Source organism: Oncorhynchus gorbuscha, linkage group LG14, assembly GCF_021184085.1.
Source record: "Oncorhynchus gorbuscha isolate QuinsamMale2020 ecotype Even-year linkage group LG14, OgorEven_v1.0, whole genome shotgun sequence".
Lineage (NCBI taxonomy): Eukaryota > Metazoa > Chordata > Actinopteri > Salmoniformes > Salmonidae > Oncorhynchus > Oncorhynchus gorbuscha.
Window position 1 is genome coordinate 50762515 of NC_060186.1, and position 66548 is coordinate 50829062.

The following is a 66548-nucleotide window of genomic DNA, read 5'->3' on the forward strand; positions in this document are numbered from 1 at the left end:
TAAAATGTGTTGATCTACCGGGATTTGTTTTTTAAACGTTTTGTTCTGTCTGCTTGGATTCAAGAGATTAGTAGCCTATGGTTGCCTTAATCTTTCACAGGCTGTTATGTTCTTTTGTTAAAGTATTTGCAATTTTGATGGTATAATATAGTTTGCCCCCAGTAAGAAGTGAAATGAGAGCACCCGAGCTCTCTCTCTAGAGTATGTGTGGGGTTGAACACAATCTCACACTTGGGAGCGCCTCAGTGGGCTGCCCGGAGTAGCAAGGTGGGTTATTAACCCTAGGTTCTGGAGGCTGATAAATATAAACTCAGCAAAAAAAGAAACGTCCTGTCATGTTTGTCATTTATTATCATGTCTTGTCCCTGTGCTCCCCATTCTGTTCGTTTCCCTCTACTGGTCTTGTTAGGTTCTTTCCCTCTTTCTATCCCTCTCTCTCCCCCTCCCTCTCTCACTCTCTCGCTCTCTCTTCTCTCTGTCGTTCCGTTCCTGCTCCCAGCTGTTCCTATTCCCCTAATCATCATTTAGTCTTCCAGAGACACCTGTTCCCGATCTTTTCCCCTGATTAGAGTCCCTATTTCTTCCTTTGTGTTCCGTTCCTGTCCATGATAATAAATGACAAACGGTTCCTTGTTTAGAATTGTTTTCACCGTGCTGTGATTGTGTTATCGCCCTGTCCTGTACAAACAGTGTTTTTGCCTTCATCAGATGCTGCGTGTGAGCAGGTGTCTCTGTCAATATTTTTGCTACGGCCTCCACAAGGTCGCCTACTGTATAGTTCCCCTAAGGAAAAACACCTTTAGTAAACCTGCAGTCTGTGAGCTTCCCATGCTTCTCCTGTTATTCACAAAATGCTTGAAGACATGGCTAAGGTCCCTCTACAGACTAGAGGATTTCTGTTGTAAAAATAAAAATAAACTCAAACTCAAACTGTCCCTGGGATAAAAAGTTTCCCTGTTTGGACATTTCCTGTTAAGGATTCAGGATTTGTCGTTTTCTGTTTGGACTTGAATAAACTCTGTTTCTGTTAAGTCGCTTTTGGGTCCTCTTTCACCTGCATGACACGTCCTCTCACTGTCAACTTCGTTTATTAAAGGCAAACTTAACATGTATAAATATTTGTACACTTTAAAAAATGACCCACAGGCTTAGTAAATATTGCAAAAGAAAATCAATGATTTTTACTTAAAATAATAGGTTTCTGGTTTTACTTACATTTCTGAATATAGTACTTAATTTACCCCGAAACCAACCACTCCACTCTCTGGACTCTTTTGATCACTCGACTAAGGATGCCTCTCCTTAATGTCAATATGTCTTGTCCATTGCTGTTCTGGTTAGTGTTTATTGGCTTATTTCACTGTAGAGCCTCTAGTCCTGCTCACTATACATTATCCAATTTATTAGTTCCACCACCCACGCATGCAATGACATCTCCTGGTTTCAATGATGTTTCTAGAGACAATATCTCTCTCTTCATCACTCAATACCTAGGTTTACCTCCACTGTATTCACATCCTACCATACCTTTGTCTGTACATTATACCTTGATGCTATTTTATCGCCCCCAGAAACCTCCTTTTACTCTCTGTTCCAGACGTTATAGACGACCAATTCTTATTGCTTTTAGCCGTACCCTTATTCTTCTCCTCCTATGTTCCTCTGGCGATGTAGAGGTGAATCCAGGCCCTGCAATGCCTAGCTCCACTCCTATTCCCCAGGCGCTCTCTTTTGATGACTTCTGTAATCGTAATAGCCTTGGTTTCATGCATGTTAACATTAGAAGCCTCCTCCCTAAGTTTGTTTTATTCACTGCTTTAGCACACTCTGCCAACCCGGATGTTCTAGCTGTGTCTGAATCCTGGCTTAGGAAGACCACCAAAAATTCTGACATTTTAATTCCAAATTACAACATTTTCAGACAAGATAGAACGGCCAAAGGGGGCGGTGTTGCAATCTACTGCAAAGATAGCCTGCAGAGTTCTGTCCTACTATCCAGGTCTGTACCCAAACAATTTGAACTTCTACTTCTAAAAATCCACCTCTCTAAAAACAAGTCTCTCACCGTTGCCGCCTGCTATAGACCACCCTCTGCCCCCAGCTGTGCTCTGGACACCATATGTGAACTGATTGCCCCCCATCTATCTTCAGAGCTCGTGCTGCTAGGCGACCTAAACTGGAACATGCTTAACACCCCAGCCATCCTACAATCTAAACTTGATGCCCTCAATCCCACTCAAATTATCAATGAACCTACCAGGTACCCCCCCAAAGCCTTAAACACGGGCACCCTCATAGATATCATCCTAACCAACTTCCCCTCTAAATACACCTCTGCTGTCTTCAACCAAGATCTCAGCGATCACTGCCTCATTGCCTGCATCCGTAATGGGTCAGCGGTCAAACGACCTCCACTCATCACTGTAAAACGCTCCCTGAAACACTTCAGCGAGCAGGCCTTTCTAATCGACCTGGCCGGAGTATCCTGGAAGGATATTGATCTCATCCCGTCAGTAGAGGATGCCTGGATATTTTTTTTAAATGCCTTCCTAACCATCTTAAATAAACATGCCCCATTCAAGAAATTTAGAACCAGGAACAGATATAGCCCTTGGTTCTCCCCAGACCTGACTGCCCTTAACCAACACAAAAACATCCTATGGCGTTCTGCATTAGCATCGAACAGCCCCGTGATATGCAGCTATTCAGGGAAGCTAGAAACCGTTATACACAGGCAGTTAGAAAAGCCAAGGCTAGCTTTTTCAAGCAGAAATTTGCTTCCTGCAACACTAACTCAAAAAAGTTCTGGGACACTGTAAAGTCCATGGAGAATAAGAACACCTCCTCCCAGCTGCCCACTGCACTGAAGATAGGAAACACTGTCACCACTGATAAATCCACCATAATTGGGAATTTCAATAAGCATTTTTCTACGGCTGGCCATGCTATCCACCTGGCTACTCCTACCCCGGTCAACAGCACTGCACCCCCAACAGCAACTCGCCCAAGCCTTCCCCATTTCTCCTTCTCCCAAATCCATTCTGCTGATGTTCTGAAAGAGCTGAAAAATCTGGACCCCTACAAATCAGCCGGGCTAGACAATCTGGACCCTTTCTTTCTCAAATTATCTGCCGAAATTGTTGCCACCCCTATTACTAGCCTGTTCAACCTCTCTTTCGTGTCATCTGAGATTCCCAAAGATTGGAAAGCAGCTGCGGTCATCCCCCTCTTCAAAGGGGGGGACACTCTTGACCCAAACTGCTACAGACCTATATCTATCCTACCATGCCTTTCTAAGGTCTTCGAAAGCCAAGTCAACAAACAGATTACCGACCATTTCGAATCTAACCATACCTTCTCTGCTATGCAATCTGGTTTCAGAGCTGGTCATGGGTGCACCTCAGCCACGCTCAAGGTCCTAAACGATATCTTAACCGCCATCGATAAGAAACATTACTGTGCAGCCGTATTCATTGATCTGGCCAAGGCTTTCGATTCTGTCAACCACCACATCCTCATCGGCAGACTCGACAGCCTTGGTTTCTCAAATGATTGCCTCGCCTGGTTCACCAACTACTTCTCTGATAGAGTTCAGTGTGTCAAATCGGAGGGTCTGCTGTCCGGACCTCTGGCAGTCTCTATGGGGGTGCCACAGGGTTCAATTCTTGGACCGACTCTCTTCTCTGTATACATCAATGAGGTCGCTCTTGCTGCTGGTGAGTCCCTGATCCACCTCTACGCAGACGACACCATTCTGTATACTTCCGGCCCTTCTTTGGACACTGTGTTAACAACCCTCCAGGCAAGCTTCAATGCCATACAACTCTCCTTCCGTGGCCTCCAATTGCTCTTAAATACAAGTAAAACTAAATCCATGCTCTTCAACCGATCGCTACCTGCACCTACCCGCCTGTCCAACATCACTACTCTGGATGGCTCTGACTTAGAATACGTGGACAACTACAAATACTTAGGTGTCTGGTTAGACTGTAAACTCTCCTTCCAGACCCATATCAAACATCTCCAATCCAAAGTTAAATCTAGAATTGGCTTCCTATTTCGCAACAAAGCATCCTTCACTCATGCTGCCAAACATACCCTTGTAAAACTGACCATCCTACCAATCCTCGACTTTGGCGATGTCATTTACAAAATAGCCTCCAATACCCTACTCAACAAATTGGATGCAGTCTATCACAGTGCAATCCGTTTTGTCACCAAAGCCCCATATACTACCCACCATTGCGACCTGTACGCTCTCGTTGGCTGGCCCTCGCTTCATACTCGTCGCCAAACCCACTGGCTCCATGTCATCTACAAGACCCTGCTAGGTAAAGTCCCCCCTTATCTCAGCTCGCTGGTCACCATAGCATCTCCCACCTGTAGCACACGCTCCAGCAGGTATATCTCTCTGGTCACCCCCAAAACCAATTCTTTCTTTGGCCGCCTCTCCTTCCAGTTCTCTGCTGCCAGTGACTGGAACGAACTGCAAAAATCTCTGAAACTGGAAACACTTATCTCCCTCACTAGCTTTAAGCACCAACTGTCAGAGTATCTTACAGATTACTGCACCTGTACATAGCCCACCTATAATTTAGCCCAAACAACTACCTCTTTCCCAACTGTATTTTATTTATTTATTTATTTTGCTCCTTTGCACCCCATTATTTTTATGTCTACTTTGCACATTCTTCCATTGCAAAACTACCATTCCAGTGTTTTACTTGCTATATTGTATTTACTTTGCCACCATGGCCTTTTTTGCCTTTACCTCCCTTCTCACCTCATTTGCTCACATTGTATATAGACTTGTTTATACTGTATTATTGACTGTATGTTTGTTTTACTCCATGTGTAACTCTGTGTCGTTGTATCTGTCGAACTGCTTTGCTTTATCTTGGCCAGGTCGCAATTGTAAATGAGAACTTGTTCTCAACTTGCCTACCTGGTTAAATAAAGGTGAAATAAAATAAAATAAAATATGTGTTGTAAAAGACTGGCATTTGCAAATAAAAATCCAAGGTAATATGCTCCTGAATTTGAACGAATATTTCTAAGTAACAACCATCAACTTAAAAATATGATATTCAAAATATCATTATTATGTTGGACTAACTAACATGCTAGATCAAGTTCTGAACTTATATTGTGCTTGGACCAGCTCAATGGACCTCCTCTTGATCTTTCTCCTCTGGAAAGGCCATGCAGCAGGTAAGGACCAAATTATAACTTGGAATGTAGTTTGGATCTCTCTACACATATTTTCGACCAAATGTCGAAAATATTTGTGAAAAACTTTAACTAATATTCTTCAAATACGAAAAGCTTCTAGCTGGCTATATTGGCAGGGTACGTTATATATTTGCAAGTTGATAAGCTAGCTAGTTAACGGCCGTGATGTCTGTATAGTTAGCTAGTGGTGGTCATGCTACTAGCTAGATAACGGCCGTGATGTCTGTATAGTTAGCTAGTGGTGGTCATGCTACTAGCTAGTTAACGGCTGTGATGTCTGTATAGTTAGCTAGTGGTGGTCATGCTACTAGCTAGTTAACGGCCGTAATGTCTGCATAGTTAGCTAGTGGTGGTCATGCTACTAGCTAGTTAACGGCCGTGATGTCTGCATAGTTAGCTAGTGGTGGTCATGCTACTAGCTAGTTAACGGCCGTGATGTCTGCATAGTTAGCTAGTGGTGGTCATGCTACTAGCTAGTTAACGGCCGTGATGTCTGTATAGTTAGCTAGTGGTGGTCATGCTACTAGCTAGATAACGGCCGTGATGTCTGTATAGTTAGCTAGTGGTGGTCATGCTACTAGCTAGTTAACGGCCGTGATGTCTGTATAGTTAGCTAGTGGTGGGCATGCTACTAGCTAGTAAGTTAGCAGGGCATTTACTCGCCTCGGCGCTGTTTCTAACCTTTGTCATTGTTGTGTACGTTATATATTGACCGAAATCGCTATGTAACATATTAGCTACCTAGCGTACCAAAAAGTGCATCGTTAGCAAACATTACAGTAGAACTGAACACATGGTTCCCCTGCAATGTAATATTTGCCTGCTAGTCAAGTTAGCCAGGCAGAGACAGGAACGAACCATACGTAGCTAGCTAACTACACTATCTAGCTACACCTGTCCTTGCGGAAACCGTGTTGTTCATATTTTCACAACATGGTCAAGGCAGCACTGCAAACGTTGACCATGTGCAGTAGTTATCTAGCTAAATGAAATAACTGGGCTGGCTAGTAAGATGGATAACAAGCAGCTCTTCCAAGTCAGCTAGGATTGCGATGTTTTTGCTAGCTATCTAAAGCTGAAGTCATTCGAGTTTTATTTTCCTGACATTGTCATAGATTTTAATACAACTCCTCTTCTTTAGAGTATAGGTATTCAGACGTTCCTGGATACTGGACAGACCATCTTTTCCAGAATACATTGACAAGGTATGTAAATATTGTAATGAAACAGCAGGAAGCATGTCTCGAATCCTCAACCGGGCCCGCTATCGACTGTGCCGCAAAAGCATGCTAGTGCGGCCGGGTCGATTTCCGCGCTTATAAACCCAGGTTCGTTACAATATATTTGTGTTGTCATTGTAGCTCATATATGGGCTTGTAAGGGCTCTGATTTCCGCAATGCCGAGAACTCCGACGGAATCCAGAAATCTAAACAGAATACACGGTACCCCTCGGACAGGATACACAGGATATTTTTATTACAGTAACCCAACATTAGTGTGAAGAATAGGTATTAGATATATACTGTATTTGTTTATCACCCAAATGGATTGAACACATTAGGCAACAAAAAGTTAACATGGAATTCCGGAAAATAAAACGTTATTTGGGAAACAAAAATAATTTTATAGGGCCCTATTAGTGTTTTACACAATGCGATGTCACCCATGCAGGTATTGACAATGTGTGTCTTCCTTATTTTAAAAGGAGATAGCATATGGGATGTATAAGTAATAATGTTTTAATCTTATGTATACACAAAAAAAAACATTTTATTTTATTTTAATTCCGTAGGAATCCGGCGGCACATGCAATGTAAGATCTGCAGTTTTGCTGCATTCAAGTACAAATACGTGACAACCACAACATTGTGAGTGTTAAAATGGCAAAGACCTTCTCATATCGAAGACAAAATGTTGTTCCGGCCGGTCCTTTCTGTGAAGGACTTCAATGAAAGATGGCCAACCCTGTTTGAACCCACTCAGGTACAAAATACAGCCGAAGGAATATAGTCAATGTAGGTATAATTTTTATTTATTTAAATATTTTGTTGTCTTGACCTACTATTATAATCTACAATTCAATATGCATTAAAGATTAGTCTGAACATTCTCACTCTACACAAGCTTTGGGAGGGGTTTCCCAATAGCATTCTGGCTCTAGGATAATCTTTTGTACTTATCAGTTCAAAAGATGTTTTCTCTCTCTCAGATTAAGGAAGAGTTCAGAAGAATTACAACTGTTTCTCTTGAGTCCACCTTTATGCAGAAGCTGGACGAATATACACCAACATGTTTTGACTTGTTTAAGTCAAAACGAGGTGCTATAAAGGTGGTTTGTAACAGTATAGACTTTACGCCCGTCCCCTCGCCCCGACCTGGGCGCCTACCAGGGACGCTCTGCACACGTCAACAGTCACCCTCGAAGCATCATTACCCATCGCTCCCACAAAAGCCTGTCAAAATAATATGTGCATATGGAGTCAGGTTTAAGGGAGAATTTGGCATATATTTTGCAACAAATGTGCAATGTATGTTTTGAAACCCTATGTTTTGATTAATCTAAAACAGTTTGAATGAGGTTGTATTTGAGCTAAGGTTCATATTGTGCTTTGTGTAAAGTCTATTTAGACAAATCGTTAATTTATGTTTCTGTTAAAGTGTTGCTTTGTTGTTAAGGGGCACACAGACCACCAGAAAATCTTTGCCAATCTGTACATGATGTGCGGTCAAAGTGCTAATCCCAAACTATCACATACAATTTTATGCAGTTGTGAAGATCTATAATTATTTGTAGTCAGGTGCAAGCTATCTGGATGTAACTTTACCTAAGGAGGCAAGGTGTAATTATACCCAGAATGCTTACAGATGACAAAATATGAATGCCTAAGGAGTAAGGTTTAAAGGGCAATTTGAGATTGAAGTTTGAAGAAATTATAAAATGATAACATTTTTTTTATTAAAATAAAGATGTGGAAGTTTGAAGTTGAACACTGTTGTTTATGTTTGCATATTCCCTTGTATAGAAATAATCATTTGTAGTAAATTATCCCAAGTATATTGAAGTAACTATTTGCATCAGCTTTTTAAGTATAGTTGTGAATACAGTTGAAGTCAGAAGTTTACTTACATCTTAGCCAAATACATTTAAACTCAGTTTTTCACAATTCCTGACATTTAATCCTAGTAAAAATGGTGATACAGTGAATTATACGTGAAATAATCTGTCTGTAAACAATTGTTGGACAAATTACTTGTGTCATGCACAAAGTAGATGTCCTAACCGACTTGCCAAAACTGTAGTTTGTTAACAAGACATTTGTGGAGTGGTTGAAACACTAAGGTTGGAGTCATTAAAACTTGTTTATGTAAACGTCCTACTTCAACTGTACATATTTGAGTAGTAGGAACCCAATTAAAATACATTTTACTAGCCTGAGTACCATAAGTAACTCAGCAAAAAACATTTGTAGATAAAACAGAATATAAATTACTATACTGAGTAAATTCAGCAAATGAAACGTACAATATTAGCTCTGTAACGGATTACATTAAGTATATCAAACTTATAACATTAGTTCTGGGATTTAAGCAGGTCAAACAAACAAAAACTGTTCTGAACCTGATAAAATGAAGTTGAATGAAAGGAATTTTTGAGATCCAGTTGTTTGCACTTCACATATTTGAGTTCGTAATACACTAAAAGTAAAGTATATTATACTTTAAAGATCCTCCTTGTTGGATTTACTTAAAAAGCTGATGCAAATAGTTACCTACATTTTTTAAAGTAAAAGGGTCAAAATATTTTGTACAGTGTGTGAATATAAGATTCAACAACTGAGATAAAAACTGAAATTCCACAGACGTGTGACTAACAGAAATGGAATAATGTGTCCCTGAACAAAGGGGGGTTCAAAAGTAACAGTCACTATGTGGTATGGCCACCAGCTGCATTAAGTACTGCAGGGCATCTTCTCCTCATGGTCTGCACCAGATTTGCCAGTTCTTGCTGTGAGATGTTATCCCACTCTTCCACCAAGGCACCTGCAATTTCCCGGACATTTCTGGGGGGGAATGGCCCTAGCCCTCACCCTGAGATCCAGGCTGAGATCCAGGCTCTTCGCTGGCCATGACAGAACACTGACATTCCTGTCTTGCAGGAAATCACGCACAGAACAAGCAGTATGGCTGGTGGCATTGTCATGCTGGAGGGTCATGTCAGGATGAGCCTACAGGAAGGGTACCACGTGAGGGAGGAGGATGTCTTCCCTGTGACGCACAGTGTTGAGATTGCCTGCAATGACAACAAGCTCAGTCCGATGATGCTGTGACACACCGCCCCAGACCATGACGGACCCTCCACCTCCAAATCGATCCCTCCCCAGAGTACAGGCCTCGGTGTAATGCTCATTCCTTCAACGATAAACGTGAATCCGACCATCACCCCTGGTGAGACAAAACCGTGACTCGTCAGTGAAGAGCACTTTTTGCCAGTCCTGTCTGGTCCAGCGCCGGTGGGTTTGTGTCCATAGTTTACGTTGTTGCCAGTGATGTCTGGTGTAACTCTGGCAGTTGTTGTTGCCATCCTGTACCTGTCACGCAGCTGTGATGTTCAGATGTACCGATCCTGTGCAGGTGTTGTTACACGTGGTCTGCCACTGTGAGGATGATCAGCTGTCTGTCCTGTCTCCCTGTAGCGCTGTCTTAGGCGTCTCACAGTACAGACATTGGAATTTATTGCCCTGGCCACATCTGCAGTCCTCATGTTTTCTTGCAGAATGCCTCCTCTGCACATTCACGGAGATGAGCAGGGACATATTTCTTTTGGTGTTTTTCAGAGTCAGTAAAAAGGCCTCTTTAGTGTCCTAAGTTTTCATAACTGTGACTTTAATTGCCTACCATCTGTAAGCTGGTAGTGTCTTAACGACCGTTCCACAGGTGAATGTTCATTAATTGTTTATGGATCATTGAACAAGCATGGGAAACAGTGTTTAAACCCTTTACAATGAAGATCTGTGAAGTTATTTGGATTTTTAAGAATTATCTTTGAATGAAAGGGTCCTGAAAAAGAGACGTTTCTTGTTTTGCTGAGTTTATTTATGTTTTGAGAAGGCAACCACATTTTGAAAACGCATTTACTGTTTTTCAAAAGGTCACAGGGTTGTGAGCATTGACAAAATTGTAAAATAATTAATTGTTTAAAAGGCTGTACATGATTCAGAAAAACTGTACAAACAAAGTAGAATATAAAGGCAAACATCAGCATGCGCTTTCATTTTACATGCAAAAATGGTTGACAGCTCAACAATCAGGTTAAAATATTAATTGGTGCAATCAATAATAATAAACAATCTACCTATGCTTGGCAGGTAAATGCTATTTACAGGTGCAAGAGGCGCCGCGTAAATCAGCAGCCCATCCAGAAGGGACACGACGCCCATACTCTCACATGAAGCTCATAAAATGTGAGCGAAAATGCGTCCGTTTAAGTTATCTCATCAAACACCAACAGGAAGTATGGCGGTCATGTGACTCCTTTAACCGCTCCCTGGTTGTGAAAACTTTGCGGTCACGGGAGCACTTTAGTTTAGTTTAGATTTCAGAGAGAGTCGAGAGAGCAGTTCTACTAACATTATATTTGACTTTGGCTCAGGCATACACACGCCAAAGCCCTTTTTGCAACATTGTTTCAACATGGACTTCCAAGGGATGTGAGCTTGATTTCTGCTGATACATTGTATCGAATGGTCATAAAATGAATACATTGGGACAGACACGACATGGGATCTTACCTACGAGAACAACATCTTGCAATGCAGGAAGATCCTACATATTAAGGCTACGCACTGTTTCAATCTCAATGCAAGTTTGGAACACCATTATAATGGATTGATTAGGTCATATTTTGTTACATAACAGTTAATAACACTACATGTGTGAACTAATATATAACCTATTATTGTTTTGTAGGACTACAGATAGGTAGCCTACAAAAGCCTCAAAATGACAAATAGTGGTTTGAGGGTTTTACTCTCTGTGAGATATATACCAAACCAGCCTACACACGTGATAATTTGACAGTCTCCCAGAAAGACTTGCTCAATCCATGAGTGAGTGAATATGTTGACTGAGTGAATATGCTGAGTTTGAGGAGATTGATACCCATTGACTGCACAAACAGTCATTTAAATAACAGAGTAAAAAATATATACTTTTTGAGTTAATTTTTTTATTTCAGCATGTTTCACACATGTTTACAAAGGATGATCTATCATGAAAGAAATGTATATAAAAATGTCTTTAAAAAAAAGATTTCCAGCCCATGTCATAAAACATTTGGAAGGATGAAGTGCAACGGTCAGCATACAGTAAAACAAAAGAAGTAAACATTGGCTGTCTCCCAGTAAAATGGACTCAAATGATTTAAATAGTTATGTCTCCCAGCTCATGCCTTCTCATAGGTACGCACTGCCACAATGTCTTCAAATGTGAGAGTCTGTGGATCAGATAAAATAACAAATAAATCACTGTGAAATGAGCAAATCAAACATGAAATAGTGTAAATAAACATGCATCATTATTAAAAGTAAGATATTGTTTTTATTTTATGGCGATACAAATAAGACTCCAGTTTCTATTAGCTAAATACATCCCACCAGGTCACACCAGAAATGACCATTTAATATGATAATTGTATAATATGATAAATGCATAATATGGACAATTAGAGGTAAGCCTGCAAACTTGCATTAAAAAAAATAGATATATAACTGCAGTCATCATGCTGAACTGATGAGGACAATGAACATTTTCTATACTAATTTTCACATCTCTACATTGACAACTATACTACTATACTTCAGAATAAAGACTTTCAAGCATAGAAATACCCTCTCCACCAGTAGTATTACTAGTGGGCTTGCTGCCCCACCGCCTTGTTTCAGCATCCATATTACCCAGGAATTCACATTTCATAATTAACTCAGTAAGGCTCTTACCATGACCAATTTTCCATCCTTGATTTCTCTCACAAACTTGGTCTCCTTGCCGTCCCACTTCTGAACGTGCGCAAGCTTATCGCCATCCAAGTTCACAGTGGACTACAAACAGACGGGCAAAATAGGTCAGAATATTGCTCTCACCAACTAGTTTCATATAACCACAATGTTATTGTAACTTCTATCAAGCAAGGGATACAACATCCAAAACATAATTCAGATCATATTACAAATTTGGACTGGGCACAGTAAACAGGCTTCTCAAACCCAGTGAAAATTATGAGCGGTTCCAACTGCCCAAAGCCTATAGCTGAGTAGTGTCCAGTGCATATATCCCCAATTTTGACCATAAATCCCACATTGTAGCACTTACTTTACAGTTTCTGTCATCGGCAGTCGCTTCGTCAAACTCCTCCCCCAGGTTGAATGATATTTCAGTGTTCTTGAAAGTACTCTGGGTTTTTACGACCACTTTGTCCCCCTCTTTTGAGATGATAACCGTTGGTTTGGTCACATTTCCGACCTGCCTTGTTGCAAAACCAACACCTGCGAAATTAAGGAAAAAATGTAATAAGAGGTGTGATCATGCGAACGACCATACATCATGTAATGTATCAAATATAGGTCATAAATAAACGTATTATTAGGTTATACTTTTAAAGTTATAAAAACTCACCAAGTGCTTTCATGTACTCATCGAAGTTTTCACTGTCGACCAGTTTCCAGGTGGCACAGAAGGCATCAACCATGATGAAGAGTTAGAGGACCGTGCAATAAGAGAACTGAGGTAAAGTTAATACTGATGAGTCTGTGAGCGTTTTCCCGTACACCTACGTTATTTGTTTGGGGCTTATTAATATGCATCCTATAAGGGGCGGAGAGTTACTTCCCATTGGCTTAGGAGATACTCTCTATCTTCTGATTGGCGTTGAGCGCTTCTAAAGCTATATTTCGCTTTTTACTTTACAAAGATTTGACTCAGCGTACTCATTACAATTACAACTATTATTTATCAACTGCTCGTGCATCGATTGCAGTTGCAGATACGTCTTGTGACTTACTAGAGGAATGTTCTGCACAACACTAAATACTCTCATTGTCCTCTGCAAGACAGACTGTAAAAGGAATATGTCATATCTAGGTGTGTGAAAATACTCAACCGGAATCAGAGCTTGTTTGATAATTCTTTGTCGTTAATGGATTAATCCGCTCAAACAGTCGCATGGGCATTCTGCATTGAGGACAGCCATTATGCTCTCTGTGTGCATTCGACTAGGTCATATGTTTCAGGCAGAGAAAGCTATTCATTTTCAGTATCATATATCTGAAGGAAAGTAAAAATGGAACATTCGTGTATTTCATTATTGAGTAGGCTATGGTTACAGTAATTATTTCATAGCATGACATCGGGTTCTGACTATACTGATGAAAGTGTTTTCATGTGCATGTATGAATACTATTAGGAGACAATCGTATTTTTTACTTGGCCTCTTAAAGATGTTCAGTGCTTTGTTTCCAAGCGCTTTGACATTTGATACAGAGTGAGTTATGGGTAGCCTAATTCATAGCATGGAGATTGGTTGCTACAGTAACATGTGTAACAGTATAATTTTAAACCGTCCCCTCGTCCCCCCATACCCGGGCGCGAACCAGGGACCTTCTGCACACATCAACAACAGTCACCCTCGAAGCGTCGTTACCCATCGCTCCACAAAAGCCACGGCCCTTGCAGAGCAAGGGGAAACACTACTTCAAGGTCTCAGAGCAAGGACGTAACCGATTGAAACGCTATTTAGCGCACACCGCTAACTAAGCTAGCCGTTTCACATCCGTTACACATGCATAATCCATATTTGAACAAATATTTATCCTTCATTTAATTGTTTCGATATCTATATTCAGTTAACAATTTGCTGTATATTTAATGTCAATAAAGGTCGTATAAAGAGAATGTACTGTGTATTTGCCAGTTTATTCCGAACGATCCATTAATGTCGGAGTGAAAGACATGTTTGGTGCCCTCCTCTGGCCAGATACAGTATAAGACACAAATAAATAAAAAAAAAAATTTTTTCAATGGTGACAAACACAACAATATTCTGGTTTCATGGCTAAGAAAAGCTCTACTGACATACTGTATCATTGCAGCTGACTAAGGAAAAGTAGGATAGACAATGTAATCACCATTTTACTGCCAATTACAAATATTGTAATTGGCAGCAACATTGGTATCAATTTCACTGTAATGAGATGCCTCCCCTGTACAAAGACAACAAAAAAAACATGTATTTTTTAATTATAGCATCTGAAGAATATTCACAACATTGCCGTACGTAGAGGATAATGTTTATTAGCTGCAGTGGACATTGAAATGCATCTTTACAAGGAAGCAAATATAAATTACAGACCGAAAATACATATATTTTTTTACTTCTAATAACTCAGTTGATAATAATGTTGATTTTAACAGTAAAAAACACACAGTAGAGGTTTGTACTGTAGCACACTAATAAATCACAATTATAAGGTATAAATTGTACTTACATCACCAAATGGAATGTTTATACTTTTGTTGTGCAAAGAGACATTCCTGCAACTACATGTTAACATTCTGAGAAAATGCTTTCATTGGAACACCTCTGTATGCAATGTATGTACAAGTCCCTCTCACTCAAATATGAAATGACGTTTTTTCAGAGTCATGCCCAACTGTCAGCCACTTCACCAGTTCACTGCATATGCTAAAATGAACAAGACATAAATGCAGGCTCATTCACCGTACATGTAATGAATTATGGGTAATCTTGAATGAATACCCCCTTAAAGCTACAAAGAAACAACCACGTCATTCCTAGCGACAGAGCTCTCCCTTCCCTTCATCATCCAACAGCTCTTTAAGTTTTCATCATAGGTGCCCTGATGTTGCATAGCACGGTGCATGGCGATTACAGTTGTCTGGTCAATGGGGTTTGTTTGAGGAGAAGTGGTCCATGTTAGAGACAGTCTCTCTCTTGTTCTCCATCTTCTCTCGTAGTCAGTTAGCCAGAGACCAAGGCCCAATTACGTCCCCTCTGCCTTCTCCTCACCCTCTGTAGGACTCTTCGGTGGGTTTCCAGAGGACGAGCCCTCTCCTCCTTCATCATCTGAAAAACACACAGCATTCATTATTTTCGTCAGAAAGATATCATTGAAAATGCCTAAAGGTCCATGTAGTGGAAAATGGCTGCATTCCAATTATAATCCAAGCTGTGTACTCTCCCCTCTTTTGTGTTGCTTTGTAAGATATGGGTGATATGTTGCATTCGCAAGATAAAAGGAATATGAGATTACCAACCTCAGCACATAACGTATAGCTAGCTAGCTGACACCTTGAATATCAACAGAGACTAATCATAGCATAGACCCTCAACTCAACCGCTTTGTTCATATCCAGCATTTTAAAACTGTTTCGAACACTGACAAAGTGCAATACGCCACGCCACATAGAGATGAGAATCTTCTGAGGAAATGGGCCAATACCGACTGCTTCCAGCCAGACACTTACAGTATTTAATTCTACCGATCAAACACTACTCTGCTTTGATCCTCATAGGACAAGGCCTAGGGGATTTATACTGCAAATTGCAGGCAACTATGTTCTATCTGGTTCATGCCCTCTATAACATGAGGACCTATGGAACCCGACATTGCACTGTAGCCACTAAGTGAAAAGAAGCAGCGCTGAGTAATACAGTTATATACTGTATCTACAGAGGCCTCCAACTAACAATTACTTCCCCACCCCTATGAACCAATGCATTGATTGGCTTCCCCTCACTGATAGATAGCCCTTTCCAAATGACCCTCACAGCCATTGAGCTATTAGTAAAAAGAGAGAGATGGCTGTTCCCTTCTTTAGTTTCCATTTAAACGGTTGAAGCTGTGGTACATTTTCCATACTGTTAACTTCCAGATGCCCTTTCCACTAAACCCGGCTTGATTAATGGAAAGCTGGATATCCAGACAGACACTTGCTAATGGTGATGGGTACTGGGCTGGTCGGTCCTAACAAAAGCACTCAACCATCTATTAATGACAGAGTGCTTTGTTCTCTGTTCAGTGATGCTCTGCCATGCTTTTCCCTTATATTTAGGTTTGGATTGTATCATTTATGGAAAGGTGCAATACTACATCTAAAGTAAACAGGTAAAATTGTTAATCTAAATGTTGAGATGAAAACAGAGTGAAAGCATGCAGGCCTATGTATATTATTGTAAATATTGCTGAAAGTAATATTGCTGAAAGTATGCAGTCAAGTACTGTATGTAATTTAAAAAATACATTTCACTACCCACCTACAACTGAAAGCTCTGCTAGTTTGTCTGATAGGTCAGCAGGCCCCGCCTCAACGATATCAGGTACAGCGTTCCTCCGGCCAGTCCTCCCCGTGGCTGCAAAGTCGGTGACAACAGGCTCCACATCAGTCATCGCTGGGCCCTGTCCTCATAGCATAGTCTGGTGGGAAAGGAACACAACACCATAGTGTATTTTATGTCTAAACATATTGTGACTGGTTGATAAACACTGCGTTATAAATCATTGCACAAGCTCTCAGTCACACATCCCAGTACAACAGAATATCTGTAGTGCATATTACAGAGGTAATCACTCACAGGAGGCTGGTGGCACCTTAATTGGGGAGGGCGGACTCGTGGTAACGGCTGGAGCGGAATAGGTGGAATGGTATCAAATACATCAAACGGATGGTTTCCATGTGTTTGATGCCATTCCATTGACTCAGTTCCAGCCATTATTATGAGTCGTCCTCCCCTCAGCAGCTTCCACTGTAATCAATGTATTGGGCACGCTGCACTTTTAACAATAAGCAGTAACAGGCCTAACATTTTCTGGAAAAAAATGATGTTCAGAATGAATCAGTCTGTATTTCTTCGTCTGGTAAAGTGTCATGCTTTTAACTCCAACTATCTGGTAAGGTATTGTACAGTGTAGTAAAGCTCTACAGACAGAAACCTGATATGAGCAATATTACAGATCATAGTGCTTTCACTAAGAGCACTGCTTCAATACCCTGCTCTAATGCCAGTTGGTCCTTTAGCTCTAGTCTAAATATCCAGGACCTTTGTTAACTTGACCTAAAGGCCATTGATTGGTATTACTACAGGGACATATACATTTGATCAATATTGTGATCAATACTTAACTATGTGTTACGCAACCTTTCCTGCAGCTCCATTTCCCCTTTGAATAAACAACCCTACGTTTTACATTATGAGACCAAATGTTGTAAGACGAAATAATATGCAATGCAGTGTACAATTTGACCAGCAGAGGGCGCATTTCACATCAATACAGTATTGTAGGTCTAATAATAATCTGCTGTGCATGTTAAACAGGGAATAAACCATTCCCTCTTGTTTTGTTTTGTTAACGCTAAGTAAAGATACTCAGACATTGGATTACAGTCTCTCCTGGACTATTCACTATTTTATATTTTTAACACCAGCGATCACATTTAGACAGCCTATACATTTCCAAAGGCAATATGTCCTACCTCCAAGAACACAGCACACACACAGATAGTGCCTAAAAAACCCATCTAGCCATCCTTCAACAGATGGTGCATCGCCTCCAGTGGGTGTAGATCAAGGCCGTAGGTGATAAGCACCCACTGGATGTCACAAGATTTAGAATTTAATCAAAACCCCCTAAATCAACACAGGCTATTCTTGGATTAGCTTTGTCGCTATTTTAAATAGGGCTCCAGTTTAACACCTGGGGCACCGGTGAGGCAGGTCAGACAGAAGCAGGGAGACGTTAGCCAGAGTCAGGGCCCAGCAGGGAGACGTTAGTCAGAATCAGGGCCCAGCAGGGAGATGTTAATCAGAATCAAGGCCCAGCAGGGAGACATTAGTCAGAATCAGGGCCCAGCAGGGAGACATTAGTCAGAATCAGGGCCCAGCAGGGAGACATTAGTCAGAATCAGGGCCCAGCAGGGAGATGTTAATCAGAATCAAGGCCAAGCAGGGAGACATTAGTCAGAATCAGGGCCCAGCAGGGAGACGTTAGTCAGAATCAGGGCCCAGCAGGGAGACATTAGTCAGAATCAGGGCCCAGCAGGGAGATGTTAATCAGAATCAAGGCCCAGCAGGGAGACATTAGTCAGAATCAGGGCCCAGCAGGGAGATGTTAATCAGAATCAAGGCCAAGCAGGGAGACATTAGTCAGAATCAGGGCCCAGCAGGGAGACATTAGTCAGAATCAGGCCCAGCAGGGAGACATTAGTCAGAATCAGGGCCCAGCAGGGAGACATTAGTCAGAATCAGGGCCCAGCAGGGAGACATTAGTCAGAATCAGGGCCCAGCAGGGAGATGTTAATCAGAATCAGGGCTCAGCAGGGAGACATTAGTCAGAATCAGGGCCCAGCAGGGAGATGTTAATCAGAATCAAGGCCCAGCAGGGAGACATTAGTCAGAATCAGGGCCCAGCAGGGAGACATTAGTCAGAATCAGGGCCCAGCAGGGAGACATTAGTCAGAGTCAGGGCCCAGCAGGGAGACATTAGTCAGAATCAGGGCCCAGCAGGGAGATGTTAATCAGAATCAAGGCCCAGCAGGGAGACATTAGTCAGAATCAGGGCCCAGCAGGGAGATGTTAATCAGAATCAAGGCCAAACAGGGAGACATTAGTCAGAATCAGGGCCCAGCAGGGAGATGTTAATCAGAGTCTGGTCCAAGCAGAGAGATGTTAATCAGAGTCTGGTCCAAGCAGAGAGATGTTAATCAGAGTCTGGTCCAAGCAGAGAGATGTTAATCAGAGTCTGGTCCAAGCAGAGAGATGTTAATCAGAGTCTGGTCCAAGCAGAGAGATGTTAATCAGAGTCTGGTCCAAGCAGAGAGATGTTAATCAGAGTCTGGTCCAAGCAGAGAGATGTTAATCAGAGTCTGGTCCAAGCAGAGAGATGTTAATCAGAGTCTGGTCCAAGCAGAGAGATGTTAATCAGAGTCTGGTCCAAGCAGAGAGATGTTAATCAGAGTCTGGTCCAAGCAGAGAGATGTTAATCAGAGTCTGGTCCAAGCAGAGAGATGTTAATCAGAGTCTGGTCCAAGCAGAGAGATGTTAATCAGAGTCTGGTCCAAGCAGATGTTAATCAGAGTCAGGGCCACGCAGAGAGATGTTAATCAGAGTCTGGTCCACGCAGAGAGATGTTAATCAGAGTCTGGTCCAAGCAGAGAGATGTTAATCAGAGTCTGGTCCAAGCAGAGAGATGTTAATCAGAGTCTGGTCCAAGCAGAGAGATGTTAATCAGAGTCTGGTCCAAGCAGAGAGATGTTAATCAGAGTCTGGTCCAAGCAGAGAGATGTTAATCAGAGTCTGGTCCAAGCAGAGAGATGTTAATTAGAGTCTGGTCCAAGCAGAGAGATGTTAATCAGAGTCTGGTCCAAGCAGAGAGATGTTAATCAGAGTCTGGTCCAAACAGAGAGATGTTAATCAGAGTCTGGTCCAAGCAGAGAGATGTTAATCAGAGTCAGGGCCACGCAGAGAGATGTTAATCAGAGTCTGGTCCAAGCAGAGAGATGTTAATCAGAGTCTGGTCCAAGCAGAGAGATGTTAATCAGAGTCTGGTCCAAGCAGAGAGATGTTAATCAGAGTCTGGTCCAAGCAGAGAGATGTTAATCAGAGTCAGGGCCACGCAGAGAGATGTTAATCAGAGTCTGGTCCACGCAGAGAGATGTTAATCAGAGTCTGGTCCAAGCAGAGAGATGTTAATCAGAGTCTGGTCCAAGCAGAGAGATGTTAATCAGAGTCTGGTCCAAGCAGAGAGATGTTAATCAGAGTCTGGTCCAAGCAGAGAGATGTTAATCAGAGTCTGGTCCAAGCAGAGAGATGTTAATCAGAGTCTGTTCCAAGCAGAGAGATGTTAATCAGAGTCAGGGCCACGCAAGGCCATTTGGACTAGAAATGTAATTGTTTTGACTTGGGGCGGTGAGTGACTAACGGTGTTTTGCAGTGGTGTAAATTACTTAAGTACAATCACTTTAACATACTACTTAAGTATTTTTTGGGGTACTGTACTTTACTATTTATATTTTTGACAACTTTTACTTCACTACATTCCTAAAGAAAATATTGTTACATTTTGGATGCTTAGCAGGACAGGAAAATGATCCAATTCACACATTTATCAAGAGAACATCCCTGGTCATCCCTAATGCCTTTGATCTGGCAGACTCACTAAACACACATGCTTTGTTTATAAATTATGTCTGAATGTTAGGATGTGACCCTGGCTATTCGTAAATAAATAGAAAAACAAGAAAATTGTGCCCTCTGATTTGCTTAAAATATATAAGGATTTTGAAATGATTTATACTTTTACTTTTGATACCAAAGTCTATTTAAAACCAAATACTTTTACTCAAGTAGTATTTTACTGGGTGACTTTTCTATTAAAGTGTTTTTACTTTTACTTAAGTATGACAATTGGGTACTTTTTTTCACCACCGGTGTTATGTATGGCCAGCTTCATGTGGCCAGCTTCATCTGTGGCCAGCTTTAGAAGACAGAATGCTGGTTAAGCAGCATGGCCCATATAAAGGCCCTGTGTGCGCTGAGAGTGAGACCCTCGGAGGGAGTGATCCTGCATGTTTAAAGGCCCACTGCTAAACACATGCATCCATAACTGTCTGAGCCTACAGAGAGACTGCTGTATTTGGACTTGGGTCCCATCCAATAGAGGGCTCTGGGAAGCAGTGGAACCAACAGTGCCCTCACAGAGTGGGAGCAGCAGGAACTGGTGTTGGCATTCTCCTCAGTGCAGCCATTCAATCATCCACGTCCACTGGAATAAAAGGAGCTGGCTGCGTTGCCAGCAGGCCCCTGTGCCAAGCAGCCAACGAGAGCCCAGTGCCAGGAGACAGGAGGGAGGCAGCAGCTTGTGTATGTTTGACTGAGAACATCACTGCCCACTGTTGTTAGAAACACAAGCTTGTCTCCGTATGGTTGAGCTCACTCACACACTGCAGCAAGGAGGGCGTCGTAAAGCATCCTATGCATATGTGGGATGAACGGTGTCGGTGTGTAAAGGCCTATTGTTGTCAGAATCAGAAAGGATAGAATCTGACTACAGGCTAGACCACTAAAGACTGACTATAAGAGCCTTGCCAATCAGCAAACATGTTTCCCTTGAAAGGTCTCCCGAGTGGCGGAGTGGTCTAAGGCACTGCTTTGCAGTGCTAGCTGTACCACTAGAGATTCTGGGTTCGAGTCCAGGCTCTGTCGCAGAAGGCCGTGACAGGGAGACCCATGGGGCGGCCCACTTAACCCGGAAGCAAGCCGCACCAATGTGTCGGCGGAAACACTGCACCTGGCAATCGTGTCAGCGTGCACGGCACCCGGCCGCCTCAGGAGTCGTTAGTGCGTGATGGGACAAGGACATCCCTGCCAGCCAAACCCTCCCCTAACCCGGATGGCGCTGGTTGGGTTGTGTTTCGGAGGATGCAAGGCTCTCGACCTTCGCCTCTCCTGAGTCTGTAAGGGAGTTGCAGTGATGAGGCAAGACTGTAACTACCAATTGGGGAGAAAATGGGTTAAAAAAAAATGTTTCCCTTGAATGTAAGCAAGGAAGTCAAATATCTTGAAGCCTGGTAGAACCAAGCCTGATTGCTGCATTCACCATTCTGATTCACAAGTGTAATAGAATGATAAACACAACTGGTTCTACTTCAACACATGCATTATCTAATAACAAACCCTTCCAAAACAAAGACTGCCAATCCAGTCTTGATCCTTAACAGTATTGGAGTAGCACAACATCTTATCTCCTTCTAATTATTTACAACTTTCCAGCTACAGTACAGTATGACAACAATAATTTGTTAATGGAGAGAAATCTCCTCATTCCTGAATGCGTTTCCTTTCATGTCTATTTATGATAATGCTTGATGATTACCCAGCTAGGACATTTGGTTCCTTGGAAGTTGTGGGAATGTAGGTTTTGGTTTCCCATTGGTTCTGGGAACGAAGCCATACGTTTTTTGATTGGAACGTTTTTTTTAAACGTTCTGAAAACGGAAGTGAACATTTCGTCTGTTCTGGGAATGTTCATTTTTAGGTTGCAGGGAGGTTCTGAGAATGTTTTACTATGGTTCCCTAAAAATTCCTGGGAGGTTTTATTTATGTTCCGAGAACGGAAATGATAGGTTATCTGTTCTGCAATTAAATTGGGGATTGGATTGAAGGGACAAATATAGAAAAATATACTAACCGAGCACAGCACAGATGACTGACATCTCTCCATCAGATGAAGACATGAAACCCAGATAACAGTTCCAAAATGCAAACATAAATCTGGAATATCTCCAAAACATTTGCAATTATTATTGTCAACAACAGAGGAGGTAGAGCCGTCTTTCATTTCAGGCACGTCAAAGCTAAATATAGAAGGTAACACTACTTGTGAAGTACACACATATGTCCATAAATATGCAAAAATAGGTCTAAACGGCTGACCTAGGAGTGGACCCTGGGAGATGAGTGATTCATGTTAAAAACTCAGATTATGTTCCAACTCATCAAAAATATCAAATCAGTTGTAAATGGACTTAATATTTGAAAATGGACACTCATTTGAAAAACAAGCCCATTTTATTGACTTAATGAGCCATCCCTTTAAAACATAGAATTGGTTATAGGGACAACAGGACTATACAGATACTTATATATGCAGCAAGCACTCAGGCATACGATGAACAATGTATGACGTGTGACCACTCCACGTTACGTTTTATGAAGCATGAAAAGAAACACACCGTGTAAAAAAAACTGTGGGAACATAACGATCAGGTCAAAAACGTATTGGACATGTAACCCTCAGGTCGTTTGGGTTCTATTTACGTTCCAACAAACAAGATAAGCAAAACATGTTTGAGTTCAGTGAATCTTCGCTGCTCTACGGAGTGGGGATAAGATGTGCACAGCCACTGTGCCGCAATGCCATTCCATTCACATGGCATTTCCCAGGAGACACTGTACAGACTAAAACTAACTCGGCACAAAGTCGTAAACACACTTAACTCGGCTCTGCTGCTCTACTACTGAGAATGTTTCACTGCAGAACTCTTTGTGGAAAATATCTGGTTCAGCCACCGACTGTCTTTCTGATTACTTTAGGGGGAAAAAAATTGGCGTTGACTGATCAGATCAAATGATGCCATAAAGAGCCGATGTTTATTAACAGTGAGAATCGCAGAATGGTGAACTAAACAACGGTGAACTAAATGACTGTGGGTGATATTAGATTGCTTCTTGTGTAAATATGTTCTGCCTGAAATTTGAATGGAAACCTGTCCTTAGTTGTAAATGGAAGCTTCTTATGTCATGTGGCCTGTCCTCACAACCTGTCAAAGCGTCGTTATTTTAGTGGCTTGAATTGTCTCACCAAACTAATGGCTGAACTTTAAACCGTCTCCCTCTGTCCACCAGTGCTGTTTGGACCAATGTGATGAGAGTGATGACCTAGAGCAGCTTGGCTGAGTGTGGTAAGGGTAACGGCCATTGGAAGTTCCTACTCCTGTGTCAGGACAGGAAACAACACGTGGAGCCCCATTTCATTTACTTAGTGACGGCTTGAAAGATAACCATCACTCTGGGCTAGGCTGACCACCACTCATCACTAGCGCTGCACACCCTGCCAGCCACAAGGTTTCTTGATCCTCCTCATATTAAATGGAGAATATAGCACACTTTCAATAGCCCCACCGCCTCTTAATCTACCTGGAAATAAGCTTTCGATTGAGGTAAGAGGATTAATAGGTGAGGGAAAGTGGAGCAGTTACAACAGCTCAGATGTGACACAGGGTGCAGAGTCAACATGCCAATTAGCTCATAAGGGAACGAAAAGAACTTCAGTGCAAGTTTCTATTTCAACCAACTGTTTCCAGAGCCTTCTATAGTATTTCATCTCTAGGTGATAAATACAACCAGCTGTCATAAAGGCCATTGTTGTGATAAGGTTAGCCGACAGTACCCGTATGTCCGATTGCCAGGAGGCTTACATGGACAGATATATGTGATCCTCTGTGGCTCAGTTGGTAGAGCAAGGTGCTTGCAATAGTAGGATATTGAGTTCAATTCCCAGGACCACCCATACTTAAAATGTATGCACATGACTGACAAAGCATCTTTGAATAAAAGCATCTGCTAAATGGCATATACAGTAATAGGTGGATGAACTGCATGCAGAATGAAAAACACCTGAGGCTCCACCATGGCAGGACCTTTGTCCCTGGGTTCCCCCTCTTCTTTCCACTCCACTGAGAGAAGAGAGAGCTCCCAACGTCTGATAATGAGCCGTGTTCAGTGGGAAACTTAAGGGAATGAAGTCACGGTGAATAAACAGTTGGCTGTTCATTATTCAGGTGGGTCAGGGACTCTCCTTGCTGTAGCCCCAAACAAACAAAAGAGTCCTGCTCACAGAGCATAGTGAACAGACTGCCTCTCCACTCCCACTGTTTACTCCCACTGTTACCCGGTCATATAGCAGCGCAAAGCATAACATGACATCATTGTCTAATTGTCCACTGAGGTATTATTGAAAACAAAGATTTTCCACAGATAGAAGATACTCTACAAGGAAGAGAAATGTGACATTGTCCTATTTATATCTGAGAGATGTCCATCCAAGAGTGTTGTATCCTGCCCCTATGGGCTCTTTACCCAACCCAGTGGTAGCTCTGTTGATCCCGCTGTGAATGACAGCGTGGAAGGCCGGCCCGTCCTCGGTCTGTCCCTCTCAGCAGGCTCACAGGCTTTTCCCAGCAACCCTCTGTCCAAAAGGGCAGCATGTGACCGAGCGAGCGGTCAGATAACACGGCCAACACAGAGAGACTCAAGCAAGGCAATGGGGATGACTGCCAAACATAACCTAGAAATACTGTGACAACATTTGATTAAGGCACAGCAGATCAGAAATATTTTTAAAAAACAAGCGCGCACATAACAGCCATTAGGCTAAGGAAGAAAATGAGTCATCTCTTTGAATGTTGTAGGAGCTGATGTAACTGATAGGAAACCACATTTACATTGCGAAAACATGCAATTAAATGAATCACGGGCATCACGGCTACAGTACAGTGTGTCTCTGCACAATGTTATTTCAGCATTACTATAAAGCCTTGACAGCAGATGCCCACTTGATCATGTTACACTGCTCATTGGACCTCTTCTACCCAGAAATAAATCCTAGTTGGGGAGCCCACAATATCTCCTCTCAACTACTAATATTTGTCATTTTTCTATGGAAAGATGTCATTTGAAACAAAGCCTACAGAAGTTGCCTCCATGTTTTGCAGCATAGAGAGGTTAATTAAGTAAATGTCTCGCATAGCAGCCGGGAAGAGAAGAGGGCCCTCCGCCTCCATATAGGGCTATATTTGGACAGGCGATCTCCTGATGGGATTTAGAGGACACAGCTCCCAGGGCTGCACATTCTCTGTCACTCATATGTAAGAGCACCAAACTGACAAGTGACTTTAATGCACTGAAAAGCTTATCTTTTTCAAATCACTGAGTAGGGCTCCTCCAGGGTATTTCCAATCGAGAGATTCATAAGCCTGATTGAGCATCTCTTCAGTTCATACCATCTGCAAATTCTTGTTGCCATTTCTCAAAAATATCCTACGTTATTGTAGCTAGTGTCACATCTGGTCAGACAGAGTCATTCTTAAAGCCACTGATGAGCTCATAAAACGTCTTTATAAACACCCCCAGTGCTCAAAGAATACATATTACAAGCAATGGAGAGAGAAAAAACCCAAAACATACTTAGCAGGCGAGTTGAAGATGCTGTGCAGGTAAGCCGGATGAGAGGTTTTAATCTTTCCCTATTTATAGCCAAGTGAGTTGGCCTGAGCAGCAGCAGCGAGGAGAGATGGAGACGAGGCAGAGCAGAGAGGCAATGTGATTCATCTTCTACTGACCACTGTAGAGGCGGGACCACGGTAGTTCTCCCATTCCAGACGGAGGGAGAAAGGCCGTCCCTGGCGGATGCCTGTCCTGTTGGCCACCTGCCTCCTCAAACAAACATGAAACATTCTCCCGATAGGCTTCATATGGGCTGTTTCCCAAATGGCACACTATCCACTGTATAGTGCACTCTGTTTGACCAGGTCAGCATAATAGGTTTTGGGTTGGCATTTGGGACACAAATATGATCAAATCCCTCCAAGATTTACTAAAATCCTTTGAAATGGATAAGTCAATTGGATATCTTACATGCTTTGAAGTGTAGAAAGCCAGTACCTGATCTTGAAATAAGCCACAACAGAGCTTTGGAAAACAGCTGCCCGTGGCTGAGTTGGCAATTTGCAGAACACAACACATTGAGGTCTTATTGAAGTTAAGCATTTGAGGAACAAAATGCATTTTTCAATTAATATTTCTGTAAAAGTCCTAACTAAGTCATAATAGCTAAGAAAATCACCCAGATGCCTAAAATAGTCCCACAAAAAATACAATACCGAAACAAACATTTGTGGTTTTCAGCCAATCAGCATTCAGAGATCAAACGACCCCGTTTATCATCACAATTAATGCATATCTTAGATGCTGGTTTCAAAGCTTGATGCTGTGACCCGTTGTGTTGCCAGGGGCATCTTCGAGACTCACTGTCAAGTCATGGCCCTCTCCCCAAGGAAGCAGCCTGTGACTTTGAAAAGGCTTCCTCCCTTTGCACTTTGTTGAAAAATCACCTTGAGAAGATTTATGAGGAGTTTAATGTCGGGGAGAACAAGAGTCAGGGAGCGGAAATACTGAAAGCCGATTCATTACACACACCTGCCAGAAGAGGCAGGCACCCCAACACTGTAACTCCTCTCTCTGGTCGGTCTGATGGCCTCACCATTATGTGCCCGAGTGACAGTGACCGTATCAAATAAAAACAGCTCTCTGTGCTCAATTGAATACAATTGAATAATTGATGATATAAGAGGATTTGAATAAAATATTCATATTTTGTACTGTGTATATGCACACACATGCACTGGAAATCTCTACAAATAGATCTTTATGGTGACTCATCTATTTGGCTACATGTGAAATAACACATTTTCAATAGGCCCAAAGACCCTCCTATATAATCAGTCAATCAATTCATTCAGAAAGTATTTACACCCCTTTACCTTTTCCCACATTTGTTGTGTTACAGCCTGAACGTAAAATGTATTAAATTGCAATTATTTTATCACTGGCGTATACATAATACCACATAATGTCAAAGTGGAATAATGTTTTTAGACATTTTTACAAATGTATTAACAATGAAAAGCTGAAATGTCTTGAGTCAATAAGTATTCAACTCCTTTATTAGGGCAAGCCTAAATAAGTTCAGGAGTAAAGTCACATAATCACATAATAAGTTTCATGGACTCACCCTGTGTGCAATAATAGTGTTTAACATAATATTTTAATGACTGTTTCATCTCTGTACCCCACACATACAATTATCAGCAAGGTCCCTCAGTCAAGCAGTGAATTTCAGATACAGATTCAACCACAAAGACCAGGGAGGTTTTCCAATGCCTCACAAGGAAGAGAACCAATAGATAGATGGGTAAAAATAAAAAGCAGACATTGAATATCATGGAGCATGGTGAAGTTATTAATTACACTTTGGATGGTGTATCAATACACCCAGTCACTACAAAGATACAGGCGTCCTTCCTAACTCAGTTGCCGGAGAGGAAGGAGACCGCTCAGGGATTTCACCATGATGACATTAAAACAGTTACAGAGTTTAAAGGCTGTGACGGGATCAACAACATTGTATTTACTCCACAACACTCACCTAATTGACCTAAGCGAAAAGAAGGAACCCTAACAGAATAAAAAATATTCCAAAACATGCATCCTGTTTGTAACAAAGCACTAAAGTAATCGTGAAATACATTTGGCAAAATAATTAAGTTCTTGTCCTAAATACAAAGTGTTATGTTTGTGGCAAATCTAATGCAACACATTACTGAGTATCACTCTCCATATTTTCAAGCATAGCAGTGGCTGCATCATGTTATGGGTATGCTTGTAATCATTTAGGACTGGAGAGTTTTTCAGGATTAAAAATAAAATGTAATGGAGTTAAGCACAGGCAAAATCCTAGAGGAAAACCATGTTCAATCTGCATTCCACCAGACCATGGGAGATGAATTCACCTTTCAGCAGGACAATAACCTAAAACACAAGGCCATATCTATACTGGTGTGGCTCAGAAAGACAGTGAATGTTCCTTAATGGCCGAGTTACAGTTTTGACTTAAATCTGCTTGAAATCCTGTGGCAAGACCTGAAAATTGTTGTCTAGCAATGACCAACAACCAATTTGACAGAGCTTGAAGAATGTTGAAAAGAAAACTGAGAAAATGTTGCACAATCCAGGTGTGGAAAGCTCTTAGAGACTTACCCAGAAAGACTCACAACTGTAATCGCTGCCAGAGGTGATTCTAACATGTATTGATTCAGGGGGTTGAATACATATGTTAGTGTTTTATTTTTCATACATTTTTCATCTACTTTGACATTTGAGTATTTTGTGTAGATTGTTGACAAAAGAAAGACAATTAAATTTTAATACCACTTTGTAACAGCAAAATGTGGGTGTGATTAAATGTGGGTGTCAAGGGGTGTGTCAAGGGGTGTGATTACTTTCTGAAGGCAGTGTATCTGTACAATTTCCACATCAATTTATCTTAAAACAATCCAGATTAACAAGGTTTATTACACATGAAAGGAAAAACAATCATCCAAGACTCTTGGATAACATGGTGCCTCTTGGGCAATTCAAAAGACTGATTGAGGACCTTTTACCTGAATAATGTGTTTTTCTATGATTGTGTTTTGCTTTTCTAGTATTGATATGAATATTGATATGTACTGCTGTATATACAGGGCTAATCAGTAAAATAAACCTTGGTCTCAGGATAACTCCCTGTCAAAATGGTTGCGGATAGTTCACCCAAATGACACATTGGTTTCCTTACCCTGTACGCAGTCTATGGACAAGGTATGAAAGCAATCCATTCTTTGGTTTAGATTCCCTAGCACGGTTTCCACATGCTAACGTTTTAGCATTTTTGGCACAAATTCCATTCAAGTCACGGGACTGATATTAGAATTTTTCACACATCATGTCCAAATAATTCAAAAGTATCTCAAATGGATTGTGAAGCTCAACAAAGTCACCTAGCTGCATTGAACATGATGCGACGAAAAATGCTAATATCAGTCCCATGACTTGAATGGGATTTGTGCTACAAATGCTAAAATGTTAGCATGTGGAAAAAGTTCCAGGGAAACTAAACCAAAGTATGGATTGCTGTCATAACTTGTCCATAGACTGCTTACAGGTTAAGGAAACTAATATGTAATTTAGTAATTTATTTGCAAACTATTGCTTGTAAATAAAATAAATAAAAACTTTAATCATCAATGGCTTTAATAAATAATGAATTTCCTCACATTCGAGATAATTCCTGCCAGAGGTTAATAAAACACTTTGTGAATGAAACCCTTGTCTTTATATCGGCCCATATATCATGCGTGACTTCATGAGCAGACAGGTGGTTTGTCTAGCAGTAAATGAGAGTACCATTTCATCAAATCACATAGGGCAGTCTACAATAAACAACCGGCTTGCTGAAGACCTTACCAGGCAGTTGTGCGGTCTGCTGGGGCCAAACAATCACAGCTAGGTGGTCTATTTCAGATTTGTTATTCCTCGTACAGTATCTCGTTCGACCGCAGCTTCATCAACAGAGTGCAACGCAGGATATAAAGCAGGGTGACGAGTACAGCCTAGATTGCTTGTGGTTTATCTTTAGCCTCTGTGATGACTCAGCTCAAATCCAGTGATTTAAGATTACACAATCCTGGTTGTTTTATTGCCCCAAGTCTCTAGACTTTACACAAGGCTGGATAAAGACAAGGATTAGGCTTCACAGCTGTGTGACTGTGGGGCTCTTCATCTACTGTGTGCACTCTGTGAAATATAACGTGTATGGTTATAATTTATGCAGATGGACACTACTGGTGAAAAGTTTGAGAACACTTAGTCATTCATGGGTTTTTATTTATTTGTACTATTTTCTACATTGTAGAATAATAGTGAATAATACATCAAAACTATGAAATAACACATATGGAATCATGTAGTAACCAAATTAGTGTTAAAAAAATCTAAATATATTTTTTATTTGAGATTCTTCAAATAGCCACAATTTTCCTTGATGACAGCTTTGCACACTCTTGGCAGTCTCTCAACCAGCATTTCAATAAACAGGTGTGCCATCTTAAAAGGTAATTTGTGGAATTTCTGTCCTTCTTAATGTGTTTGAGCCAATCAGTTGTGTTGTGACAACGTAGATAGCCCTATTTGGTCAAATATTATGTCCATATTATGGCAAGAACAGCTCAAATAAGCAAAGAGAAACAACAGTCCATCATTACTTTAAGACATGAAGGTCAGTCAATACGGAAAATGTCAAGAACTTTGAAAGTTTCTTCAAGTGCAGTTGCAAAAACTATCAAGTGCTATGATGAAACTGTCTCTCATGAGGACCACAACAGGAATGGAAGACCCAGAGTTACCTCTGCAGCAGAGGATAAGTTCATTAGATTCAAGTAACAGACACATCTCAACATCAACTCTTCAGAGGAGACTGTGTGAATCAGGCCTTCATGTTAGAAGTGCTGCAAAGAAACAACTAGTAAAAGACACCAATAATAAGAAGATACTTGCTTGGGCCTAGAAACACGATCAATGGACATTAGACCGGTGGACATCTGTTCTTGGTCTGATGAGTCCAAATTTGAGATTATTGGTGAACGGATGATCTCCGCATGTGTGGTTCTCAGCATGGAGGAGGAGCTGTTATTGTGTGGGGGTGCTTTGCTGGTGACACAGTCCATGATTTATTTAGAATTCAAGACACACTTAACCAGAATGGCTACCACAGCATTCTGCAGCGATACGCCATCCAATCTGGTTTGGGCTTAGTGGGACTATCATTTGTTTTTCAACATCCAAATTGAGATGGTTTGGGATGAGTCGGACCGCAGAGTGAAGGAAAGTAGCCAACAAGTGCTCAGCAGATGTGGGAACTCCTTCAAGACTGTTGAAAAAGCATTCCAGGTGATGCTGGTTGAGAGAATGCCAAGCGTGTGCAAAGCTATCAAGGCAAAGGGTGGCTATTTGAAGAATCTCAAATATAAAATATATTTTGACTTGTTTAACACGTTTTTGGCTACTACATGATTCCATATGTTATTTCATAGTTTTGATATCTTCGCTCTTATTCTACAATGTAAAAATAAGATAGTACAAATAAAGAAAACCCCTTGAATGAGTAGGTGTTCTAAAAACTTTTGACCGGTAGTGTACAATGTGGTTTATTTGTGTTTTAAAGTAGATCTATGTCTGTGGTATGAATTACCATCTGTGGCCCTGGGAACAAGGAACCCAACCTGTGTTGTGATCTTAAAATGACTTCTGCTGGTACGCACCAGTGCACTGTGTAGACTAGAATAACATAATTGCACATGCTCCCAGTGAGAGCTAAGTACTCTCATGGGGTTGCTGCATGTGTGTCATGTAAGACTGGCACTGCAACATAAAGTAAGCTCCACTGTCCACTTTTCAGTGACTGGCAGCTGGTGACCCAAAGGGACCAAGACAGAGAAGGATGGACAAAGACAAACCAAGACGGTAGGAACCTCGGAGGAATACCACTGTTCACTGTGGGTCAATGGGCCAATAAGCACATTTGGATCGAAATCCAGTGTGGCAACAACAGGGAAGTGGAGATTTCATCCCCAAAATGTTTATTTACAGCCTGCCAGGTGGCGCATTGGTCTAAGGCTAGCTGTGCCACCAGAGACTCTGGGTTCGAGCCCAGGGTCTGTCGCAGCCGGCCACGACCGGGAGGTCCATGGGGAGACGCACAATTGGTCTAGCGTCGTCCAGGTTAGGGAGGGTTTGGCCGGGTAGGGATGTCCTTGTCTCATTGCACACTAGCGACTCCTGTGGCAGGCTGTGCACGCTAACCACGTACCAGGTGCATGGTGTTTCCTCTGACACATTGGTGTGGCTGGCTTCTGGGTTGGATGTGCGCTGTGTTAAGAAGCAGTGTGGTTTGGTTGGGTTGTGTTTCGGAGGACGCATGGCTTTCAACCTTCGTCTCTCCTGAGCCCGTACGGGAGTTGTAGCGATGAGACAAGATAGTAACTACTAACAATTGGATACCATGAAATTTGGGAGAAAAAGGGGGTAAAATTCAAATAAATATATATATTTATTTTTTTACTCCAAAAACATGATCAACTTAACACTCCACTACAGTACACAACATAAGACTAATGTAGTATGGATAAAGCATTAGCAGTACATCCAAAACTAGTTTCCTCGTATTCAATATTTCACAAAAAGGACGTGTGTGTGTGTGCAGCAGCCTCTGGAGGCTGTTCTGACACTGGCAGAGCAGTCCAGAATGACAATGTTAGACTCCCACAATGGGCCAGATTTGTGATCATTTTATTGAGTCAATAGTGAGAGGAGCGAGAGCATGCTTGGCTAAGTGCTAAAACTGATGCGGTTTCACAAGAGCCAATAGAGAGAAATATTAACGGCTTCTTTTTGTAAGCACTAACTCTGCCATGGTTCGTTGGACAAAGCCTATGGGAAAGTTAATTTAGTTATTGTCGTTTTTTTGGATAAATACAGAAAACAGAGAATGTGGTGAACACAGGTTTAGGAGATTTGATACGTTTTGTTCTATGAGATCATCTTCATCAGCTAAAGTCACGTTCTGTGCATTTTGAAGCATTTATGTGATTTCAAAAAAACACATACATGCTTCCTAATTCATAAAGGTCATGTTAACTGACTGGTATTACAATCATAGAACAAAAATGTATAAAATCTCCTGAACCTGTCTAGCGTCGTATTTTCAACCTTTATCCCACAACCATATTATTTCCTCATTCATTTTCTCCATAGGAATGGCTGAACGAACCAGAGGTAACTCAGTTCCGTTTTTTAGGACTACAAGTTGACGAGGTCTATTAATTACCGTAGGGCAGACTAAGCTGAGAGGGAGCGAGGCAGAGGAGAGGAATGATGGGAAAGAGGAGCCCTCCTGGGGCATTGCTAGTGAAATACCAGCACTGAAACTGTCAAAGGCAGAAACAGATGCCTTGATGACACTCACTGAAGCAGAAAAAAAAAACTTCAAACAGCATGAGCCACAACAAAACCGCTTTCCTGTAGCAGGCAGACTGTAGTTAAAGATGGCCAAATTGAAATTCCACCTATTGTCAGCGTTTACCTGACTAAGCCTTAATCCTTTCAGACGCCATCTTTAAAAAACAGTTGGTCCCTGGGGATTTAAGGTAGAGGTGTCTTCGATCAAACTCCTGATGAGTCTCTAATCAGGTTACAGCTTACCCTCCTTGTTTGATACAATAAAAAGCACAGTTTCTGTCATGTTTGTCATTTATTATCATGTCTTGTCCCTGTGCTTCCCATGCTATTCGTTTCCCTCTGCTGGTCTTATTTGGTTCTTTCCCTCCTTCTAGCCCTCTCTCTCCCCCTCCCTCTCTCACTCTCTCGCTCTCTCTTCTCTCTATCGTTCCGTTCCTGCTCCCAGCTGTTCCTATTCCCCTAATCATCATTTAGTCTTCCCACACCTGTTCCCGATCCTTTCCCCTGATTAGAGTCCCTATTTATTCATTTGTGTTCCGTTCCTGTCCCGTCGGTTCCTTGTATTGTATTCACCATGCTGTGATTGCGTTTCGCCCTGTCCTGTCGTGTTTTTGCCGTGATTGTGTATCGCCCTGTCCTGTCGTGTTTTTTGCCTTCATCAGATGCTGCGTGTGAGCAGGTGTCTCTGTCGAACGGCCTGCGCCTACCCAAGCGACCTGCAGTCTGTGGCCGCTTCTCCAGTTGTTTCCCCTCTACAAGTCTAGAGGATTTCTGTTATTCCGTTTTGGACTTAAATAAACTCTGTTTCTGTTAAGTCGCTTTTGGGTCCTCTTTCACCTGCATGACAGAAGGAACCGACCAAGGAATGGACCCAGCGACTACAGACGCTCGTTACACTGCCGTCGAGATCCAAGGAGCCATGCTCGGCAGACACGAGCAGGAATTGTCTGCTGCTCGCCATGCCGTGGAGAACCTGGCCGCTCAGGTTTCCGACCTCTCTGGACAGTTCCAGAGTCTACGTCTCGTGCCACCTGTTACTTCCTGGCCTGCCGAGCCTCCAGAACCTAGGGTTAATAACCCACCTTGCTACTCCGGGCAGCCCACTGAGTGCCGCTCCTTTCTCACGCAGTGTGAGATTGTGTTCTCTCTCAACCCAACACATACTCTAGAGAGGACTTACGTCATTTCACTCCTTACTGGCCGGGCTCGAGAATGGGGCACAGCTATCTGGGAGGCAAGGGCTGATTGCTCTAACAAATTCCAGAACTTTAAAGAGGAGATGATTCGGGTTTTTGACCGTTCAGTTTTTGGTAGGGAGGCTTCTAGGGCCCTGGCTTCCTTATGCCAAGGTGAACGGTCCATAACGGATTATTCTATTGAGTTTCGCACTCTTGCTGCCTCTAGTGAAGCCGGCGCTGCTCGCTCGTTTTCTGGAGGGACTCCACGCAGTGGTTAAGGATGAGATTCTCTCCCGGGAGGTTCCATCAGATGTGGATTCTTTGATTGCTCTCGCCATCCGCATAGAACGACGGGTAGATCTTGTCACCGGGCTCGTGGAAGAGAGCTCGCATCAACGGTGTTTCCCTGCTCCGCATCGCAACCATCTCCCTCCTCTGGCTTTGAGACTGAGCCCATGCAGCTGGGAGGGAGCGAATAAGGAGAGGGAACGGAGGATCACCAACCGCCTGTGCCTCTATTGCGGAGTTGCTGGACATTTTGTTAATTCATGTCCAGTAAGAGGCCAAGCCCATCAGTAAGCGGAGGGCTACTGGTGAGCGCTACTACTCAGGTCCCTTCATCTAGATCTTGTACTACTTTGTCGGTCCATCTACGCTGGACCGGTTCGGGTGCTACATGCAGTGCTTTGATTGACTCTGGGGCTGAGGGTTGTTTCATGACGAAGCATGGGTTCGGAAACATAACATTCCTTTCAGACCGTTAGACAGGCCTACGCCCATGTTTGCCTTAGATGGTAGTCATCTTCCCAGTATCAAATTTGAGACACTACCTTTAACTCTCACAGTATCTGGTAACCACAGTGAGACTATTTCTTTTTTGATTTTCCGTTGTTTACACCTGTTGTTTTGGGTCATCCCTGGCTAGTATGTCATAATCCTTCTATTAATTGGTCTAGTAATTCTATCCTATCCTGGAACGTTTCTTGTCATGTGAAGTGTTTAATGTCTGCCATCCCTCCCGTTTCTTCTGTCCCTACTTCTCAGGAGGAGCCTGGCGATTTGACAGGAGTGCCGGAGGAATATCATGACGGTCTTCAGTCGGTCCCGAGCCAACTCCCTTCCTCCTCACCGGTCGTATGATTGTAGTATTGATCTCCTTCCGGGGACCACTCCTCCTCGAGGTAGACTATACTCTCTGTCGGCTCCCGAACGTAAGGCTCTCGAGGATTATTTGTCTGTGTCTCTTGACGCCGGTACCATAGTGCCTTCTTCTTCTCCGGCCGGGGCGGGGTTCTTTTTGTTAAAAGAAGGACGGTACTCTGCGCCCTGCGTGGATTATCGAGGGCTGAATGACATAACGGTTAAGAATCGTTATCCGCTTCCCCTAGTGTCATCAGCCTTCGAGATTCTGCAGGGAGCCAGGTGCTTTACTAAGTTGGACCTTCGTAACGCTTACCATCTCGTGCGCATCAGAGAGGGGGACGAAAACGGCGTTTAACACTCCGTTAGGGCATTTTGAGTACCGGGTTCTGCCGTTCGGTCTCGCCAATGCGCCAGCTGTTTTTCAGGCATTAGTTAATGATGTTCTGAGAGACATGCTGAACATTTTTGTTTTTGTCTATCTTGACGATATCCTGATTTTTTCTCCGTCACTCGAGATTCATGTTCAGCACGTTCGACGTGTTCTACAGCGCCTTTTAGAGAATTGTCTCTACGTAAAGGCTGAGAAGTGCTCTTTTCATGTCTCCTCCGTTACTTTTCTCGGTTCCGTTATTTCCGCTGAAGGCATTCAGATGGATTCCGCTAAGGTCCAAGCTGTCAGTGATTGGCCCGTTCCAAGGTCACGTGTCGAGTTGCAGCGCTTTTAGGTTTCGCTAATTTCTATCGGCGTTTCATTCGTAATTTCGGTCAAGTTGCTGCCCCTCTCACAGCTCTTACTTCTGTCAAGACGTGTTTTAAGTGGTCCGGTTCCGCCCAGGGAGCTTTTGATCTTCTAAAGAACGTTTTACGTCCGCTCCTATCCTCGTTACTCCTGACGTCACTAGACAGCTCATTGTCGAGGTTGACGCTTCAGAGGTAGGCGTGGGAGCCATCCAGGCATAAGGTTCACGCTTATTTTTCTCATCGCCTGTCGCCATCTGAGCGCAACTATGATGTGGGTAACCGTGAACTGCTCGCCATCCGCTTAGCCCTAGGCGAATGGCGACAGTGGTTGGAGGGGGCACCGTTCCTTTTGTCGTTTGGACAGACCATAAGAACCTTGAGTACATCCGTTCTGCCAAACGACTTAATGCCCGTCAAACTGTTTCGAGTTTGTGATTTCTTACCGTCCGGGTAGCAAGAACACCAAGCCTGATGCCTTATCCCGTCTGTTTAGTTCTTCTGTGGCTTCTACTGATCTCGAGGGATTCTTCCTTATGGGCGTGTTGTCGGGTTGACAGTCTGGGGAATTGAAGGACAGGTTAAGCAAGCACTCACGCACACTGCGTCGCCGCGCTTGTCCTAGTAACCTCCTTTTCGTTCCTGTTTCCACTCGTCTGGCTGTTCTTCAGTGGGCTCACTCTGCCAAGTTAGCTGGTCATCCCGGTGTTCGAGGCAATTCGCCAGCGCTTTTGGTGGCCGACTCAGGAGCGTGACACGCGCCGTTTCGTGGCTGCGTGTTCAGACTGCGCGCAGAAGAAGTCTGGTAATTTTTTTCTGCTTCTGCTCCTGGTCTTGCTGGGTCTCAGTCTGTTCCCTGCCATCGCATCTCTCCTGTTCTTGTCCCTGCCCTTGCTGTGTCTCAGTCTGTCCCTAGTTCTCATTTTTTTTTAGAGTAGTACCCTAGTTTCCCTTTTTATCGGTTACGGTCCTGAGGAGAGGAGTTGGGTTCTTTCTCGGGACGTGCTGGACCGTTTGATCTATGATTTCCTCCGTTGCCGCCAGTGTTCCTCCTCGAGAGCGCCAGGAGGCGCTCGGTGAGTGGGGGTACTGTCATGTTTGTCATTTATTATCATGTCTTGTCCCTGTGCTTCCCATGCTATTCGTTTCCCTCTGCTGGTCTTATTTGGTTCTTTCCCTCCTTCTAGCCCTCTCTCTCCCCTCCCTCTCTCACTCTCTCGCTCTCTCTTCTCTCTATCGTTCCGTTCCTGCTCCCAGCTGTTCCTATTCCCCTAATCATCATTTAGTCTTCCCACACCTGTTCCCGATCCTTTCCCCTGATTAGAGTCCCTATTTATTCCTTTGTGTTCCGTTCCTGTCCCGTCGGTTCCTTGTATTGTATTCACCATGCTGTGATTGCGTTTCGCCCTGTCCTGTCGTGTTTTTGCCGTGATTGTGTATCGCCCTGTCCTGTCGTGTTTTTGCCTTCATCAGATGCTGCGTGTGAGCAGGTGTCTCTGTCGACTACGGCCTGCGCCTACCGAAGCGACCTGCAGTCTGTGGCCGCTTCTCCAGTTGTTTCCCCTCTACAAGTCTAGAGGATTTCTGTTATTCCGTTTTGGACTTAAATAAACTCTGTTTCTGTTAAGTCGCTTTTGGGTCCTCTTTCACCTGCATGACAGTTTCTCTCTGCATTTGTTTTATCAGACATTCCTGAGAAAAACGTTTGATGTGTAGATATGACACAACGTGATAACAGGGAAATAAGTGGTACCAAACTGCCCTTTTCATTCCCATCATGTGGGCAATTACACACACTAGTAGGCAGACAACATTACTAATTCTCTGTCATCAACTCAGCCAATGAACAGGATTATACAAATGGGAGGCACCTAAACTCATTACCTGAATACATGCTTTTAAAGTACAGTCAATACTGACCAATTTGGAATGATCTACTGTGACATAAGATCCTTAGTGACAGGCAGATGATGGTCACTGGTCCACAAGAATGATGAATAGTTATATTTGCATATCTAACACCGGACAACCTCCAGGTAGCAGGAATATGTCCCGAGCTGGCAGCTACCAGCTCGGGACATACAAACCCCACCTCTAAGGTGAAAAGGGTAACAGCGTTCTTCCCATTTCTCTTTACCTTTCCAGAGAGTCATAACAATGGTATAGCGTTGCGAGGTGAAGGAGCGCTGAGTCTATTTGACAAAGTGCTGACCAAAGGAAGCGGAGGGGGGGTGTAAACGCCACGTCCCCATGCAACTTCAGCTGTCCCTCTGGATATGCGTTAAACAGCATTTCACTTCTACTTTTAGTATCCTCTTTAGAAAACACAGCAGTCCGTTGACAACAACAGCCTGGTCCAAGCTGAGTGGCACTGTTTGGGCGGTAATCTGACACCTACACTACGGTCATTCTAAACTTATACAATAATTATGGTGGAGAAAGTCAGACAGATTGTGCGATGGGGTCTGGAAATGACATGTTACACAGGATTCTAAAGACTAGAGCAGGCAGTCAACAGATTTAAGACTGGAATTTGTCTGCAATCTCTTCCCTCCCAGTGTCATAATCAACACATTTCCCCAGGCTGGCTCATTATTCTGCCAGTCATGTCGTCTCTCAGGGCAGGTGTTGACTGGTGGATGTGTGGATGGTGGGAGTGAAAGGAATAGCATGGTGCTTACCCTCTACTCAGCAGGAGCTAGGGGGTCGAACACTGGAATGGAATGCATGCTGTAATCAGGAATAAACCCAGTGCTTGGAGATCACCATAAATACAACATCCTACTGCATGATGCACGTAGAGCAAACACTGTTTCAAACCATAGGTTTGAGTTGTCATCGGAAAGGTTTTAGCTGAGTGTCACCTTCCTCAAACAGCTTATTCAAAAGATGAGAGCCATATAAATGTGACCATGCTTTATTTGATCAGTGGGAATAATATAATATAATATATCATGTAAAATAAATGAGGAAACACTGTTTGATAGAATCAGTATTGTTCCTCGTGATTGCACTGCTAAGCTATTTGAAACATGTATGGCATTAAATCAAATCAGCTAGGTGTTCAGACAGAGGGACAAACAATTGAATTCGAGATAGGTGAGCTTTGTCTCAAGTATTGAATAGCCTTCAAAGGCTAATGTCATTTGGAATGAGAGGAGGATTTGTCCTTAAAATACAACGACCTTATGAACAATTGATAGTAACCCTGATTATCAATCAATCCAAGTAGCATGATATTCGTCGATATTCTCCTGCTTGACAAACAACATGATTGTTCAATAACAATGGAATGAATGTAGCCTACAACGGATAGATCGATTGACAAAAAGGTTGCTCCAACATCTGCACATTGTATTCTATAGTGTGTTTGACATTGCATATACGGCATTGTCATGTGTGGAATTTACATGACTGAAATCCTCTGGCTGCAGATTTCAACCGCAAGTAATGCCAACAATAACCAGCTGAATTAAGAACCGTATAACTTGCGCATAAATTAGGCTTCAGCAGCCTGTAGGTTACTTGTCGGCATTGGGCAACAACCTGACGACGAGTAACCTTCCAAAACACGACATATTGTGACACTTACTTACCCAATGTGTAGAACAAATGGTTGTTACAATAATGTGCTTTAAATGCGCTCCCCCGAAATATATATTTCACAATCGACAACCCATGGATAGGACGCGTTGCGCACAGTCCATCCTCATCGTGATTTCCTCTACTCTCTTTATTCTAGTGAGAGGAACTATATCCCCGACACGGTGACATCACACAGACATACTTCGCACGGGAACGCGCAGAGGCCAGTGCGGGTTTAACTTGAGCACGTTTGTTTCGTCCTCTATCACAGTATCTTTGAAGTCTATTATAATGTAATTACGACCCTATATCACCAGTTTGATGGACATTCAGATTGACATATGCTCTGATAAGGAACTGATAATGTAGTATTGGCATTTGCATTGCATAAGTTTGAATTGAACTGTCATGCAATGAAAAACAAAGCCTTTGGCCTACAATGTCATTATAGCAATTCCAGTCATTGCCTATTTCTGATGGATAAAGACAGTTTACCAAATGAATGCTTGAATTCCTTACTTGTCTAGTGGTTCATTTATTTGTATAATAAATATGCATCATTGAACACATGTATGCCTCCACATTATTGCTCTGTTTCCAGAAATAAAATGAGCAATGAGGTTTTCTGTACATTGTGAAATGTGACATTAAATTCCAGAGTAGACAGGCAGCCACAGAGAAAAATTAGTTTTCCAAGATATAATTGTGCGTATCTGCATGGAAGGACAGTGAACACACTTTTTCAGCTGGAGAATACACAGACCAACTGAACGGTTACAATGCCAAACACAGCACAGTTGTGTGTAATGAACTGCATGTATCGAGCGCAGTTCCATTTCAAGAGTTTCAAATCGTCTGGGTCTCTTGTGATGTTGAGATTTGTTGTACTTCTTTGTGAATTGCATTCATTTCCCCCAGAGGGATATGCGATAGTAAGTATCTTGGAAAGGTAAAACAAACTAACTCTAATATAAGTATGCGTACTGCATATCTGCAAATGTGATTTCACTTATCACTGCATTCAAACAACTATCATATACTGAGAATGTATGAAATCCCTTTGGTGAATTAGGCTGCTTCCTATCAATGCCATTTGTTTTATGTACTGTCTGAACAAGCAGTAGCTGTTGCAAAAGAATAGCCACTGCTTTGACTTAGATTAAATGTGATTTAAAACCATCTGTCACTGTTCTTACTGTATAGAGTAGGCCTATGTCAGGCTTTCATGCAAACTAAACAGGTTAAGAATGTATAATTAGATAAGGGAGGAAATATATCTTCTAAATCTAACTAAAGCAATTCAAATGGCAACATGATCAGACTGTGCTCCCCTTCCATAGCCAAAATTAGGGCAAGGTACCTGTCTTATAAACTGATGCCCATGTGAAATCCATGGAACCCATGAAACCCATGAAACCCACAAGCCAAGGCTCGTGTAAGACTACTTACATACTTACTAATTTACATGTGAAACCCAAGATACTCATGAATGACTTCCTAATACTCCATAGCCAGAATATGTGATTATCCAAATTAGCCTAATCTGATATGTTGAAAGTGACAAAGCTACCAAAGCTATCTGACTGTGAATTTGAACAGTAGCCCTTTGTACTGTTGCTCACTGCAAAAAGCCATGAATGACTCATTTACATACTTATTTTCCACACATGATCTTTTTTCCCTATCTTAATGTCTCCCACTGCTGAGGCCATTAGTGAATGATTCAGAGCAGCGTTTTGTGCTCGGGGGGAATGCAATTGGGATGCATTTTTCTTCTCAAATTGAAGTGATGGCGATGGAATCCACGAGAGAGATTTAAATGAGTCCATTTGACCCCCTTGATTGATAAATGTATTTATTTCCATTAACATGATTCCAGAATTAACTCTGCTTGTCCCTTTGAAAACAGCCCAGGGTCTATTAATAGAGGTTTCCTAGAGATGACCTTGTTGTGACAAGGTGTCTGACCTCACTCCTCGCCAGAGCTGTCTGCTGTCTCCAACAGCTGGGCATTTTGGGTAGAGAAAAGCTCTAATGTCTGTCTTGTAGAATGTGTCATGCTTTATAACCCCTTCTAATCTGTTGGGTTCATGCTAAATCATTGCTACTATGGGTTTTTATTGGTTGGGTGGGTTGTAGTAGCTACAAGTATAAGGTGAGACACATGGTTGAGCAGTAAATTTGGCATCTACTGTTCAAGAAGTGAATGACTTCACTTGAATAGGAAATTTACTGAATACAAATATAAACGCAACATGCAACAATTTCAACAATTTCACTGAGTTACAGTTCATATAAGGAAATCAGTCAATTGAAATGAATTCATTAGGCCCTAATTTATGGAGTTTACATGACTGGGCAGGGGATTAGCCATGGGTGAGCCTGGCAGGGCATAGGCCCACCCACTGGGGAGCTAGGCCGAACCAATTAGAATAAGTTTTTCCCCACTAAAGGGCTTTATTACAGACAGAAATACTCCTGTTTCATCAGCTGTCTGGGTGGCTGGTCTCAGATGTCCCTGCAGGTGATGAAGCCAGATGTGGAGGTCCTGGGCTGGCATGGTTACACGTGGTTTGTAGTTGCCAAATTCTCTAAAGCAACGTTGGAGACGGCTTATGGTAGAGAAATCAACAATCAATTCTCTGGCAGCAGCTCTGATTCCTGCAGCCATCTATGGCATTGTGTTGTGTTATAAAACATTTGAGAGTGGCCTTTTATTTTCCCAGCACAAGGTGCACCTGTGTAATGATAATTCCGTTTAATCACCTTCTTGATATGTAACACCTGTGAGGTGGATAGATTATCTTGGTAAAGGAGAAATTCTCACTAACAGGGTTGTAAACAAATTTGTGAGATTTTAGAGAAATAAGCTTTTTTTATGGGTATGGAACATTGCTGGGATCTTTTATTTCAGCTCATGAAACATGGGACCAACACTTTACATGTTACATTCATATTTTTGCTCAGTATAGAACTATCAACTGACACGGAACAGGTTGAGCCATCCAGCAAAGAGGGAGCTGAATTTGAGATACTTCCTTTGTCTGGAGTGAAATTGAATGGAATGTATGCCAATGAATTTGAATATTTCCACCCCTGGATACTGTTGCCTTCCTTCACTGTGTTACAATGTTCATTCAACAACAATGAGGGCATTGTTTTTAGAACAAACAAAGAGAATCAAAGCAACAAATGTGCAAATTTTCTGAGTATGCTGCATTTATTCACACTTGTGCATGATCGCATCTCTGATCACACACACCGGAAATGAGTCATAGATGGGGGTGTTTCCCATGTTAAAGAAACGGGAAAGTCAGTGAGTTCATAAACAGATGATGATCGGGTAAGAAAAATGACAAACACAAGATGTACAGTATGTCAGGAGAAGTGCAGTATTCTACTAAGGAGATGTATACCTGGAATGCGGAGGAGGAATGGAGGGAAAAAGAGAGGCAGAGGAGGTCAAAGAGAGAGAGAGGGAGGAAAAGGGTGAGCTTGAATTGGTTTAAAATGGTGGGGAAAGGGAAATGGTTTGTTAAAGCAGAATGGTAGAACGTGTAAGCAGAGTGAGCTGTACACTGGATCGAAGACTTGAGGAAAAATGGGTTGAAGGAGGGCGAAGCATCAGAGGGGGTAGGTGTGGTGAAGTTCTCGGAGCCAGAGGCTTGCACCAAGGGTCAGGATAAAGATGAGACGTGAAGGTAGGAGTGACATTTTTGGAAAAACTGTACCCTTGCTTTTTGGCTGATCCATTTGTGGTTTCAGGGTGGGTGAAAAAGGAGCTGGGTGCTGTGGAATCGGTGAAGGTTGTTGATAATGGTTTGTGTTTCTGCTGGTCAGAGGAAGCAGGCCATCCGCAGTTAAACGAATGGGGACAAGAGACGTGAATTGTTTATTTATTTTTTTGCTCTCAAGATAAGGGCGCCATTGAAAGGAGTGATTACTGGGGTAGCGGTAAACATGAAGTTGACTAACTGAAGGGGAAGATTCCAGGTGCTTGTGATTCTTGTCGTTTGGTGCGGTGCAGACAGGGTGGCGTGAAACAGAAGAGTCGCTGTCTGTTCTTTTGAGTTTTGATGTTGAGTCTTTGCCTGACAAAGTGATGGTAGAATATATAAGTTACCCTGTGTGTCAAACACATTACGCGGTTACAGGTGTCAAGCTTATGGGCATGTGGCAGCAGTGTGTAGGAGGGAGGTTCCTAGGTGTGAGACATGTGGAGGGCATGAGACAAAGGAATGTGTAGCATTAGGGAAAGTAGTGGTATGTGTTAATTGTAGGGATGCCCATGGGGCTGCGGATCAGACATGTCTGGAGGAAAGAGGCAGGTTGAGGTTTCAAAGTTTAGAGTAGTGCAGAAGTTGTCATATGCTGAGGCATAAAAGAAAGAAGAGGAAGATGGGTCAAGGGGGAGGGATTCTGAGAGGAGTGGTGCGAGTAGTAGATCTGTACCAGTACAGAGGGATAAGCCAACAAGTAATATATGCTTCAGTAAGATTGGATTTTTAGCATTTATAACAATGTTTATCAATTGTACTGCAGGGATGGAACATAAGTTGCAGAAAAATGAGGTTATGGTGGCAGCTGCAGAGAGGTATTTGGATGTACGAGACCTGACGTCAGAAGAGTTACAGGGTGTGTTGAGTGGTGGTGTCCCGTCCTTTCAGGTTGTTGGCCTGAGGTAGGACTAGATAGATGCAAATAGTGGAGTTTTTAGTGAGCGTAGGATTAGATGGTAGGGTATTTGTTGATTTTTTATTTATATACAGCACCAGTCAAAAAATGGGACACACCTACTCATTCTAGGGTTTTTCTTTATTTTTACTATTTTCTACAATGTATAATAATACCGAAGACATAAAAACTATGAAATAACACATTTGGAATTATGTAGTAACCAAAAAAGTGTTAAACAAATCCAAATAGATTTTATATTTGAGATTCTTCAAAGTAGCCATCCTTTGTCTTGATAACAGCTTTGCACACAATTGGCATTCACTCAACCAGCTTCATTTCAATGAACAGGTGTTCCATGTTAAAATAGAAGGTAGGGCTATTTGGTAAAAGACCAAAGACCATATTATGGCAAGAACAGCTGAAATAAGCAAAGAGAAATGACAGTCCATCATTACTTTAAGACATGAAGGGCTTAATGTCAAGAACTTTCAAAGTTTCTTCAAGTGCAGTTGCAAAAACCATCAAGAACTGTGATGTAACTGGCTCTCATGAGGACCGCCACAGGAAAGGAAGACCAAGTGAAACCTCTGCTAGAGAGGATAAATTCATTAGAGTTACCCACCTCAAAAATTGCAGCCCAAATAAATGCTTCACAGAGTTCAAGTAACAGACACATCTCAACATCAACTGTTCAGATGAAACTGTGTGAATCAGGCCATCATGGTCAAATTGCTGCAGGCCACTACTAAAGGGCAAGAAGAGACTTGCTTGGGACCAGAAACACGAGCAATTAGACCAGTAGATATCTGTCCTTTGGTCTGATGAGTTCAAATGTAAGATTTTTGGTTCCAACCTCCATGTCTTTTGTATGACGCAGAATAGGTGAACGGATGGTCTCCGCATGTGTGGTTCCCACCATGAAGCATGGAGGAGGAAGTGTGATGGTGTGGGGGTGCATTGCTGGTGACATTGTCTGTGATTTATTTGGAATTCAAGGCACATTTAACCAGCATGGCTACCACAGCATTCTGCAGCTAAACACAATCCCATCTACTTTGCGCTTAGCGGGACTATCATTTGCTTTTCAACAGGACAATGACCCAACACACCTCCAGGCTGTGTAAGGGTTTTTGACCAAGAAGGAGAGGGATGGAGTGCTGCATCAGATGACCTGGCCTCCACAATCACCCGACCTCAACCCAATTGATATGGTTTGGGATGAGTTGGACCACTGAGTAAAGGAAAAGTAGCCAACAAGTGCTCAGCATATGTGGGAACTCCTTCAAGCATGTTGGAAAATGATTCCAGGTGAAGCTGGATGAGAGAATGCCAAGTGTGTGCAAAGCTGTCATCAAGGCAAAGGGTGGCTACTTTGAATCATCTAAAATTAAATATATATTTATTTTATTAACACTTTTTTGTTTACTAAATGATACCATGGGTTTACTACATGACACCATGTGGCGGCAGATAGCCTCGTGGTTAGAGTGTTGGACGAGTAACCGAAAGGTTGCAAGATTGAATCCCTGAGCTGACAAGGAAAAATCTGTCGTTATGCTACTGAACAAGGCAATTAACCCACTATTCCTAGGCTTTCATTGAAAATAATCATTTGTTCTTTAACTGACTTGCCTAGTTAAATAAAGGTAAAATAAAAATACCATATGTTTTATTTCATCGTTTTTATGTCTTCACTATTATTCTACAATGCTGAAAATAGTCCAATAAGAAAAACCCTTGAATGAGTAGGTGTGTCCAAATTTTTGACCGGTACTGTATATTTATTTGTTTTTAAGCAAAGTGTAAGGGAGTTATACTCCAGTCTAGTAGGTGGCGGTAATGCATCATTTATTGGATGCCAACCGCGGTTAAACCTCATTGAAGAAGAAGAGATCGTAAACAGACGAGAAGCATCCATATTTTTTCACGGAGAAGTCGTATTTCAGCAAAACACCATGGGGGCCGTTCTTGGACTGTGCTCCATGGCGAGTTGGGTAAGTATTTTCTTAATTAAAATTAAAGTCGACAATCATATCCATTTATAAAAAACAAAAGGGCCGAATCAACCATTTCTTCCGAGATAGCTTTGCTAGCTCAGTTGCTAACCTTCTGTAGCAAATGCGCAACAACGAAGGCAAGCCAGGGTGGTTCCTCCCTGTTCAGTTGTTGGGATTTGCGCATTGCCTTTTTAATGAAATACATTGGCCTGTGATAATATTTCCAACACTTGAACACAAATGATTGACAAAGTATTATTTTATTTGGCAAACAACCGTCATAACTATGTGGGGTTTGACATTTCGAACCCGACTATGTTTTATTCAAATTAACGATTGCTCTCTCTACCGTATACGTTTTACATTTTCGATATTACACAGCAATGTAGCCTTACGTGAAAGCTAACTAGATAGTTAGCCACTTTGTCATTGATAGCTAAGCTAACGTTAGCTACCGGTACTTGGAAATATTGCAACACCGTCGCAGTCAAAGCAGAGTCAAATGTCAGATAACAGCTACAGCTATGACGTCTCCACGTAACGTTAGCCTAGTAGTGACTTGCGAAATGTGCGTCCTGAATATACACTAAGTTCATGTAGAGACAATAACAGGCATAGGTTTTTTTTTTTTCCTATTTGGTTATACTAATACTATTCCTGAAACCGTTTAAGCTGAAAGAGTTACGTTAGCTGTTTGGACGTTCTCTTCCACATTGGTATCCACTTGATTAGGTTTGACACCAGCCATGGCCAGTTCTCTATTCTTGGCAGGGATTTGGTTTCCATAATAGTGAGCAACTTGTCAAAAACAACTGTGTTGGTGTTATGTTAACCCTAGGTGGATTGATTAACTTTGATCAATGAATGAATAACCTGTTGACTCAGTACCATTATTATATTTGTTCAACCATTTAGTGGTAGCTAGGTAGATGAATGATTGTGTCACCATCAGTTCAATGCTTATTATTAGCTAATTGATTAATAATGTTGTCTTCACTGTAGATCCCCTGCCTGTGTGGCACTGCTCCCTGCCTGCTGTGCAGATGCTGCCCCAGTGGGAATAACTCCACTGTCACCCGACTTATCTATGCCTTCTTCCTCCTTCTGGGTGTGGGCATCGCATGCATCATGCTAATGCCAGGGATGGAAGAGCAACTCAAGAAGGTACCAAACTATGTTATGTGTTTGATGTACAACATGTACACTCGAACCGATGCTCCTGGCACCTACTACCATACCCCGTTCAAAGGCACGTAAATCTTGTCTCGAGGCTTAAAACTCCTTCTTTAATCTGTCTCCTCCCCTTCATGTACACTGATTTGAAGTGGATTTAACAAGTGACCTCAATAAGGCATCATAGCTTTAACCTGGATTCACCTGGTCAGTGTGTCATGGAAAGAGCATGTGTTCATAATGTTTTATGTGCTCAGTGACCTCTAATTCTATACATTTTTCTATTTGCCTGACTAATTACCTGTGCATCTTGGCTCTTGCAGATTCCAGGATTCTGTGATGGGGGAATGGGTACATCAATCCCAGGTGTGGAGGGTCATGTCAACTGTGATGTCTTGGTCGGCTACAAGGCTGTGTACCGTGTCTGCTTCGGCATGTCCATGTTCTTCCTGCTCTTCTCCCTCCTTATGGTCAAAGTCAAGAGTAGCCAGGATCCTAGAGCTGCAGTACACAATGGGTAAAAATGACACAGCGAGTCTTATTTATAATTATTTATAATTAGAATAGGTAATGATGATATCAGTAAGCTTATATACTGCAAGGCATGAATATAATTCATAAATAAGGGTATCTGTTTATAAGGAAGTTAAAACAAAAGGTCACACAGTTCAAATACTTATGCTATCGTTTAGGTTTTGGTTCTTCAAGTTTGCTGCTGCGACTGCCATTACCATCGGTGCATTCTTCATTCCAGAGGGTGCCTTCACAACTGGTAACGCTCCTTTTCATTCAAATATATTTTTGTCTCATTGAAATATTAGCATGTCCTGCAGCTCTTTGAAAGTAGTTCACACATTGCCCTTCTCTCCCATAGTTTGGTTCTACATAGGAATGGCTGGAGCTTTTTGCTTCATCCTGATCCAGCTGGTCCTGCTGATTGACTTTGCCCACTCCTGGAATGAGTCCTGGGTGGAGAAAATGGAGGAGGGCAACTCTCGCTGCTGGTATGCAGGTATGGGACGTGAGCTTCTCTTTGAGAATACCTTGTGGAAATGGTGACGGGTTGAGTTAAAGCAGTCTTCAGCGTCTACTCTCCTCCTCTCCAGAAATAACCATCAATTGTCATTCCTCCCTTGCAGCTCTGCTGTCTGCTACAACCATCAACTACATCCTGTCCCTTGTGTCTCTGGTCATGTTCTACGTCTACTACACCCACACTGACGGCTGCACTGAAAACAAGGCCTTCATCACTGTCAACATGCTGCTGTGTGTGGGAGCCTCAGTCATGTCCATCCTGCCACAGATTCAGGTAAGGAAGTACATTGGACCAACATGTCACCTACACTCCATGTTGTATCCCTAAAACCTTCATCATGTTATATAATAAACATGTCATTATGTGTTCTCACCCCTTTTCTCAACAGGAGTCCCAGCCAAGGTCCGGGTTGCTGCAGTCTTCCATTGTGACTTTGTACACCATGTATCTCACCTGGTCTGCCATGACCAATGAGCCAGGTGAGGATTTTAATGAGCCAATGTCTCCCTTTTCAATACACCAATCGGTGGCTAGCTCTTCATCAAGACAACTTGAGTGAATGTATTGGTCTTTGCCATCCACAGACAGGAAATGCAACCCAAGCTTGCTGGGTATCATTGGCCTCAACAACACCACCCCAGCTGGCAAGGACCATCCTGTTGTTCAGTGGTGGGATGCCCAGGGCATTGTGGGGCTGGTCCTGTTCCTGATGTGTGTTCTATACTCAAGGTAGAAAACAGGTCAAACTCTAACTGTCTGCAGTTTCCTATAAGAAGGAACTGCTAATGTTATTTTATCACCAGGTAGCCTAGTGGTTAGAGCGTTGGACTAGTAACCGAAAGGTTGCAAGATCGAATCCCCAAGCTGACAAGGTAAAAATGTTGTTCTGCCCCTGAACAAGGCAGTTAACACACTGTTTCTAGGCCGTCATTGAAAATAAGAATTGGTTCTTAACTGACTTGCCTAGTTAAATAAAGGTAAAATAAATGTACATTTTTTTACCAGCTTCGTGTAGTTGCCATTGACCCTAACAATAACAAGTTATCCATTCATTCCTCTAGCATCCGAAACTCCTCCAACACCCAAGTGAACAAACTGACTCTGACCAGTGACGAGTCTGCACTGATCGAGGATGGCCCCCACCCTGAGAACTTTGACGTGGATGACGGCGAGAACCGGGCCTTGGACAACGAGAAGGACGGAGTCACCTACAGCTACTCCTTCTTCCACTTCATGCTCTTCCTGGCCTCCCTCTACATCATGATGACCCTCACCAACTGGTACAGGTGTGTATCTCTCTCTCCCTGGTTGATCTGCTTTTATACATGAGAATTAGGCAATGAGTCTGCTTAAGTATTGAATATTGTGAACACACAGGTCATACACAGGTCACTCATTTTAAAAGGTATCTTTTTGATTTCCCCAGCCCTGACTCCAGCTATGAGACAATGACCAGCAAGTGGCCCTCTGTGTGGGTGAAGATCTCCTCCAGCTGGATCTGCATTGCCCTGTATGTGTGGACCCTGGCTGCCCCACTGGTCCTGGTCAATCGAGACTTCGACTGATGAGCTAAAGAATTAGACAGGGGCGCAATCATTTGCTCAAAATTGTATAAGGTGAACAAGCTCTGTGTGTGTATTCCCCGTGGATAACCCACCCACCCTTTTTGTTTTTAACAAACGGCATGCATGCAAGTATTGAGTACATGTGTTATCCACTGTTTTTATCCTATTGCACAATTTAAAGAATGAGGATTACTTTTGCAGAGTTGGGGTTGTAAAGGTTGCTGGGGCTTGGGGAGATGGTCAGTGGACATGTGTTCAGTTAAAGAAGGGAGGACTCTTCCTCAACTGTAATCGGTTCTGGATAGGACATTCGGAAAGAACTGTTCATTTGTTACAAAATGGGTAAGACTGCTTTGTTTATGCTACACTTTCCTTCAAGTTAGGCATATGTAGAGGAAGTGCAGGGTTCCAGATATTAGCTAACATTGTTATCCTAGGTTCATTTCCATCAGTAAGCATGATTAATCATTTGCATGATATTATAGGCTAATCTACCATCATGTAAATCTTAATGTTGCTGTGGTTTCCTTTTCAGAATATCCGCCCCAATTGCTAACCTGCAGCTTTACCTTTTGGGCACCTTGCACATCTTGTAATAAGAACCTCAGTTTTATGTACCTTGTGTTACTTATGATTTGCACTAGTTATCTTTTAAAGGTAAAATACTGATGTTCAAACAGTGGATAAGTTATTTTGTAGATGCTTTAGCATAATTTAAGGTATTAAGTGTTTTTAGCAGACAAGATACATGTCAACTCCCATTTCTCCTGAATAGTTTGCCTTTCGATATGTATTAAAGTGCATTGTAACCCAAGGCAAACCATGCGTTTTCTTGAATTTTGCCACTTCATACCACATTCAGAATGAAAACACTTTATTTGAATATCATTGTGAAGCTTAACAGTGAATCTCGCAAAATCACAGTCTTATAACACGACACCTTATGATACACACCAGACTGCAGTATTTGAAATGCTGAGCACTGTAGTTCTAGGACAAGGAAATGCGCAGGCACTTGTTTTTTTCATTTAAAGATTGATGTGATCATTGACCTATCAATACAGGAATCAATAATACAGTGAAACAAAATTGCAGCCTTTTCTTTAATCAGGGTTTACCTTCAACTGCTAGTGGAGAAACCATATCAACAGCTACATTATGGAATGTCTTCTGACCTAAATGTACCAAATGATACGAGGAAATAAATACAGTAAATCATTGAGTTTTTCTGCTCCTTGGTTAAATATCCAGCTGTGTCGAGTCAGTGGCACTCCCTTCTGGGTTGAGTTCACACAGGTAGAAAAGCGTGGCCTCTGCCTCAGTCAGGGGCTCTAGGCGGATCAGGGAGCTCCGTGGAGGCTCCTCATCTGGCTCCAGAAGGTCTGTGGGTACCTCAGTGCTGGGCTGCAGCAGGCTGTCTCCCAGCTCTGTGGCTATGCTGCTGTCTGGCTCTGGGGCCAAAGGGGTGCAGCCATCCAGGAAGGCCAGCAGAGGGCAGGACGTGTACTGGACCAGCTGCTTGTCTGCAGAGATGCCAGACTTGCCTCCTTTGGATAGCAGCCCTGCATTTCCTTTGGAACCACCACTCTCCTAAAGATGACATAATTGAGTGAAATTAATTCCCTAACAAAATAATTCATACAGGAAGGCTTGATGTTGAGTAAAGAGGGGAAGCAGGTAGTAGCCCAACTATAGACTTGTGTATTGCCTGTTTGACAGGACTCACTTAAGCTGTGCAGATGCTGTAATCTTGCAAGTTCACAGGGCAATTTGAACTGAACAACTGAAGAGGAATCAGAACTGAGTAAAAATAACATTTTGTATGAAAAGCATACCTCTAAAATATCTGGATCAATGCTGAACTGCTTCCCGTACAACATAGCCTGAAAGTCTTCCAAACTGCAGTCAATGCTGTCCAAGTAGTCCATCAGCTCAACCCTGTTAAAACATATGGATGCTTCTTATTAACTGTAAGCTGAAACATATTCCATAGGCCTATATATCCTTAGTATTGCAAAAATGCTACCCAGTAATATGGGACATATTGTGAGAGCCTTTTAAAGTTCTTCAGGAACTACGGACCACGAAGATAAAGCAAGTCAAGTCCACTTACTTGCCGAGGAGGTTGATATTTTGAGAAATAGCTCCACTCTCATTAAGGATTGAGTCCATCATCTTCATGGGATCCTCCAGGCTCAGACCTGATGGTTTGTTGAGTTGCAAGACGCTGCTGGTTGGAAGGCTATCATATGTGCTTATGGTGGTCTCTTCTGGTTCAAATACCAAAGAGTTGGTCTGGCCTGGATTGTCAGCGCCATCTGTCGGTGACACAGTATTGCTTTCGAAGACCTCAACAATTTCTACATCCCCCCTAAGAATGAATGAAGGAGAGGAGAACAGGCATGAGGATAGATGGCACAGACAGAAATATACATGAAACAAAAATGTAGATGTTGACTTACGATTGATCCATTATTGAGGGGCCCTCTGTGATCTCTGCATCGTCGTCAGTTACGTCACAGATGACAACATCATCAGTAAGATCAGCGTTCTTCAAACCACTGACAGAGGGCTGGGAGAGGGCTCAGAATATACATTTTTAGAATGCTTTTCATTGAAATAACATTAAAAACTCATATTGGATAATTCCCCCCTGACAATGTCAAGTTTCATTGACTCACAATTGAAGCAATTTTCCTTGGCAATGATCCTGCCAAGAAAAATATCTAGTGTATTTGCTAGTATCATTACTGTGATGTCAATGGATGGACATCCCCGTGTATACCTTACATAAGGAGGTAAATCCCTTCAGACCTCTACACATACTTTGTTGTGCTCCAGAGGTTGTTCATCGTAGATTTCATGGATGTATTTAGGCTTCTTTCCATTGTTGTTCAGTAGAATAGGTCTGAAATGGAGATTGAGAAGTAAAATGTATTAAAAATGTTTTGTAATCGATGTCATTCGGTGGAAGAATTGTTATACTATGAAGGCGTTTTAAACCGGTTCTTTTGCGAATGTGACAATTTTAAACCAATGAACAATAATAATAATATAATAATCCAGGTTCTTACTGCATACATTCTACGAATGTGACAATGAATTGTATCAACTGCAATGAACAAAGACCACAACAAGCAAAGTTAGATTAAACATGTATAGCCTTAAGGCCAATTATGCATTCAATGGTTAAGCTGTTTTATTGTAAGACAATTGTTTCCAATTCAACTTCCACTGAATAGGTGAAGTAATTTGGGGTGAAGAACATTTTACTGTACCTTCTTAATGATTTGCTGCTGTTGGGAGTGCTTCTGTCTCAGGTCTGATATTTCCCTCCATAGACCTTCATTATCTCTGTAAACAGAAACTCAAGCATCAGCATAGTACCATCTCCAAACCAACACATCACTACTACTTTTATACCCCCATATAATTGCCAGGGCATAGTAGTTTGCATACCTTTTCAATGTGTTGAGTCGGGAATCAATGCTTTCTTGTTTTCCATGAACATTCTGAACACTGGCCAAAATATTGGACAGGTCTTCCTGTTTGATCTTAGTATCCTCTGGTCTTGCATTAGAAACCTGAAAAGAAATATGCCCATTACTCAATGTCTACCATATTCAGTTTGACCACTTACTGATATAGGTCATTTATGTGTTTACCATTATTTGTTTGTTTCCTCATGATGGTCTCACCTTTCTTTTGATGTTTTCCAGCAAGTCATCCTGCCCATGTTTAAAGTAAGGATGCTGGAATTCAACTGGTCCATCACGCTCTTGCTTCACTATGCCTGTGTCAATGTGCATCACTTTGCGAAATCCATCTGCAGAGAGACCACCCATTAGACAGCTGCACAGGGGGCATTCCACTGGAACAGCTGTTTATAGAATAGCTGACTTACACATATTTAGCTGTCTGACAAAGCTAGCCATGTTGTTGTGTTTGAAGAACTTGGGAAGGATCTCCTTGGCAAATCGCTGTTCGTTCATGACGAGGAAACTGTTCCCCTCCTAGAAAACAAAGCATTATTATAGTTATGAGACTGCAATGTCAACAACTACTTCCACTAAAGGGAATGTATTTGTGTTACATTTCAGGAACTAAACAGTGCATGGACTTTCTTGCCTGACGGAATGCTTATTGATGTGCTCTTATTAGGACACTAGCCAACATTCAAACAGATATTTCAAATAGCACTCGCTAGCTATAACGTCAGCTTCTGGGGGAGGGTTGTGGCGGAGGCTACTATGCAAGCTTTAGCAGTACGGACAACAATAGCAAATTCGTCTTTGACATCAGTAGCTAAACAAAATTATGCTTCTTGAAGCCTACCAGTGACACATGCATTTAAGACTAGTAAGAAATCGGTATATGCGGCAACAGATGATAAATCGCTAGCTGGCTAAATCGTTCGTTTCACACCCTGCAGCGCTAGTGCTTACTCGCTAGCTAGCTCTGGTACGCTTAGCGGGGCAATTTCATTTACCTGACTCCAACAAATAAATTCATTCGTATCAGAATCCTCCACAAGAGTCCAAAGCTTGGTGAGGAAAGCTGGAACATTTGAGTTTTGTTTCATTTTGCAAACTGAAGGTGGAAAGATGCCTTTTTGGGATGAAAAAAGCAAGTCGCTGAGAAGAAAATAACGTCGTAAACATGCACACAACTTCCTGTTTGAAGAGCAGAAGCTGATTGGTTGAATCTTGATTTACGTGACTTTTATCACGTGTAACGTAGAAGCATGGCTCAATTAGCAATCTGCAAATTATTGCTGAAATGTGTTAGCTATTTATTTTTCTGTGAAATGCTTTCAGGTAACTGGAAATGTTTTCACATATATATTGATAGCTCTCGAGTCAGCTGGCATGGGAGGATGCTCATAACTAGGTAACGTACGTACCTAGGTTTGTTTACGTTCGATTGATGAGTCATTCTATTTATTGCCACTAGGTGTCAGCCTTAGATTATGTAAATTCCAGCCTAATGTGAATAATGGCACCGTAGTCCTTAGGATAACATTGTCACCCCTCAAATTTAGTCACTACAGGTAGCATGTAACATTTTTAGGATAGTTTTCTACTTCAGATATTTCTCAAATTTCTGCTCCTATGTGTTAGTTTTCATCTTACATTTTGGTTTAATTGACCTATTTACTGCATAAGGGTCGAACACAGATACAAGTTTAACAATTATCAAAGTACTGACGTGAATGAAGATTACATTTTCAATTGATCTGAATCATTCATTACATTTCTGGAATATCTTTAATATTTGCAATGTTCAGGACAAATATCATGAAAAGAATGGAAATATTTTTTTTTTTAGCTTTTATAGCCATCTCAGTGGAAAAAGCCACAAAGGATAGTTTAGGGGTTAAGTAAAACTGTTTCCCTCCACAGGTTGAGAGGACCACTGTTGACTACCTACCTGCTAGAGTGCAGCTAGAGAACAGCAGAAACAATGTGTGGGGGTTGGTTGGCCGTAACTCCCTGCTTTGTGAAACAGATAAGTAAGGATGTAATTTATTCCCAATAGAGGGCATTTCCCATTTGACATTAAAAGTACACTATTGTGATCTAGGTAACTTTTCATTCGATTGGTATTTTTTGCATTCTTCAGAGGGATTCATGCAAATGTTTAAGAATCACCAAACGCTGCACAATATTTAATGATATTATACTGTATTTATCAAACACACATACCTACACTTAATTTCTTTTGCTTAACAACATACACTAAGTAGGCTAACATACTACACAGAGAGGGGCACGTTTCGCAAAAAGATCTATGTTGCCAACAGTGCATGCTACTGAGACATCATAACAAAATTAGGTTGACAAGTGCACAGCTAATTGGGACAGACAGTAATATTACATCAAAAGACGTCATGAAGTCCTTTTAAATGGCACTAATTAGGACATTCTTTGATTCTGAGACAGCGAGATTATCGGAAAGGCAAAAATCACAGCACATTAAAGTAAGACAGGTGACATTCTGCCTTTCATTGTATAGTACAGGGAAGTAAGCTCAGTGCCATATTTATAATTGTTCTGGATAGAAGTAAAATACTGCTTGAGCCTTGAACATTAATATATATAAACAGTATGGTGGTGCTGTAATGTAAGTTGCTTATTATTATATTTGACAATAGCCATGCCACAGTTGAAAAACGTCAAAATGCTGGAGAGTAGGGTTAGCAACAGCAAATAAAGTATGTATTGCTAAATCTGAAGGGGACTTACAGTATGTCTCACTTGGTGGCAGCATTGTTAAAGGGCTAATTCAGAAGATTAATTTGGTTTGACTTTGTGTTTGGTGAATGTCATGAAAGTCTTTGACATACTGGCCAATCAGAAGTGACACCCTTCTTATCTGACCCTTCCTATCTGACTTGTAAAGTGTTAATGCCATAGGAAAATATATAATTTGCTGTGAACTGATCCATGTAGGGCTGCTTACAGTGTTCCAAAAATAGTTGGCTAATGTAGGGCACTGCGTTCATCCACCTCTGGCCTGCTCGCCTCCCTACCACTGAGGAAGTACAGCTCCCGCTCAGCCCAGTCAAAACTGTTCGCTGCCCTGGCCCCCCAATGGTGGAACAAACTCCCTCACGACGCCAGGACAGCGGAGTCAATCACCACCTTCCGGAGACACCTGAAACCCCACCTCTTTAAGGAATACCTAGGATAGGTTAAGTAATCCCTCTCACCCCACCCCCCCCTAAGTTTTAGATGCACTATTGTTAAGTGACTGTCCCACTGGATGTCATAAGGTGAATGCACCAATTTGTAAGTCGCTCTGGATAAGAGCGTCTGCTAAATGACTTAAATGTAATGTAAATGCCTACATTAATATTTTTTACAGCAACTTTTATTCAGGCCTGTGTTAATATGAAGAGTTTCATTCCAAAATGCTATATATCAATTTTCAGAAATGTTGGTAAATTAGCTTTTATTGTTTAAAGACATTTTGAAAGAGATTGGTGAGGTTTTTTTCAAGATACAGTATAATCATGGCATGGGGTTGTTCAATGACAGAAATGTATTTGTTTAAAATCTATAACTTGATGGTTTCATTTCAGAAAGACAAATAATCATGTTTTTTTGCAAAATTTTATATATTCACCTCATTCTCAGAGAAATAAGTAGTACTGCTAGGTTTTACACAGTCAAATGTAACAAATAACTACATATTTAATAAAGACATTTACAAATGCTACATTTGTGACATCGACATTTATTTTATAAAAAATACAAATCCATAAATTAATTTGAAATGTACATTTGACATTTTAGTCATTCATCAAATTCTCTTATCGAGAGTGATTTACAGTAAGTGCATTCAACTTGAGAAGATGGCTAGGTGAGACAACCACATATCACAGTCAAATATACAGGAATACGAACATTCCATTCCAACTAAACAATGGATGTATAGCATTTTTGTTTAAAAAAATCACAAACATCTAAAATCTATTAAGAAAAAGTCTGAGAACAGTAAACACGTGAACAATTTGTAGAAGTAGCGTTTTGGAAAGAACATCTTCATCTGTAACCTTATGGAGGACAAAAGAACTGTTAAGGTTAAAGTTTTACCAAAGCATTCCTTAATCATGCCCATTCTTTGGACCAGGCTCAGGGTGTTCAGGTAGTGGTTGTGAAGCTGCATACTCACTCTCCCTTTTTTTGCAGCAGCAGCAGAGTTGGAACAAAAACTTTGGAATGAATTTACATTTTCCATTGGATGTAGAACTTGGGCCCGCGTTTTATAGTTGTTGCTCTCATTATTCGATTAATCTTGAAGTCTTAACAGAAAAGAACCAAAGAAAAATATATTAGTGCTGATCCCAGCAGATTTATTTTTTACTTAATGAATAAATACATTTGGAGTTTGCCATGCAGGTATTAGACTTCCTTCAGACTGCCAAACGAGTGGTTTACATCTTTGATTCAGTGTTACCGAGCGGGAATGCCTCTGTATATTAGTTAATACTGCATTTCCAAATTCCACCACACAAATTGAATGATCTCACCAAATAAATAGTTATTTTTAAGACCTATGTATTAAAGAGCAAAAATAAAACACACCTTCTCAGTTGGATGTTGGAGACAAACATTAAAATGTTTTTCTTTACTTTGAGGAAGTTCTTTGTAAAAAGTGTATTACATCCATTTATTTAATTTTAGTTGAGTGAGACTTGGAAATGAAGTGGCTACTTACAAGCCAAAACCCATAAAAGGCATGCGTGCACATTTCACGTTAGTGTTAAGTCCTGGGTCAAAAATAAATGGCTTACAGCATGGAGGGGACATTTAGGTCAATAGGGGCTGGGATGTGGAACATCCTAGGCACTTAATTTAATGAATTTGTTTTAATTAACTTTGTTCTCAGATTGATGACATACCATATCGGCCTAGTAAAATTGTTGACAGAATTGAGATACCTGGCCATTACTTACCCATCAGCCTGTGTAGATCTCCCTCATTTTCTTTAGGGAACAATGATGTCTTTATACTTTATTTTTATATAACTAGGCAAGTCAGTTAAGAACAAACTCTTATTTACAATGATGGCCTAGGAACAGTGGGTTAACTGCCTTGTTCAGGGGCATAATGACAAGTTTTTACCTTGTCAGCTTGGGGATTCAAACTAGCAACCATTCGGTTACTGGTCCAATGCTCTAACCACTAGGCTACCTGCTGAAATCTAAAATCTTTTGCTTTGTCCAAATGTTCTTATTTCGTATTTTCGCTCCATCCTCCACCAGCTGATGCCAGTGACATTCACTAGATCACTAGGCTCTTTAAAAAAAGTTGAAACAGGGACATTTGATTGGTTGAATTCGAAAATCTCAACAATCATGGGACTATTTTGAAGGGGAAGAAAACATTACATTTCGGAAAAGGCTGTTTGAAACATAAACTGACATAACTTGTCATAACATGGTCATAACACTGCCATGGCCGATATATTTACACCTGTTGTGACATCTATTGCATTACTTTATGGCTGGTTATGACACCTACATAAGAGTGTCAAAACCCACATTTCTTCAAATGTGTTTTTTCCCTGCCAAGAAGTTTCCTTTCATTTGAAAGTTTGTTTCTTAAGTCCTTTGTTGTTGTGGTAGCAATTCATTCTGTTTACATATTTGAAATAACTTGAAGAAAATACACTTTATGACACTGTCATGAAGCATTATGACCATCCTGTGTCACTTTACTTGGACTAAGAAAATGCACTTTATGATACTGTCAAGAAGCATTATGACCATCATAATCATATTAGCCAGGTAGGCCTATCACGTACATGCCCCTATGCCATTCATCAATCAAAAAGTGAGTGACTTGTCCTGCTCCTGAAATCTGCTCCTACATTCCTCCCTGTCATCATCAACAGAGCGTTGGGGTAGGGGCATGTCTGACATCAATTTATGCGCAATTACAATGATAATTTAATACGGTCTATTTTAGAATCTGATATTTTTAGATTTTTCTATAACATAAACATACTGTTGACATGTAGACTATGGTGTAACGGAATGTTTTGCCTTGTGTGGTAGGTTTTGACACGCTTATGTAGGTGTCATAACCAGCCATAAAATAATACAACAGATGTCACAACAGTTCTAAATATATGTGTCATGACAGTGTTATGACCAAATGATGACATGTTATAACACAAGGTCAGCTGTTATGACATATTATGACATGGTTATGTCCAAGTCATAAAGTGTTATGACACTGGGTGTCAAGTAAAGTGTTACCAGACAGGTATTCTCCAGTGAATTTGATAGCTAGTACTGACGTTAATTACAGTAAAGTTAAACTAGTGCCGGCTAGCTATTAAGATGAACAGTTAAACTTCCAGCAGCCTTTACTAGTCCCATTTGCTCATTTGACGTACGTTTTGTTTCATCATACAAACAATTCTAGGTTGTGCTTGTCTTTTACTTGTGGATGGAAGAACAAACTGCCTGTTGTGTCCTCCCAACCGGTTCGTAACCAACCTGGGTGAAAGTGATGCTCAGGAACTTTTGTATAATTTCATCCAGTAGTTTTGAAAGTGGTGCTCACATGCAAAAACGTGCCCCCCCCCCCCCCGCTTTTTGTGTACTATGTCATCCATTTGTGTACTACGTTTTTTTTATATACAGTACCATTCAAAGGTTTGGACACACCTACTTATTCCAAGGTTTTTCTTTATTTTTACTATTTTATACATTGTAGGATAATAGTGAAGACATCAAAACTATGAAAAAACACAAATTGAATCATGTAGTAATCAAAAAAGTGTTAAACAAATCAAAATAGATTTTAGATTTTAGATTCTTCAAAGTAGCCACCCTTTTCCTTGATGATATCTTTGCACACTCTTGGCATTCTCTCAACCAGCTTCAACTGGAATTATTTTCCAACAGTCTTGAAGGAGTTCCCACATATGCTGAGCACTTGTTGGATGCTTTTCCTTCACTCTGTGGACCAACTCATCCCAAACCATCTCAATTGGGTTGAGGTCGGGTGATTGTGGAGGCCAGGTCATCTGATGCAGCACTCCTGTCGATGACAATAGGGGCTTGATCCCCTCCCCTGTTTCCTGTATTCCACGATCAGCTTCTTGATTTTGATGACGTTGAGGGAGAGGCAGTTTTTTGTTTACCCCTGCACAACGTCTGTTTGAGTCTTTAACGGATGGAAACTACAAGTGTAATGGCACTTATAAATGTAGATTCTTCAAACACCCCCAAACAGGGAAACAGATCCCAATCAAATGTGTTATCACGTGCTGGAAGTGAACCACTCGATTTCGTCCCTACGTTATATCGGCATCAAACACGTCACCTTCCCTAGGAGAGGGGGTGACCTTGACAATATATTGTTAAAATGAGAGGCTACCTGTATCTTTAATTTAAAGACCCTTGCTCCCTTTGGTCTCAACGTAGACTTTGATCTGAAGCCTATGTAGCCAAATTGTATCTATGATCGTATGCTATCCTTTCATGTTTTTAAATGTTCTATTTATATCTGTAAATTAACAAATGATATCAAGCCACCCCTGGCCATGATTACAGACACCTGTGTGTATCCTTTGACACTATATAAACTAGTGACCTGCAGTGTTGGTCATTATACCCTGATGAAAACAGCTTCTCTGTTGAAACATTTGTTATTAGGTAATTCAATTATTGCATCTGAGTGTGCGGCTCTCCTTTTCATTTTCAAGAGGCTGTTTTCCTAGCACCACTCTGCCAGGGCTCTAACCTCCTCCCTGAAGGCTGTCTCATCGCTCTCATTGATCAGGCCCACCCCCTTTGTGTCATCTGAAAACTTTATGATGGTGTTGGAGTTATGAGTGGCCACACAGTCATGGGTGTACAGGGAGTACAGGAGGGGGCTGAGCATGCACCCCTGGGGGGCTTCCGTGTTGAAGGTTAGTGTGGCAGAGGTGTTGTTGCCTACTCTATCCACCTGGGGTCTGCCTATCAGGAAGTCGAAAAATGTATGCTCTCACTCCTAAGTCGCTCTGAATAAGAGCTTCTGCTAAATGACTAAAATGTCAAATATAAATGTAAGTCCAGGATCCAGTTGCAGAGGGAGGCGTTCATACCCAGGGCCTTGAGCTTAGTGTCGAACTTAGAGGGGATCATGGTGTTGTACCCTGAGCTTTAGTCAATGAACAGCATTCTCACATAGGTGTTCCTTTTGTCTAGGTGGGATAGGGCAGTTTGTAGAGCAATGGCGCTTGCGTCATTCATGGATCTGTTGGGACGGTATGAAAATTGGAGTGGGTCCAGGGTGTCAGGTCAGCTGATGTGGTCCTTGACCAGCCTCTCGAAGCACTTTATGATGACAGAAGTGAGTGCTACAGGGTGATAGTAATTTAGGCAAGTTACATTATTTTGCTTGTGTACATGGACAATGGTGGACATCTTGAAGCATGTGGGGATCCTAGACTGGGACAAGGAGAGGTCGAATATGTCCGTGAACACACAAGTAGCTAATAGGCCTATGACTGTCAAATGTGATTGTGTATGTAGTAGTATTTATGTATTTGACCGCTGCTGATTTAGTAGCAAGGGCTTTATAGCTACATAAAATGTATTGACATTTGTTTGTATGTGTCTATACAAGACAGGGCCACTATTCCTTCCTTGGAAGGCCTGTCCGCTCCAAGACCTATCCATCAACATGTACTACTCCATTGTGTCCCAGACTGCAAAGAACCACGGTGTGACCTTGGACAACACCCTGTCGTGTAGTTCAGAGCCGAACCAATGGTGCTACAATGCATAGACTACACTGATTCACAGGTAAGTTCTACCTGTATATTTGTATTCATTTATACATCTCAGGCTCTGCCTTCTCTTTGTTGGCATCATAAGTGGCATGTACCTGGCTCTCTGTGAGCCAGTCATATTGAGCACACTGAGGACACAATTGTTTACAGATGGTCTCACACATTGTATGACTCACAAATGTGATCTCTTCTAATTATTGTGGTTTGATAAAGGACAAAATATGAAAATGGTTATTTTATTATGTCAAACATGATTCTTTCTCACAATGTATTTGCTGCATGAATAAAGACAGACACAAATCCAGGTTTGCATCTGTTTTGTATTCAGGTTGTAGCCTGTTAATTCAGGGTTTTCTACTCTCCCACCATCTGTGTGAGGTGACATCATTTTATGTCCAACGATACCATACCTGTGACATCACTTTAGAATAATGATATCAAGCCTTTGTAGAAAACAACCAATCCCTCCATAAAATCATTAGCAGTAGAGCAGGGATAAAGACGGGATGGGGCACAGATGGCTTTGTTCTAACTAGACATCTACTGTATAGTTCATTACTTAACTAACACCTCCAAGTCCTATGTCTGACAATCCTGCTCAATCTTCAATTCGTTGCACTTTCTCACCTCATCTCTTCCCTGATTGACCTTTCGGTAATTAAATCAAACAATTGGGCCTGCATTTCGGCTGCTTTATCCCCGTGTGACACTTTTATTCTTGCATGCCAAGAGTAATAAAAGTAAATATATACTGTATATATATAGACAAAGTCTCCAGACTTTCAGAACCACCTGGTGCACATGTTTATGTGTACCGGTATTAACATTTTCTTGTACTTTATTACTCAGAAAACACTTATAGCTGTGTCACTAGGCCACGGTGACACAGAGCTCAGCCCATTAGGCATTTTCACCCAGGAGTGAACTACAGTATGAGGAGAGGAGACGGGTCACTGAAGGGTAACAGAGATTTGGCCTTTGGCCCAGTCAAGGCAATTAGGACACACCTTTTTTTTCTGATGGTTGAATATCTCGAAGAGTTGTTTTTAGAAAGGTGGACAGCAGTTTTTTTCTGTACATAAGATGTACATTCAGGTGAAGTAGATTTCCAGCAAGCTGTGATTTTCCAGGTGTTCCTCATTGTGTTGATAAGGGATAATACAGTGCATCTCATTTTTATACTAATGAGCAGTACATAGACTTGTATTCAGAGGAAATACTTTGACTGTGCCAGCTGCCAGATGCCTGCTGGGCTTCTGCATATTCAGCACTTTAGAGGGTATTCAAAAAAAGTGGAGGCACTAATGCTTCTTGAAGGCACTATCATCCCAACAGTTTGGGCAAAACCTTAATGGCTTTCCCTCTCACTCTTGGAGATAAACAGCACATGTCTGACAGTGATTTCAACGCACTGAAGCGTATTTCCAGCATAGAGAATTTCCACATACCTGTGGTGACGTGCACAAGTTCAGTTTGCGATGCTTGTTTTTCTGGCAGCTATTGAGGTCTGTGCAGGGCTATAAGACTCTTGGACTGACTCCAGTAGTCCTGTTGCGAAGAACAGAAGCAGTACTACCACGTCACTGGCAGCTGCTCAGTTTCTCTCTCTCTCTCTCTCTCTCTCTCTCTCTCTCTCTCTCTCTCTCTCTCTCTCTCTCTCTCTCTCTCTCTCTCTCTCTCTCTCTCTCTCTCCCCCTCTCCCCCTCTCTCTCTCTCTCTCTCTCTCTCTCCCCCTCTCCCCCTCTCTCTCTCTCTCTCTCTCTCTCTCCCCTCTCTCTCTCTCTCTCTCTCTCTCTCTCTCTCTCTCTCTCTCTCTCTCTCTCTCTCTCTCTCTCTCTCTCTCTCTCTCTCTCTCTCTCTCTCTCTCTCTCTCTCTCTCTCTCCTCTCTCTCTCTCTCCCCTCTCTCTCTCTCTCTCTCTCTCTCTCTCTCTCTCTCTCTCTCTCTCTCTCTCTCCTCTATCTATCCATCTATCTATCTATCTATCTATCTATCTATCTATCTATCTATCTATCTATCTATCTATCTATCTATCTATCTCTATCTCTATCTACATTACATTTACATTTAAGTCATTTAGCAGACGCTCTTATCCAGAGCGACTTACAAATTGGTGCATTCACCTTATGACATCCAGTGGAACAGTCACTTTACAATAGTGCATCTAAATCTTAAAGGGGGGTGAGAAGGATTACTTAACCTATCCTAGGTATTCCTTAAAGAGGTGGGGTTTCAGGTGTCTCCGGAAGGTGGTGATTGACTCCGCTGTCCTGGCGTCGTGAGGGAGTTTGTTCCACCATTGGGGGCCAGAGCAGCGAACAGTTTTGACTGGGCTGAGCGGGAACTGTACTTCCTCAGTGGTAGGGAGGCGAGCAGGCCAGAGGTGGATGAACGCAGTGCCCTTGTTTGGGTGTAGGGCCTGATCAGAGCCTGGAGGTACTGAGGTGCCGTTCCCCTCACAGCTCCATAGGCAAGCACCATGGTCTTGTAGCGGATGCGAGCTTCAACTGGAAGCCAGTGGAGAGAGCGGAGGAGCGGGGTGACGTGAGAGAACTTGGGAAGGTTGAACACCAGACGGGCTGTGGCGTTCTGGATGAGTTGTAGGGGTTTAATGGCACAGGCAGGGAGCCCAGCCAACAGCGAGTTGCAGTAATCCAGACGGGAGATGACAAGTGCCTGGATTAGGACCTGCGCCGCTTCCTGTGTGAGGCAGGGTCGTACTCTGCGGATGTTGTAGAGCATGAACCTACAGGAACGGGCCACCCCCTTGATGTTAGTTGAGAACGACAGGGTGTTGTCCAGGTTCACGCCAAGGTTCTTAGCGCTCTGGGAGGAGGACACAATGGAGTTGTCAACCGTGATGGCGAGATCATGGAACGGGCAGTCCTTCCCCGGGAGGAAGAGCAGCTCCGTCTTGCCGAGGTTCAGCTTGAGGTGGTGATCCGTCATCCACACTGATATGTCTGCCAGACATGCAGAGATGCGATTCGCCACCTGGTCATCAGAAGGGGGAAAGGAGAAGATTAATTGTGTGTCGTCTGCATAGCAATGATAGGAGAGACCATGTGAGGTTATGACAGAGCCAAGTGATTTGGTGTATAGCGAGAATAGGAGAGGGCCTAGAACAGAGCCCTGGGGGACACCAGTGGTGAGAGCGCGTGGTGAGGAGACAGAATCTCGCCACGCCACCTGGTAGGAGCGACCTGTCAGGTAGGACGCAATCCAAGCGTGGGCCGCGCCGGAGATGCCCAACTCGGAGAAGGATGAGAGCAGAGGAGAGAGAGTTAGCTTTAGCGGTTTAGCTTTAGCGGTGCGGAGCGCCTCCGTGATACAGAGAAGAGCAGTCTCAGTTGAATGACTAGTTTTGAAACCTGACTGATTTGGATCAAGAAGGTCATTCTGAGAGAGATAGCGGGAGAGCTGGCCAAGGACGGCACGTTCAAGAGTTTTGGAGAGAAAAGAAAGAAGGGATACTGGTCTGTAATTGTTGACATCGGAGGGATCGAGTGTAGGTTTTTTCAGAAGGGGTGCAACTCTCGCTCTCTTGAAGACGGAAGGGACGTAGCCAGCGGTCAGGGATGAGTTGATGAGCGAGATGAGGTAGGGGAGAAGGTCTCCGGAAATGGTCTGGAGAAGAGAGGAGGGGATAGGGTCAAGCGGGCAGGTTGTTGGGCGGCCGGCCGT

General features: G+C 42.1%; 4 protein-coding genes across 7 annotated transcripts; 1 reads left to right on the forward strand and 3 right to left on the reverse strand.

Annotated features, from left to right (window-relative positions):
* Positions 1 to 11439: 11439 nt before the first annotated feature.
* LOC123995059 (fatty acid-binding protein, brain) lies at positions 11440 to 13057 on the reverse strand. Its single transcript, XM_046298345.1, has 4 exons — positions 12905 to 13057; positions 12602 to 12774; positions 12229 to 12330; positions 11440 to 11726 (listed from the first exon to the last, which is right to left on the reverse strand). The coding sequence occupies exons 1-4, from the start codon at positions 12975 to 12977 to the stop codon at positions 11676 to 11678; spliced, it is 399 nt and encodes a 132-aa protein (XP_046154301.1). The 5' UTR covers positions 12978 to 13057; the 3' UTR covers positions 11440 to 11675.
* A 1501-nt stretch (positions 13058 to 14558) lies between these two features.
* Positions 14559 to 40268, reverse strand: LOC123995060 (cAMP-dependent protein kinase inhibitor alpha-like). 3 transcript variants are annotated; one of them, XM_046298347.1, is made up of 3 exons: positions 40129 to 40268; positions 16563 to 16722; positions 14559 to 15371 (listed from the first exon to the last, which is right to left on the reverse strand). In XM_046298347.1, the coding sequence occupies exons 2-3, from the start codon at positions 16693 to 16695 to the stop codon at positions 15289 to 15291; spliced, it is 216 nt and encodes a 71-aa protein (XP_046154303.1). In that variant the 5' UTR covers positions 16696 to 16722; positions 40129 to 40268; the 3' UTR covers positions 14559 to 15288. The 3 variants fall into 3 exon arrangements, with proteins under 3 accessions (XP_046154303.1, XP_046154305.1, XP_046154304.1); XM_046298349.1 differs by lacking the exon at positions 40129 to 40268 and adding an exon at positions 29925 to 30036; XM_046298348.1 differs by lacking the exon at positions 40129 to 40268 and adding an exon at positions 26049 to 26219.
* A 6355-nt stretch (positions 40269 to 46623) lies between these two features.
* LOC123995061 (serine incorporator 1-like) lies at positions 46624 to 51385 on the forward strand. Its single transcript, XM_046298350.1, has 10 exons — positions 46624 to 46788; positions 47794 to 47955; positions 48288 to 48481; positions 48657 to 48736; positions 48839 to 48976; positions 49104 to 49273; positions 49389 to 49479; positions 49585 to 49729; positions 50062 to 50286; positions 50427 to 51385. Exons 1-10 carry the CDS (start codon positions 46750 to 46752, stop codon positions 50563 to 50565), a joined length of 1383 nt encoding a protein of 460 aa, XP_046154306.1. The 5' UTR covers positions 46624 to 46749; the 3' UTR covers positions 50566 to 51385.
* A 37-nt stretch (positions 51386 to 51422) lies between these two features.
* Positions 51423 to 55254, reverse strand: LOC123995062 (heat shock factor protein 2-like). 2 transcript variants are annotated; one of them, XM_046298352.1, is made up of 11 exons: positions 55055 to 55254; positions 54470 to 54578; positions 54264 to 54391; positions 54025 to 54149; positions 53844 to 53919; positions 53645 to 53677; positions 53392 to 53499; positions 53028 to 53137; positions 52679 to 52936; positions 52401 to 52503; positions 51423 to 52155 (listed from the first exon to the last, which is right to left on the reverse strand). In XM_046298352.1, exons 1-11 carry the CDS (start codon positions 55145 to 55147, stop codon positions 51805 to 51807), a joined length of 1494 nt encoding a protein of 497 aa, XP_046154308.1. In that variant the 5' UTR covers positions 55148 to 55254; the 3' UTR covers positions 51423 to 51804. The 2 variants fall into 2 exon arrangements, with proteins under 2 accessions (XP_046154308.1, XP_046154307.1); XM_046298351.1 differs by having other exon boundaries at positions 53380 to 53499.
* Positions 55255 to 66548: the final 11294 nt, after the last annotated feature.

Bases quoted from the DNA above. Each gene is read 5' to 3' on its own strand.
- LOC123995062 (XM_046298351.1), bottom strand. From the start codon at position 55,147: ATGAAACAAAACTCAAATGTTCCAGCTTTCCTCACCAAGCTTTGGACT. The intron at 54,579-55,054 runs GTAAATGAAATT...TTTGTTTTCTAG, and splicing joins AATTTATTTGTTGGAGTCAG to GAGGGGAACAGTTTCCTCGT. The intron at 52,937-53,027 runs GTAAGTCAACAT...ATTCATTCTTAG, and splicing joins CCCTCAATAATGGATCAATC to GGGGGATGTAGAAATTGTTG.
- LOC123995061 (XM_046298350.1), top strand. From the start codon at position 46,750: ATGGGGGCCGTTCTTGGACTGTGCTCCATGGCGAGTTGG. The intron at 47,956-48,287 runs GTACCAAACTAT...TGGCTCTTGCAG, and splicing joins TGGAAGAGCAACTCAAGAAG to ATTCCAGGATTCTGTGATGG. The intron at 49,274-49,388 runs GTAAGGAAGTAC...TTTTCTCAACAG, and splicing joins CCATCCTGCCACAGATTCAG to GAGTCCCAGCCAAGGTCCGG.
- LOC123995059 (XM_046298345.1), bottom strand. From the start codon at position 12,977: ATGGTTGATGCCTTCTGTGCCACCTGGAAACTGGTCGACAGTGAAAAC. The intron at 12,775-12,904 runs GTGAGTTTTTAT...TTAATTTCGCAG, and splicing joins TGAGTACATGAAAGCACTTG to GTGTTGGTTTTGCAACAAGG. The intron at 12,331-12,601 runs GTAAGTGCTACA...GTCTGTTTGTAG, and splicing joins CCGATGACAGAAACTGTAAA to TCCACTGTGAACTTGGATGG.
- LOC123995060 (XM_046298347.1), bottom strand. From the start codon at position 16,695: ATGACTGATGTGGAGCCTGTTGTCACCGACTTTGCAGCCACGGGGAGG. The intron at 15,372-16,562 runs GTGGGTAGTGAA...TGTGTTTTTCAG, and splicing joins AGCAGAGCTTTCAGTTGTAG to ATGATGAAGGAGGAGAGGGC.